At 43.8% G+C, this 72,089-nt stretch overlaps 1 protein-coding gene and 1 long non-coding RNA gene across 9 annotated transcripts; one reads left to right on the forward strand and one right to left on the reverse strand.

The window, feature by feature from the left end:
- Positions 1-596: 596 nt before the first annotated feature.
- Positions 597-24,096, forward strand: LOC103189978. Of its 5 annotated transcripts, none has more exons than XR_006085800.1 (5): positions 675-760; positions 7,325-7,430; positions 11,323-11,366; positions 17,897-18,050; positions 23,297-24,096. It is a non-coding gene; the product is annotated as an uncharacterized LOC103189978 (long non-coding RNA). The 5 variants fall into 5 exon arrangements; XR_489113.2 differs by lacking the exon at positions 23,297-24,096 and adding an exon at positions 18,209-18,264; XR_006085801.1 differs by lacking the exon at positions 17,897-18,050 and having other exon boundaries at positions 597-760.
- On the reverse strand, positions 1,578-57,815 carry LOC103189979 (electroneutral sodium bicarbonate exchanger 1). 4 transcript variants are annotated; one of them, XM_042344172.1, is made up of 26 exons: positions 57,689-57,815; positions 35,871-35,952; positions 31,972-32,112; positions 31,217-31,352; positions 29,970-30,130; positions 27,749-27,937; positions 26,398-26,486; positions 25,224-25,381; positions 24,127-24,214; positions 23,322-23,468; positions 22,260-22,360; positions 18,159-18,333; positions 17,242-17,375; positions 16,641-16,886; positions 15,161-15,266; positions 14,083-14,244; positions 13,256-13,369; positions 12,279-12,440; positions 11,773-12,024; positions 11,068-11,136; positions 8,735-8,908; positions 7,272-7,406; positions 6,746-6,846; positions 6,275-6,385; positions 5,297-5,341; positions 1,578-4,246 (listed from the first exon to the last, which is right to left on the reverse strand). In XM_042344172.1, exons 1-25 carry the CDS (start codon positions 57,731-57,733, stop codon positions 5,317-5,319), a joined length of 3,303 nt encoding a protein of 1,100 aa, XP_042200106.1. In that variant the 5' UTR covers positions 57,734-57,815; the 3' UTR covers positions 1,578-4,246; positions 5,297-5,316. The 4 variants fall into 4 exon arrangements, with proteins under 4 accessions (XP_042200106.1, XP_042200107.1, XP_007908764.2 ...); XM_042344173.1 differs by having other exon boundaries at positions 5,297-5,338; positions 35,871-35,955; XM_007910573.2 differs by having other exon boundaries at positions 35,871-35,955.
- Positions 57,816-72,089: the final 14,274 nt, after the last annotated feature.

Raw genomic sequence — 72,089 nt, forward strand, 5'->3', positions numbered from 1 at the left:
CCTTGACCTTTACCTGCCACAGTCGGCGGGTTTCCTTTGAGGCAACGAGAGGGGGATGAGGAGGGGGGAGAAATATACTCAATGTGCTTATATATATATATATATTTACAAAATTGCATTTATTCCGCACCTTTCACCTCAAAATAAAGTTTTTTTTGGGGGGGGAGGGGAACAAAAAAGTGAAAACAAATAGGGGTTTATAAAGCAAAAGTTCACGAAGTCGACGAAGCTCTCCACGACGGCTCCTCGTTTGCCCACTGAATATTAATCGAGGCGACGGGAGGACAGGCAGGAGGAAGGCTGCGGTGCGACGGCGCCCCGAGGCCTCCCGTGCGCTGGAGGCGGCTGCAGTGCGGGCGCGGGAGCGGCCTCCGCTGCGCGCCAAAAAACAGACAACCCCGTGACTCCCAACGGTCGCCTGCCGCTTTGGCAAAGCGCGCATGCGCCTGGTGGCGGTGTGTGGGGGGGGGGGGTCCCGCGAAGCGCTTTTAAATATTTTTGAAAAAAACCGCCAACCGCCGCAGGGGGTGAGTTAGGGGGGCGCATGCGCACGCGGGGCCTCTCCCCGTCGCCGCCGGACTGCTTCTCTTCGCGCGCGGACTTCGAGCAGCAAATGGACGACGGGGCAGGTGCGGGCGGAGCCGCGTGAGACCCGCTCCCTGGGCCTTTATACGCCGCCTTTGTTCTTATTTCCGCAGCTAAAACATCACGAGAAGGAGCCATTGTATTAAAGGGGGCGAGAGAGAGAGAGAGAGAGACGGTTGGTATATTATAAGAGGAGAAGGTGGGAGTTGTTGGGGGAAAAAAAGCGGATAGGACCATGGCGGCCGGGCACGTCAACCCCACTCTTCACCTTAACCACAATGTGAAGAGGATAAATTCCTATCCGTGGGGCAGGGGAGAGGAGGATAAATAGCGCGGGTGATCTCCCGCCGATCCTTGCAGCCCCTCCACCCTGAGACTGACACTGAGCTCCCCATCTATCTGCCAAAGGTAATAATAATCCCCGCATTTGCCGCAGCGCCTTTGTCACGTCTTCGAGACGTCTCGAAGCGCTTCACGGGATACACTGTGAAGTGAATTGACTGTCTATTTTGTGGGCGAAACACTCCCACGGCACTACCTGGAAAAAGAGATGGGAATTTAACCCGGTGTGCGAGCCGACAGTCCGCCAAATAAAAAAAAATGTCACTCTCCCTTGGAGCATAACAGCTGCTGCGGCGGCCACACTGAGTAAACTCATACCTCGTCAGTCATTCCAAGGCAAAAGGACTCAGTGATGAGTTATCCAGAGGGGCAAGTCACGTACATGTATAAATACAAAAAGGCGGCCAGGATATTGATGGCATGATAACTTATGCGGTGGTGACAGGTTACGTCAGTGTTGAGTTATCAGAAGTTTGCTGAATTTCATGCCAATGCTTCTCCTGAGCTAGTCATTATAAAATGCTTTAGTGTAACCTGAAAAATCATTTGCTTATCACTCATTAACAATGTTAAAAAAGTCACTGGGCTGCACAATCTTCTAATCCTCTTATTTTCATTTAACTTTGTAGTGAAAGCAATAATTGAGGAGGTTGTATTTTAATCATTTTTATTTACTTATATAAATAAATTACAATCGTCCCTTTCACATTTTCATCATTTAAGTAGATTAAATCCCTCCTGTTGATTCAAAGAAGCCACCGTTTAGAATTTTTGCATCACACATTTTCAAGACTTCATATTATAAATATTAAGTAATTTTCTCTTTTTTTTTAAATGTACTTGTTAATATTCACCAGAGCTTTAACAGAGAGGGGAGGAAATAACACATTAGGAAGTCTTGTAAAATGCAGACCATTGAAATAATATCTCCTTAAAAAAGGTACATTTCTTAATCTATTGTTTAGGAGTACACTTATTTTCATTACATCAATTGTGCAACAAAACCATCACAAGAATAGAGAACAGCATTAACTGACTGTACAGCACTTTTACACAAAAAATCCTCCAGTATAGTATGAAATATATTTTTTTACACCCAACATGAACTGAAACTGCAATTACATATACTGCACTAATACAAACAATACTCTAAACAGCCAATTATATCTGGGTGTTCATACATAAAAGTTCAGCGTTATTAACCAAAAAACATTTTGCTAAAATAGAAGCCATATCGGCTTTACTATACACATTTCTCTGCTTTGAGGGGACAGATCTTGTGTAAATGAGCTATTAGCCCACTCGTCAAATTTAGGTCAATAAACTTCTATTTGATGGTACAGGTGGATTCAATCTCTGTGACTTATTTACAACATTAAGTGCCATACTTAGTAACAATATTAACAATATTAAGTGCTATAGGTTTTCTGCAACAAAATAATCTATTAATATATTTCTTTAAATTTCTCTAAAAGAAAATAATGTCTATTTCTACATGTAGTTTACCAGAAAGAAAAAAAGCAATATTAAAAATTTGTGCCTGCACTTTTAATTCAATAAGGATAAAGTTTATTATATTCTCTTTTGGTATCTATTACATTCAAAAATCAAAATCATGGCAATTGTTTGGTTTGGAACCTGCGTTTCTCCAGGAAATCAGACAAATAAACATGCCTTACATTTGTGATGGAATGTTCAAAATATGGACTGAAATATCCAAATTATACATTACCAGCAGAATGAAAGGATTGCTGGGTACCCTCACCAGCCTACAACCAGTGCAGTTTCCAGAGGGGTTTTAATCAGATAACCCTGTGAAGACTGCAGCGGCATTTAGTTAGGCATCACAAAAGTGCATTAGGAAGTCTGTCATATATTTTCCAGGGACTTTCTTACCTCAAGTGTACATTTTGACATAGAAAAAAAAAACTTTTGTTTGACTTTGTTGGCTGTAACTGTTCCGTTTTAGCAGGTCATTGTTTGTCCTTACTATCACAACCAATTGGATTTTTTTTGGTCTGGGAATGGTGCTTCCAGCATACTTTAGTATGGGCACAAAAAACTGGCAAAGCATACAATTTACCCAATTGGTCCTCTCTTGCATTCTGATTTCCTAGTGTTGGTATCTTCTGATCAGATTTAAAAAAAATGCATTTTGCATATTGGTGAATAATTTCCACAAATTACAAAACACCTCTCACATGTCAGATTTAAGAATACCTTAAAATAATCTGTACATTAAAAACAAGCTAAAATATAACATTATAGTTACTTTGGGGTTATGTTAAAGTGGGTGTTTTCTGATAATTTAAGAGGGTTGATTAACATATCCATATCCATGTTCTATAAATGTTTACTTTATATTTTGAAGTGTTTTTAATTACGATTTTATTTTTTAGTTGCTCTAAATTAGTGTTTACATGACTCTTCCCCCTCATCCAGAAAAAAAATTCAGAGGAAAAATGGTTTGCTTTCCAATATTAATAAAGGAAATCCTATAAAATTGCCATGTATCATGTATCTGTATCAAGATCCCAATGCACTATCCCATCCAAACTCCCTACAGGAATGTTACTGCCAGCAGGCTGCTGAGGGTGTCAGGTAACAAAAGCCTCTCAGATTTTATTATTAGGGTTTTTGGAATTATTAGAACGTTCTGTCTTTGTACAGTATATTGCACTGCAAGTTGCTTTATTACTTAATAGGTAACATTTAATGATCAAATACATGTAAACATCTTTGATAGACTAGAATATTTTCATGCACAGACATGAAAACATACATTAAAGTGAAGAAATCATAGAAGCAGCACTGATAATCACACAATAATTGTGATACAGTACATATACCAGTACATATAACAAATCTTAGTATTTCTTACCTTCTACATAAACATCTCAAATTATATGCTGGTCAGAGATGAAGGCCTTTCAAAGCTTTATTTTTGTCTGTCAGGTTTTGTATTATAAAACTGAAAATTAAAAAACATACAAAACCACATACATTTTACTCAGTAAACCTTTCTCTTCATACCTTTGAGTATTTAAACTTCTATGAAGTTCTGGTCAATCAAAACATTTGAAAATTATATAAAAAGGTCAAAATTAAAACTGGACTTAAAAGTTCAGACTTCACTTTGAAAGACCTTTAATATGGTTTCTATTATTTTAAAAGGACAGTGTTTTGCCTTCAACTAGTTTTCTTTTCCAAGGATGTCTTCCAAGGTGCAGTTTGGAAGGTTGATTGCAAACCTCTCTGTTTTGGCTCTTCCCTGAGTCAAATATAACTTCTACTTCTCTGTCAATACTGCTGTTTAAACCTAAGAAAGAAAGAAATGGACAGTCAAATAATCAAAGCAGCACAATGCAGACAATTAGATTTTAACTGACACACACACAGTTTTTCTGCAGTTTAAATATGTGGTCTGATTGTAAAGTTCAGAATGAAGCAGTGGTGTAACAAGGCCGTAAGTGGCCTGGTGCAAGAATAGTTTAGGGGGCCTCTTCCCAATTTCAAAATTAAAAATTTTGCTTACCATACTGGCCCACTTCAAGTCTGGAGATAGACAAGGATTTCCGAAATGGCTAAAAAAAATTTTTTGATGGGGGAGAAGGATGGAGGTATGCTTCCGCCCCCATAACATTCCACCATCAATTGGTTGGTTCCCCATAAACTTGTGGGCCCTGGCGGGACTGCACCACTTGCACCATTGAAGTTATGCCTCTGGAATTAAGATTTGTCTTTATTAAAATGACATTTGTTGGTTTGAAGTTACAAGGGCCAAACCAACAAACAAAGGCCATTATTTTGGTACATTTCCTAAGTAGTCAATCTTTTACTTGTGCCTGTACTGGGAATCCATTATAAATAATCACTACACTTCAAGAAAATTGAGCTCCATTTGTAAGATTAGAAATTTCATGCACAATAGGTGCTGTGTGTTAAGGACCCCGTCTTTTCCTTTCAGGGACTTGAGTTAATCTGCAGCCTAAATTGACAAACAATATCCTCTTCTACCTGCCAGCCATAGTCCTATATGAAAGTAGTTTGGGTTTCTTCAATTCAATTCACGTGAAGCCAAATCTACAGCAGAAAGCAGTCTATAGTTTGGGCACAAATTGGGGGGTCTCACTCTGAGACTCCAAGGATGGTTGATGGAAAATGGAAATGTCCAACTGGTGCAGTATAGACTGTTTTGCTGAGGTTGATTTTAAAGAATAGGGGCATCTTTATGTCTGGTTTGTGCTTGATGCTGTCACCGGGTGTCCGAATTGGGAAACGCTTCCATTCCCCAGAACGGATATTCTTCACCTTTGCTTTGATGAACACAACATTTAAACATTTAAGAAGAATCTGATGCATAACTCACCTTATCCCATGTAGATCACTTTACACTGGCTTTTGAGTGGAACTGCTGCAAACAAAAATATTGCTCAGTATAAAGGAGGGGAGGAACTCAGATATTTTTCTTGGTATAACAGTGAAATAAGTCAAGATGTACTCCTGGAGTGGAGTCTACTAACTTGCACTGTCCTATATTGGCTAAATCCCAAACTGGTGATTTTCCTTGAAATTAAAGAGTTGTGTATATATGGCAGACAAATGTGAACAGTAAAAACATTGCCTACTGACCTAGAAAGGTTTTAATGAGGTCTAATGCAAGCTTTGCACAATGCTGCAGCTTACGAATAGTTTAACATTCTATTAACAATAAAACACTGGGAAATTTCAAGCTGTCTTTAAAAACATGTTCTTCCATCACTGGACTGAGCAATGCATTTAAAGAGATTGTTAATAGATGTTAAATCAGTATTATAGTAGTGCAGAATGGTTGTGACTTTCATGCAGAGCACCATGGATTTCCTTCTAGCACAAAGGAAGCCATGATTTTGTGTTTTAGTATTGGAATCCTGAATGCATCTTGCAGCAGTCTAAATTAGATATTCAAAGAAAGTAGAAACTACATTTTGGTTTTCACTAATTAATTGAATATGTAAATGAAATGATCTAATTAGATTTTCAGTCTTGTTTTTGTATTCGATGTGACAGAATACTGATAGACACAATTGTAATAAGGACAGCACTGGGAAGAATCACTCTTTAGGATTGTTCCACTGTGAAGTTGCCAGCTTTTTTTCTAGGGAATCAAAGTTGCATCCATGTATTAATAAATACTTTGAGAGGGTGGGTTTGCTTTATTTTCCTGGTTGTACAGAGAAGAAAAAGAAAATCAGTTGGCTGGGTCCTTTTTCTTGCAGCTCAAGGATATCATGGCTATGGGACTGGAATAGCAAAAATAATATTAAGTACTAAATAATTTGAACAGTATTTATCAAAACTATTTTACCTCTTTGAAGTTGTGTTATCCTTTGTTTTGCTCTCTGTATTCATGCTGAGTGCCTTCCAAACTGTAGACTTGGACATTTCATCTGAGATATTAATTTCAGATGGATCACACCTATAAACATCAAAAGTTAAGGTGTTGCAGTTTGATTATTGTGTTGCATTATTATAGAGAAATAATGTCACCTGTGTCAACAGCAACTGTCAGAAATTGGTTCCATACAATTATTGAGAAATATCTAGCCAATGGATTTGTAAAGGATTCTAAATTTGTTTTTAAAACACTACATATTTCTTTCAATTTATGTGAAATGTTTGAGTTCAGTATTTGGTAACATTCTGATAACAAATCTACTAGAAATCTTTAATACAAAGCAGCTATACTGTACATTTTAACTACGCTGTACATTTTAAAACTGCACTAAAACAGCATGAGATTTGTGAAGAATATTAGAAACAATATTGATTGGATTACCTATAAACATTACTCTTTACTGGACTTTGAAGTAATTTTCTACTTTCCATTGGTAGCTGAACATTACCGTCACCTCCGGGCTCCAGCATTTTCTCCGATTCCTGTAACATTACAAAGAAAAATAAACTAGCTCCTCTGTGAAACATTTTGCTCATCTGCCAAAATAATACGTTTACATTTTTGTGAGCAAATATTGGTTTGCAGAAACTCTTAGCCAACGAGTGTTAAGTACAATTTTATAATTATTCAGCTAGAATTGTGGTATTATGCAATACGATTAAAAATTTCTTGGGTGTCTCACAAATAGAAACATTAACTTGGTGTATCTTCAAACTTTGTTGATTTACATAAATTTTATTTCCAAAGCACAAGAACCCACTAAATGGAACAAACTGGTTCCATTTAACTAACAATTTACAGGTTGGTGGTTGGCTGTAAAACTTTCAATTTTAGCCAATTGTGTGCAGAAGTTTCTAAATATTGATATGTTCAAGTTGTTTAAACTCACATTGCTATCAAGTTTTACCTCATCATCTTTGACTTTATTGGCATCATCCAGTTTTTTCTTCTTACTTTCAGGCATTAGATCATCAAGCCAACTTAGCTCCCGCTTCAGGAAACAGATGTCCATCAATTTCCTAACAAAAACTAGAGCTAATACCTGCAACAAACCATCAGAGATCAGGTGAGGGAACAAATACAAGTTGCTTAAGAAAAGTCTCTTGTAACAATTGAACCTGTACCAGTTTCTAAACTGGGAAGTATATTTTACTACATAATCCAAAACACTAGATTTATCATCAGCTTGGCCTCTCCTATTTACATTGTTCCCCTATTTTACAATTAAAAACTACAAGTTACAACAACAACTTGCATTCATACAGTGGCCGTCAGGCTGAACAGTGTTTCTGAGCGCTTAACAGTGGTGGAGCCCGATGCCGAGCCAGTGGGAGGTGGAAGGTGACTGTAGGCACGGTTGAAGAGGAAGATCGTCAAGCACGACCTGAAAATGTGGGGGGGCAAGGCAAAGAGATTCAGGGAGAGAGTTCCACAGCTTCAGTGTGTAGGGGCTAAAAGCACAGCACCGATGGTGAGGCGGAGGGTCCAGTGGACAAGGAGGAGCCTGGAGCCAGTCAAGCAGAGGCAGCGGATGGTGGTGTAGGGAGAGAGTAGCTTGGAGAGAGGGTGGGGGGAGAACCAGGGTATGAAGGGATTTAAATAAAAGAGTGAGGATCTTGAAATTGATCCGCTTTGTGACGGAACCAATGGAGTTTGACAAGGATTGGGGTAATGGAGGTATGGAGTTTAGTGCAGGTGAGAATCTGGGAGGCACAGCTTTGAATTAGTTGAATTTTGTAAATAGTAGACCAGAGAGGAAGGTGTTTGAGTAGTCGAGGCTGGAGGTGACGAAGGCACGGACGAGGGTTTCGGCAGCTTTTAGAGAGGTACGGGTGGAGCGGGGCAATGTGGCGGAGGTGGAGGAAAGCGGTCCTGGCCAGGGACCGGATGTGGGGTAGGAAGGATAGCTGAGAATTGAACACGACGCTTAAGTTGCACATGGGTTTGGTGAGTCTTAGGGAGAGATCGGGTAAGTTGAGGACCGAACCGCAGGAGAGATGACCTTGACGGGAGCCAAAGCATATGGCTTCTGTCTTGTCAATGTTCAGCTGCAGGAAGTGTGCCTGTCAGACAAGTTAGAGGCGGACTTCTGTTTGTAGAAAATTCATGATAAGACAAGAAATTTCATTCTAGCGATATCAGGATGGTTGGCTCTGGACAGGGCTTCATGATCCAATTACAGAGATAATTGGACCATGAAGTCCTACCTTTCCCTAGTTCTGAAGAAAAAGTGCTTTTGCATGAGGCATGGGTGACAAATACATTTAGGCCCGGCAATGAACCTCAATTCTCATTGTAATGTTAGAACTACTGAGAACTCGAGCACACTTTCACTATAAATGTTAAATAGGTAATAGTTACAAAAATTACCATCATAGGGAAAACAATAGCAGCTGGTGAGGCTTTGATGACCCAAAGTAGGATCAGGCAGGTCAGCTGAATAACTGTAAAAAGATGAACTTTTCGTAGAGGCACGTGACGCAGGTAGATAAAATCTGGTTGGTGTTTGGCTGGCATTGCAAACAGTTTCACACGATCAAAGAACTGCAAAAGAAGAAAAAGATTCAACTTGGTCTGTGACACTCATTCATAAATGCATATGAAACATACTGAAACGTTACTCAAGACCTTGGGATAAATCACAGGTTTTAATAGGTATATCTTGTCATTATTTAAGTTTTAAAGTACTACGGAACAGGGATGAATGCAGATTTGTTCTCTTATCAAAAGCGTGTTAAATCGACCAGGCCTTGAGCAAGGGTGGTGGCATTCCCCAGTTGAGGGAGGAGAATTGTGATTTAGAATTTAAGGGGTTAACCATGCATGGCACTTCCTTCGCACATCTTGGCAGATAGAAGGTGTGAGAAGTTGTGCTCTTGCCCTCATGGTTCCAGGCGTTGTTCCAGATGAAGAAGGAAAAAAATTTAAAACTACAAAAAAGGAGAATATGTGCCAAAATACCCCCTGAAAATAAAACTGTTCAAAAACCCAGAATTTGCATATTGTGCACCTTTCTGCGAGTGCATTATTTTCCCTCTGTTTCATGTCCTCCGTTTCGCGCACAAATATACGGTCAATTCACTTTACAGCATATTCTGTGAAGCGCTTAGAGACGTCTAGAAGACGTGAAAAGTGCTATATAAAATGCAAGGATTATTATTATTATATATCAACTAATAGTCATTATTGAGAGAGGGAGTTACAGGCAGAATAAATCAACTCAAAGTGGCATTTGTAACAACCGCTCAGTTTAGTACATGATGAAAAGAGAAGTTTGTCTCATTTGTAGTTTTAATACTACCCAATTCAAACTTACTGTTTAAAGTTATAGTTAATCTTAAATTATATTAATCACTAATAAATTGGGGACTCACAAACACAAAACCTTTGAAGGTGGCAGGACAAGTTGACAAAGTGGTTAAAACGGCAAATGGGATCCTTGGCTTTATAAATGGAGGCACAAATTATAAGAGCAGGGAAGTTATGTTGAACCTTTACAAATCACTGGTTAGACCTGAGCTGTGCAATTCTGGGCACCAGGGCAGAGAAGATTTACAAGAATTATACCAGAGATGAAGGACTACAGTTATATGGAGAGACTAGAGAGGCTGTGATTATTCTCCTTAGAGCAGAGAAGGTTGAGGGGGGATTTAATAGAAGTGTTCAAAGTGATGAGAGGTTTTGTTACAGTAGAAGAAGACGTCGCTTGCAAGGCGAGTGCTCGAACCACTGAGCTACAGTACTCCTAGAATCTTACAGCACAGAAGGAGGCCATTCGGTACATCGTGCCTGTGCCGGCAAGCTTTAAAGAAGAACCATAAACCCTCCAGTTACTATTTCCTCTGGCGGGTGGATTGGTAACCAGAGGACACCCAATTTAAGATAATTGGCAAGAGAACCAGAGGGGAGATGAGAATTTTTGTTTTTACCCACAGAGTTGGAAAGCATTGTCTGAAAGAGTTATGGAAGCAGATTCGCTAATAGCTTTCAAAAGGGAATTAGATAGGTACTTAAAAAGGAAGAATTTGCAGGGCTATGGGGTAACAGCAGGGGAGTGGGACTAGTTGGTAGCTCTTTCAAAGAGCCGGTACAGGCACGATGTACCGAATGGCCTCCTTCTGTGCTGTAAGATTCTAGGAGTCCTGTAGCTCAGTGGTTAGAGCACTCGCCTTGCAAGCGAGACACCTGGGATCAATTCTAGGCAGGGTAAAACCTTGGGCAAGTTTCCTTACTCCACACGCTAATAATAATCCCTCCAAAACAAAACAATAATAAATTGGTCATTTTCAATCCACGACTGTTTGTGGGACATTGCTGTGCGCAATTGGCTGCCGCGTTCGCCCACAAATATACAGTCAATTCACTTTACAGTCTATTCTGTGAAGCGCTTTGAGACGTCGAGAATAAGTGAAAAGCGCTATATCAAATGCAAGGATTATTATTATGATTCTATGGCTAACAGTAAGCAATCTAATGACAGCTAAACTTGTCACCAACAACATTTCAGCTTTAAAGAAGAACCATAAACCCTCCAGTTACTATTATTTGCTTATTAAAAGCCTTTAAATGCTATGGATCCAAGTACAAACACTAATCTATACATATTCAGAATATTAAATCTTTTTAGGGACTTGACAAAAAAAAGGACAATTCATATACATCTTGCAGTGAATAAAGAACATTAATTTCATGAACTTTCTCACCTGAATTCCTCTCAGTGATGAAACCCCCATGTAAAGAAAGACTCCATAAAGCACTGGCATTGGAATGAACTGCAAATATAAAATAGTTACAAAAAGTCACAAGAAAAACTTGTACACTAAAATAATACGACTACTTCCAATGGAAGTAATTGTACTCTTTATTTTCCACTACCCAACCTCCCTAGCTGTCTTCTGGATACAATCATAGAAATAATATCATTGTCCATTATTGATTTTTTCTGTATTTTCTTCCAGGAATTGTGGTTTTGACTACTTTAAACAACTGAAGTTTCTCATTGGTAAGTTGTCATTCCTAGCTCCTACTTTTCTGAACAGGAGAGGCAATGAGAGCTCTGATATTTGCTAGGTCTTAGCCTGGTCTTTTCAGGCTGAACTGACTAAACTTAAAATGGTTTTCCAAAATTTTACGAGAGACAATGGCCTGGGTGCGTCCAGTGAAAAGTCTGTGCTGAGTAGCCGGGTGAGGTGTTAAATGACAATAGGAGCACTACAATTGGCCTTAGTACCCCCCACTGCCCACCAGTCAGAGGGTTCCTGCTCTTGCTTGCTATTCAGTGCCTCAATCTGGACACTTGTGTGGTTGTTCAGTGGACATGAAACTATAATTAGCTAAGGTTGAATGATGTGGATTCAATTTGGTATACGACCATCAAAACGTACCTAGTAGTCACACCTTTGACATACCTTTAAGAAAGCCGTCATAAAGACAGAGCAACCCATTAGAACAAAGATCATGAGACCAGTGACCCTCTGCTCTCGAATTCCAAGGAACTTTGGAACTTCACCAGGGGCTGAACATTCAGACTCCAGCTTCAAACTGTTCACATGAGAGATGGATAGAACAGTGGCTGCTACAAACCAGGGAAGTCCCATGATTGAACACACACCCAGCATTAGAGCCACCATTAGGAGATCGAGATGATAGCCACCTCCTTTCTGTGAAAAGAAAAGAATCTTATAACTTACCCAAAGCCTCTCAAGGCATTTTAAACCTTTACCGATAAGATTAGCCGTCAAATAGACAGTGGGATCTATTTTACTCTTGTCATTATGATTAATATAAGACAGGGAAACACAGTCACCCTGTGTCCAATCACTCAGACACTTCCAGCGCACTCTGACATCACTTACTTCTTGAACACTAATACAATTTGGATAGATGGACATGGACACTGAACAACTATCCTTACCTTCAGCTTGTGTTCCTTCCGGTTTATAATTACGGCAGAGATCTGTTGGTCCATGAAGATTAAAATAGTGCAGAGCAGAGATGGAATAATGGCTGCTATAACTGTCCACCAGGGATTTGGGCCAATAGGGTTTATTAGCCATCCACGGTCATCTCTTGTTGGCTGCAAGCAATCAAATTCAAGAATTGTTTTTAAGTGTGATAACAACATCAGTGTAATTCTCTGCAATATTAAAGTATTTGAAGAATATTACTTATAAATGCAGTAAATGCGGCACAATATAAATTCACATATGCCAATCTCTCAAAGTCTTTCACAAGTCACTTTGAAATGCACTGTTGCTGTGTGAGGGGGAGGTAATTAGCTGCTCCTTGGAGCTAATCTGGTTCTTGAGCCAAACGGATTCACAGTACTCCTCCAGTACATTCTAGATGTAGGGAACATTTCCAATATGTAGGTGGCATACTTGTGTGGAACTCTGGTTGGGATACTATTAAGCATGGTGATTCCATATATGTCAGACACCTGACTTATCAAAATAAATTGCTATGCATCACATCAATGAGATGATTCATTTGTGTTGTTCATTAAAGTGATATGTTGCAATCACTGATTAAATATGAACTCAAAACACATAGAATTACTGTTCCTGGATGTCAACCCGAGACATGGGTAGGAATGTGTGGATAGAAATTCCACTTGGGTCTAGATTTGCTCTACGAACACAGTGTTCAACACACAGCTTTAATTTTGAAGCTGTTTTCTGTAAGTTTTTCTAAATTTTACAGGCTAAGATTGGTTGGAATTTGAGGCTTCTGTTTGCGACTTGAATAACTCAGCAACATGTGATTGTCAAAAAAACTTGAAACAAGAATTTCAATCAGAAATATAACTCTTCAATCAGGAGAGGCGGAAAGAACATTTGTGAAAGACAGCGTTGGTGGGGAGCAATAATTACCAAATTCTGCTTCAGTTACCTTAAAAACACTGGGAACTTGAAGTTTTGGCGATGGAATTCCCAGAGCATAGTCAATCAGAACCATGGACAAGATAGTCAGGAAAATAGCAAAGTCACTGATCATAGACCGAACCTGTTATACATTTAGAAAAAAGTTACAACATCCTAATTAAGCATGCAGTGAAACAAAATCATGACTTAGTTCAGTAATTTCTTTAAAGGAATATTGTATGGATCTGAATGATAATAATAATCCTTGCATTTGATATAGCGCTTTTCAAGTCTTCTAGACGTCACAAAGCGCTTCACAGAATATACTGTAAAGTGAATTGACTATATTTGTGGGAGAACGCGGCAGCCAATTGCGCACAGCAATGTCCCACAAACAGTCGTGGATTGAAAATGACCAATTTATTATTGTTTTGTTTTTTTGGAGGGATTATTATTAGGCTCTGTGTGGAGTAAGGAAACAATTGCAAATGGATATTGCAAGACAAAATGTCCGTGCTGTTGTTGACCAGCCTATTTGAAGCTTGAACATTTCAACCTTGTGAGCCAAAGCCCTCAGGATAGTCCAAGGTGGAAAAGTACCAGAAAAACTTTCTAGTGTGTTGTTTCGTACTCCAGTTACCATTAGTTTTATTTATTGAGAACCAAATCCAGTTGCACAGTAGTATTAACAGAAGCTAATAGTAGATTTTTGCACTGCACAAAGCATATTTTATAAGAAATACTTGAAAGACAATACTAAAATATTTTTTAAAAACGTTATGTTGCAAAGATTCAACTTACAAAATGATAGTAACCAATATGTAAAGATGTGAAGAAAAGCAGACAGTGTAATACCTTGGTGGGAAAATAGTGGCTAGTTTTAAACTGCTTCAGGAATCCTGACAGGACAAATGTGGAAAAGAATAGTATAACCGACCAGAAGAGGACATCTGGGGTATAAGGTCCATGGTGTCCACACGAAGGTCCAACAAATTCACCATGGAATATTCTACATTCCTAATTGATTAAAAAAAGGCAGCACACAGATTATATTAACAATGTCCGACTGACCCAAGCATTCTGAGGAGCTAATTTAATAGGCATTTTAGGGAACTTTAGGAATTTGTCAGGACAAAATATGTTGACATTATATTTTGATTATTTAAGTATTACTGTACCCGCCCGCCCCGCCCCCCCAATCTGATTCTTACATTTTCACATTCTCTAGTATTTTATTTAGGTTTTACGAATTGTATTAACAATTCAGCTGATGTTAGAATATTGGGGGCTATCACATTACATTTTAAAATCTCCACTGGCTAATAGTGAAATTGACATCAATTGATCCAAAAGGACCCAGGCTCAGTCTATGGTATGAAGGCTTCCAGTTAGGGTACGGGTATTAGCTCAGCTGTATATGGCCTTGGTTTCTCTGTAAAAAAAATACTCATTGTGTTCGTCATCACTGTTCATTAACCTGGACTAGAAAACTGCATTTGTGGACACTGGAGGAGGAAATCATTGCTGTCCTTCATATTTGAATAATTTGCCAATACTCATGGTACAGGCTCATAAGAAATATGAGTAGTGACTTTGTATCCCTCACATTAGCCAGTGGATGCGGGAGAGGAGAAAAACTGAGGCAAACAAAATAAATTTACACAATCCAGTGCCAGAATATCATTAGCTTAGCATATAAAATTGCATTTGTGGCACTCATCATTGCCAATACATTGAGTGACATTATTATATATTATATATAAAAAACACATCTTACTAGCAACAGCTCTGAGTGGTAGTAAGATTTAGTGCCGGAATGAAAGTGCAAAGATCAATACCTGTAGTTTTAATGCTCAGCTTTAAGCATAATCTTAAAACAACATTGCTTGCCATGAAGGAGCCAGCCGACAGTCACATTTGTTTTCTAACTTACAGTGACAGTTAGGTTTCCCCAGGGAACAGTTGCTCTTGTAATGTTGTGATTCATCCAATAGTCAAGCGTTTGGTTGTTGGGATTAAAAGGCTCTGTGCAGGCACAGCTGAAATGAATAGAAAAGAGAACACTGGATTGCATTCTTAAACTGTAGGAGCTACATTCATACATGTTTTTTTCAGTTTTAAAGCATTCATTATCAAGGTGTGCAGAGAAAAACAGTGAAATAACAATGGCTGATTGTCTATACCAAACTGGGCTTTGAAGATACTTCTTCAAATCAGTCTGCTCTCTGAGGTTCTCCAGTCCAGGTAGAGTCAATCATCGCTATTCATATTTCCTGGCCTATTTATTCAGAACGTTATTGGGAACATTTTACTCCTCCTCCTCCTCCACCATCACACCATATCCACCTTCTTCCAGAGAACACAGGGCAGCCTTGACAGACATCATAAAAGCAGTCTACAGAATACAGTGCTTCTTCTGGCTGGAGAATGGTTAGTGAGAAACAAACAAGCTTGACTAGCAAGAAGAATGGTGAAACCACAAGCAAGTCCAGTTTGTTTAAAAATCAATAAGCCTCATACAATGTCAAGACCTTCAGTACATGAACTAGTTGCAGATTTCATAATGTAAACACGTCTTAATGAGGAATGGAAAGGTACAATAAAGTTATCAGTTAAAAACAAATCTGGGCCATTAAGATTTCTGATCTATAATCATCTCAGATGAATAATGGCACACTTGTGCGCTTAAATAATAACATTGTCTATACTTATTATTGTCACATAACAGGTATAGACAATGATACAATTGCAAATTTCTAATGACAAACTGTGCTGTCTACAAACCCTGGTAACGGTGACAGTCACTTTATGGAATGAAATCTTCCAAGTATTTTTTACTTACCCTATTTACCACCTTTCTCTTTCCACCATGTGCTCTTGGATTTCTCACTCACCCACCCACCCAGACTAGTTAGGGTGGGAAGGAAAGAGAACTTCTTGTATTGCCTCAGAACCTAATGGAACGGCTGTAATAGAAAAATACTGACCCGATTCAAGGCTCAATTATGTGCATAACCTGATCCCTAACCACAGCCATGTGAAGGGAAGATCTCAACACCACACAACTGGGGCTGCTTAATCTGACATTTTAAAATACTCTGCTTAGTGACTGCAGAGATTGCTGTTGTACAAGTTGTCTATTAAGTTCAACAGCTTCAGCTGAGCACAAAAGCACCTCAACCTCTTCACAATCCTCTCTTTCGATCTGCAGTAAATACCTAGCAATCACCCCTCTTTACCCAGAAAAGAAACTGATTTTCACCCAGCATTTTAAGATACTAACAGGAGGACTGTGTTCTGGAGAGTGGGGGAAGGGACATACTTTTTATTTTCATGCAGTTTATGTAAGGTGGGCACAGATAGCTGCTGATTTCAGAATACTGTACAGTGAGAATACGAAGGCCAATGCTTACAAGTACTGAGTGAGATGATCCAGATTGGCATGCATGTTGATAGGATAGATTTCTCCCAAGTGGACCAGCTTTTCAAGAGCTTCATAGATGAAAATGATGCAAATTAAAGAGGCAAATGCTTCCTCCGTGAAACGAGTTATATAGCAAACAAGACAGCTTGCATCGGTAGCAACAAGCAAGAGACACAAAAATGCTGTCCAGAGCCCAATACACGTTCGTAAAGAAAGGTAGGATAAATCATAGTCCCTGTGTAAAAAGAGAACACAGTTAAAGATTCATAGATGAAACATCAACGTGATAGTATTATAGTAGTAATAAATCCAATTTTTTGAATTCCAAAGACAATCCAGAATTTATTTAGATCTGAACCGGTGCACACACACACACACTCCCAAAAGCTAATGGCTCAATCAACAATCCCACAACTTCTCCTGCTGTAGAATTGCCTTCTGAGCAAATCCAGCAGAGCCCTAGAGCATGGGATTGAGGGAACATGCAAAAGTACTTCCAGTAAAGTGTATGAAAACCTGGAGTTCTGAGAGATTCATCAGTTTATTTCAGACACGTGGCACCCACTGCATTACACCCAACAAATACTTACTTGCAGAACTTGAATAAAATCTTTTCGAAAACCAGCACAGGCCCTGTACTGCCCAGGATAGTGAGAGGCTGTCCAGCAAATAGGGAATATGCTATTCCGGTCATAGAGGCCCCCAAAAGAGACTCAATAGCACTCTGAAAGAGATTTAAAATAATAATTGTGAATGATATTTGGAAAGAAATGACTTATTTTTATAGTGCTTTATAGATTGAAAGGTTTCAAAGGTTTTCGTAGAAGTTACTACCAGTGAACTGACTATGTCACCTATTTCTGACCAGTGTCAGATTTAGGACTGTATATAGGACACCAAGGACATGCCTTTAACTTTCAGAGATTCTGACCTCTCTTAAAATGCAAATAAAGTGAAACGAACTTACAGAAATTTATCCTTAGAAAGTGATTCCACATTGCTTTATTCCCCTATTGCTTTTAAACAGAAAACAGACCTGATGACACCTGCTATATTAATAATACTAATCCTCGCATTTGATGTAGCATCTTCCAGATTTCTCAAATCACTTCACAGAATATACTGTAAAGTGAATTGACTGCATATTTGTGGGTGAAACTCAGTAGCCAATTGTGGACAGTAGTGTCCCGCAAACAGTCATGGATTGAGTGACCAAATTATTTTTTTTTAAATTTTTTGTTGAAGGCATTATCACCCCTGGAAAAACGATCAGTCAATCGGCTATCAACCAGACTATCAACCTACTTACTGCTACTTAATCAGAGGCGTGTGGAGTAAGGAAACTTATCCAACGTTTCGCCCTGCGTGGGAATTTACCCCGGGTTCGCTCGCTTGCGAGGTGAGTGCTCTAACCGTTAAGCTACAGGACTCCAAATTAAATAGCATTATAACTACAAACACGATCAGCAGTTTATAAGCAACAAAGTGAAATCTTCAAGTTCCTTACTATGCGTCCTTCAGTCGCTTCTCCTAAGAGGCCACCAAATGTGATTACAGGAGACATGCAGGCACAGTACAAGAAGAGGAAGGAAGCCACACACTGTAAGCTGAAGGCATCCTTGAAGTCACTCCAGTACCAGGGAATCTTTCGTTTGATGTCAAGAACCAAACCCCCAAACAGCCTGATGGAATAGAAGAAAACAAATACTAGGCTTATTTTGGCACTTATCCAAAGCAGTACAGCTAAAGCAAACAATTATGTTTAAAATGTACTGATTACTCCCGAGCACAGCAGAAAAGATTTCAACTCAAAACAACAATGGTAATCCAATTCAACTGTAAAACAAAATTTATTTTAAGTGCAGTTCTGCCAGTTCTCTTATACTTGTAACAGTAGTTTATTATAAAAAAAGTTGAAAGAAACTGAATCTTCAAAGAAGTTAGACACCTTAGAAAACATCTGAAATTGGAAAATGTAAATGTAATATCAGTTGTTAAAACAAAGCTAATACAATAATCTAATACTTCACTATTTTAACACCAGAGGCGGTGGAGTATCTTAACATCATTATACACATTTCATATAAACCCCTCTCAACCAGAAAAAAACTATACGTTGCAGCTTATGTATAGATTCCTTTTTATAACCTTTTTCCTGCATTTGCTCAAAGAAAATATGTAGCATTGATACTTCAAGGACTCTAATGAATGTACAGGTAACTCTCTGAAAGAATTGTAGAAATTTGTGATACTTAATATTCAATTTCTTTCCAGCTGGTAACATAGGCAGTTAGAGAGCTCCTTTGGCACTGTTGAAATACCAGCCCCAACTTTGGAGAAGTCAGTGCTCAGGAACTTTCCCGGGAATGGAGAGAGAGCCACGAGCCACCCAGATCACTCAACATTTCCCAGCAGTTGGTTCAGGTGACCGTGGGAAGAGGCCTGTGAGAGCAGGTTGTTGAGGTGCCAGAGCAGTAGCAAAATGAAAGAAAACAAACATCTGATTTTTGTTTAGAGACAGGTTGAATACAATTAAACAAAAGGCAAAATACTGCAGATGCTGGAAATCTGAAATAAGAACAGAACACTCAGCAGGTCAGGCAGCATCTATGGAGAAAGTTAACGTTTCAGGTCTCCATAGATGCTGAGTGTTCCCAGCGACTTCTGAATACAATTAAAGTTGTGCAGATTATATATCAGTACTCATAGAATGCATTATAAATCCAGTGTTGCCAACCCCCAAGTGTTCAGGAGATGTACAGAGAAAAAAAATGGCAAGTTTGGTATAAAATCGTGGCATTTACTTTCAAGCTGAAATGTACACATACATTGTAATTGACAATAATCATTTTCAGTCAGTTTCAAGGAATGGAATGCAACTAGTGACTGTCCCATTTTCTAGAAGTACTCAACTGGAATATATTGATATAGAATTACACAGCATTGAAGGAGGCCATTCGGCCCATCGTGCTCGTGCCGGCTCTTTGAAAGAGCTATCAAAATTAATCCTAATCCCCCACCTTCTCCCCATAGCCTTGCAAATTTGTCCTCCCCAAATAGCTATCCATTTCTCTTTTGATAGTTGTTATAGAATCTGCTTCCACCACCCTTTCAGGCAATGCATTCCAGACCGAACAACCTGCTGTGTGAAAAAATATCTTGTTTTTTTCTACTACAGTGAGTTGCAGCAGACTTCAAAGATGTTGGCTGGTGATTTTGCTTGCAACTAACAATAGTTCTGGGTCTTAAATATGGCTTAGTTCACTCAAGTAGTTTTGTACTTCTCAAGCAATCCACTTACATGATACCTTAAATTAAGCAGTTGGTGTCAAGTAAGCATAGTATGTGACATTGGACTAATCTCTAGAGCATTAGGGTGGATATCAAGTTGTAAATTAACATACAAAGGTCTCTTCACCATGTTGAAGGCAGATATTTGTCAAAGAACTGCCATTGAAACAATCTTGGTAATGGCTGCTGGAGTTATCTATCTTGTGAACATGCTTCTTATCCAGAAATGACTGGGTACATGACATGTCAAGCGACTGCTAGGATGGTGGAAGGTGAACTAGATGGACCTTGGTCTTCTTTCACCAGCAAATTCTTATGTTCCTATGGGTACACTGGGTGGTGTGCAGAGCAATTACTGCATCTCCAAGTGATGAAGGCATCATTTAATAGGTTACAATGTCTGTCTTGTACGGGTGGATGGATGGATGGCAGAGCCGAATCAACTCTCTGGTGGTATGAATACCCGAGCAAAGTAGCTCTTTAATACTTCAACAACAACAACTTGCATTTATATATTGCCCTTCACGCAGGGCAGTGTCTCGGAGTGCTTGAACAGCGCTACTTCAGGGCACAGTTGATGATTGACCAGTCTGCCTGGCTCATCAGGTTAACTTTGTGAGGCAGCAATCTAACTAGGAGTGTAGCCTAATTGGACAAGCAGCAGGCAGGCTACCAGTAGCTCATATTGATAACTTTGCGGTTGTAGCTGATTAATAATAATAACCAGAAGTACCCAAAAGTGCACTTTGGGGTCCATAATGCCTTGGCTTCTGACAATCTACCCATGTTCTCCTGCCTCGAGGCTCCCAATCACTGAGATCTCCTGTTTATTTGTCATAAACTAGACGATCTGAATTTCATTTTGTATATATATTTTATTTGGATGAAAGAGGGAGACTGGATGAGTCTGCCCGACTCAATCGCCACTCAGGTTGTGGGGAGGGCACGTGAAGTCCTTGACAACACGCAGAGGGAATGAACAAGATTAATTAGATTGAATTCTTACCTTTAATTTGTGCAGCAAACTTTAGATACGGCTCTTCAGGGCAGCACTAGACATGGGCTGCTTGCCCAAACAGGTGGCCTGGGAGGGCAAATGGAACCTGCTCAGAAGTCAAAATCTCAAGAGGTTTCAAAATCCTGAGACTTTGAGCTTGTGTCGCAAGAGGCCTGTTAAAAAAAAGGCAGATTCCCGAGTCTCGCGACACAATCACGAGGATTGGCAGTACGGTAAATCTAGGACGCATACTCTGAGTTAGCAGGACGGGGACTTTCGATGGGGACAATGGTTGAATTATCTAAAAGGTAAACACTATATTTAAATCAATAACACTTGACATTAAGTACGTTGTTGTGCATTTCAAAATAGCTGGAAATAATTAAGCACATTTTTCATCATCGTGGGTTCTCCCAAATATACTCACTGGTAGATTAGGAAAGTCATTGGAATGTGCATTATTGTCGGTCAGCTTTGCTCCCGTAAATGAAATTTGAGATGAGAAATTGATTAAGGTCCTTAAAGGTATTTGTGCTGAAATCCCTCCGTGGTTTAGCTCGATCTTTCCCAACCCTACTTTTCAACCTGTACTTTCTACTTTTTTGGTTCTGGGTCCCCTATTTCCAGCTGCCTACGAGAACAACACTAGTCTTCAGCCAGCATGCCTTGTCCTCTGCAACACTGCCAGTTTTTAGACATCTCCTAAAGCCAGAATTCTCAAATTGTGTTTTTGGATTAGCTGTACACGTTTCCCTCCACTTGTTTGGGACGTCCTCCCGACGTGAAAGGCGCTATACAAATGTATTTTGTTGTTGTTGTTGGTATCCAGCACTCTCCTTTCATTAGGGCTTTGAGACCCTGTTACATAAATACCACTATATAAATATAAGTTGTTGTTGATGTCTTTTCTCGAATACAATTGAATGCACTTTGTCAGAGAATTTGAACACAGGAAGGAAGGGGATACTTTTTTAATTTAGTTCACAATTTGCTAAATGTTTGGAATTGAAGATGGCCTTATGGTTTAACACATTAATATTGTGTTATGATAAACTAGAAAATCTCTTACAGGATTATTTACAATCAGGTTTCTCTCCAGCTGGCAAGGGGAGACTAAACCTGCCATCCAGTCACAGCCTGAATTAATGGTGAGAAAAAATGATATTTAAAATTAGCACTGGTTCAAGTTAGGGTTGCGGGGATGCTACCCATTACAGCTGAAGTGCAAAGTTAGCAATCTACAAAAGACAGTAAGTAAAGGTAAAATATTAATAATAAAATAAATCCCATCAAAAACTGTTTGCCATGCTGTGTACAGACCTTCCTGTGCGCTGCAGTTCTGGGCCACTGTGGTCTTCGTGTGGTTCAGTATCAACATGGCAAATATTACCATTCGGAACTCCAGGAAGTTTCCTTTTCTCCTAGTTTACGGAAGATACGAAAGACAAGAGTCAGACAAATGGGCTCTTCCCGTGGACAAATGCCTGACATCTGACAAGTCACCTTCCGCACGAGGCATGGAATCAAAGACGGTGTCTCACTATTTCACCACCCCAATTATTCACATTTCTTTGGAATTCCAGAATTAACAACAGGAATCAGAATCAGGGACCTGCCAATTCTCGACATCAGAAATTGCCACATCCTGACTGCTGGAACACGGCCATGTTATTCATACTTCAGAAAAGCAAAAAAGACCTTATTCTTCTAAACAAACCATATACTTCACTTCATCTTCCCCGCTGCCATAATTGGCATTTTCAGCAATCCTTCCATTATTTACTCATGATGCAACAGTTTCCAGAATCATGCAGTCGTTATAAAATGGCCTATTAAAGCCGTGTACAAAAAGCACATGACTACACGTTCTGCACTAACAGAGGATATTCAGAAGCACCAACAAAGCCACATTTTTTTATTCAGCAGTAAATTATTTCAAAACAAATGAATCTATGCTCGGCTTCTTATTCCATTCAAATAATAAATTAGGTGCAGAATAAATCTCAATTGACCAAATCATATGCAAATCCTTGGCATAGATTGCAGATATTATCACCGAATCTTCAAGCAGTACCAATATGTTACAGTGTTTACCTAGCAGTAAGTTGGAACGTGGTTGTTAGTCGATTGGCGAATCGCTTTCTGGGGGTAATAATCCCTTAATAAAATAATAATTTGGTCACTTAATCTAAGACTGTTTGTGGGACACTGCCGTGTGCAATAGTCTACTGAGGTTCGCCCCAAAAATATACAGTCAATTCACTTTACAATATATTCTGTAAATCTCTTTTAGATGTCACAATGATTGCATTATATCAAATGCAAGGATTATTATTATTATTATGTTTTTTCCAAAGATCTGAGTGATGGGAGAGAACATACCTGCGATGGGACATTTTTTGGAGGTTCGATTCGGATAGAGGGGTCCCATTCCCCTGGAGGCAGAACAGTCACTTGATCCAGAAACTCATCAATGCCAGCCAGCAGGTCACTGCGATCCTTTGCCTTGTAGGCAACATCATGGAAAATCTAACAGTAGAGTTGTAACATTTCTAATTAGTTGGTTATGATCTTTGACGAAGAATTGAATGCAATGATTTGAGAAGATATCAATTCCTGAGCATCAATAAAGCTGGGATTAACCCGTGACTCTCATGCATACAGTTCCTGATGAGATAAGACTCTGAATGAGGCTGATTGAAGCGCACTGTAACGCTGATCCTGCACTCGTTACTCTTGACGACAATCTATTCTCAGCATTGTCCTTTGGATACGCTTCACTGATCTTCATTATTTGGCAAGCGCTCTCCACTACTGCTCAATGCTTCTTTGTACTGCTGAATACGATCTGGAGGGTTCTAATCAGCAGCGAAGTTAATTAAACTTCTACGTCAATCTTGCACCTTTAAATAATCCCAGTAGTTTATTGGGATAGATTAATACCCCATTCACATAGGACTTTACCGTGAGGGAGAGTATATTGTATGTTATATTAAAAAAGTACTTCCACAAACAGAGGAAAGAAGGAGAGGAATGATCTGATGTATTTTACAGAGATTGGCTTCACTGCAGGCCTGGGAGTGGCGTCACCAACTTTTCAGCTCAGGATGGGAAAAATGTCATAGCGTTATCCATCATTAAGCAACAGAACCCAAAACCATTACCAGCATTTATGGGGCGGACATACCTCATCAGTCATTATAGTTGCCATTGACCTGCCAATCTCATGGTATTGTTGTGCCTTTCCAATTGGTCCCAGCAAAATAAAGAGGAATCTGCAGAACAAAAGACTACTATTATTATTAGACAACTTTCCCCAATAAACTCTCGTTACATCTGCATAGAACATAAGAATTTACTAGGCAAAAGAAGATTTATTGAGTTCGCCTTCCATCATCCTGCAAACTATATATTATATCCCAACGTAGACTGGTCAACCATAAGTAGATCGCTGTTGACCTGCCTTTAATTTCTGGCAGCTGTACCAGACTACACATTGATTTCTTCATCACTTGCTGCAGGAACAATGAAGACAGTAGGAAAAATAGGGTAAGCGATCACTGGTGTCAGTTACAATTTGATTCAGTGAAGCTGGATGGAGAAAGTCAAGCCACAGGAGTGAAACAAAGTAGTTTAGAATTGTCAGCAGAAACAGGAGATTGAATTACTGCCTTCGAGCCTCTGTCAGCGGTCTGTTATTCCTGATAATAAATGGTATACTGCTTCTTAACAAGAAAAATACCCTCACATTATCCAGCTCATGCACCAATCATATGAGGCAGCAGAACTATGGATGCATAATAATAATCCTTGCAATTGATATAGAGCCTTATCACAATGTTGAGACGCCTTAAAGCGCTTTACAGAATATACTGTAATATACTGTGAAGTGTATTTGTGGGCGAATAGTGGCATAAGACTTGACAGTTTGCGATGTGATTTTTTTCAGCACAGTTTCAAAATAAACAATATACTCACACAATAAGAACTATATAAACTTTATACAGCACAACTCTCTTTCCCTTTCAGCAGTCCCTCCTTTCTGAAGTCAAGGAATCATGTTGGGTTATAGTTGCACCGCTACCAGCCACCATCTGTTATTTTCGCTCAAGTGGTTAAACTTCATGTGTGAGTGTGGACATCGAAGACATGGATTCTCAGCAGGCTGTTCGTCAATGGACATTAAACCTCAGCAGCTCAGACATAAACCTACAGAGTTTCAATTAATCTGAAATTAAAGCCTCCTTTTAATCCATACAACATGAAAGTGAAGTGTTGTCTGACCTTGTAGGAATTGGAACTTCAGTAAGTCCTGTGAGGAGAACAGCCGGGGAGAGACGCACAAAAGCCACAATTGGTCGGTCGAGAAAGTCCAGCTCACCAACGAGAACATTGGAGGCTTCAGCCCCTGTCGGGATCTTCTTCATAAAATGGAGGTCTACCTGTCAGAAGGTATAAGCGAGAAGTGTGTAGGTTCCGCATTCTGCCAGTGTCACACAAATGTCAAAGGCATCTAACCTGAAGTAGCTCAGCAGTAGTGATTCACACCAACAGTCTCCCTAACACAATATCAGGCACCATCTGTCTCTCTTCAAGTCATTGAATCATAGGACTGTAGTATGCGTATAAAGGAGGTTTCAAATCCCTTCACATCCAAAGGATATTCAGTTTATAGGACACAAAAAATGTAGAATAGCATAGTATATCTGTCATTTTGAAAAATCTGTCAACTGAGGAAGAAAGTAGAGGTGGTAAGAGATATTATGACCTAATTATGACCTCTACCAGATCAAGCGCTCTGGGACGCTACCCTGCGTGAGCGGAGCTATATAAATGCAAGTTGTTGTTGTAGTAGGAGAATGTACAGATAAAAGTGGATATGAAATTGAAAAATAAGCTCAGTTGAGATCAGAATGTCATGCTGTAGAACTTCCACACTCCACCCCTCACCACCTATCACACCAACTAGAAAAGTTTACATTGTTGATTGTGAACTTAATGTGACTTAACCATAATAATAACCCTTGCATTTGATATAGCGCCTTATCACGTCTTCAACATGTCTCAAAGCGTTTCACAGAATATACTATAAAGTGATTGACTGTATATTTTGTGGGTGAAATGTGGCAGATAATTGCGCACAGCAGGTCCCACAAATAGTCATGTATTGAAGTGACCGATATATATATATTTTTTCTTTTTTTTAGGAATTATTACCCCAGAAAAAGTGATCCACCGACTAACAACCGGGTTCCTACTTACTGCTAGGTAAACAGTGGCATGTGGAGTAAGGAAGCTTGACTAACATTTCACCGTGCTGGGAATCAAACCCAGGTCTCTCGCTTTGAGGCAAGTGCTCTAACTACTGAGTTACAGGACTCCATAATGAGTGACAGGCCAACAAGGCGAGAGTTTTGTTCCACCTGTAGGCACACCAAGGTCAGAATGGGAGTCCTACCTTGCATATTTCAGCGCTGCTGTTCTCATGGTTGACTCCATTCTTGGCATCAAGGTGAGCTGGAACAGACATCGGAGACAACATTGGACCTGATGGGAGAAGTAAAAAAACAACAAAAGTAAGTTGCTTTAAAATAAAGCTTATTTTTAGATTCTCCATTAACAGTCTTGATTTGGTAGGCAGTTCTTTTCAAAGACTAGTGTTCTTGAATTTTAAGACTGGTTGGTCTTACAGGCTAATGGTTGGTAGAACTTTAGCCCTCGAGGCATTCCATCTGCGTTCAGCATTGCCCTAGAATCTTTGATCAGATTTCCTGCATCTGTTTGGCATGTTTCAGTGAACACGGATGGAGGTTGCGTTGCTACTGGAAGTTGATGAACCACACGTTAGAGGCACAGATTCAAATTAATCTTACAGCAATCCAATGCCAAGTCAAACTCCAGCGGTTATTTTTATCCCAACAATTTACTTTGTATTTATTTAAACCAGAGGGGTTGTTGGATCGGTTGTAGCCATGACAACCGTAAGGACACTCAGATCCTTCACATTAGCTCCTCACTGAAGGGTTTAGCACAAGAGTTACTCAATTGGACACAACGCTGAGATGATTGATTACAACAGGTTATTCAGTTTATCTTGATAAGAGTATTTAATTTCATTTAGAAGGGCATTAGCTGGGATTTGGAATGTTAACCAGCGCACAACATTATGCCTGAATGACTGGGGTTAACTAAGTGATGAAGTAAGGTCAGTGGTATTGTACACTGGTGGGTCAACTCAGTTATGCGCTGACTTTGCTCCAGCTTAAAAGTATGGGAGTGTTCTGCGCCCATCTATTGAACTATTCTGCCATTCTACTCCCTCCCAACTTCCTGGTTAATCTTTTGCTTACCAAACTTCCAAGACGACAGTTTTCTCCTGAAACTAGTACGGTATACTGTCACCAACAGTGCTAGTGGTGAGCCCACGCGGCAAATGACAGTAGGCTGTTCACACTCCCTCCATTTTTCACCCTTCTCGAATGAAGGCATGGACTCATCTTAGCTTGTGATTCTCCAGGGCTCGCTGCCCTCCAATCACTTGCCAAGTGGTCATTCTTCACTGGTAAGTTCCTTTACACAAGCTGACAATGTGACTGTGAAGGGGCAGTATGTCTTCACCTCACACCTAAATGTGATGAAGTGACCTGGTTTGTCTGCTCCCCACCGAATGGCTACTAAAGCTCAACTACGAGCTGGCTGAGATCAGCTAACTGGGCACAGACAAGAGATCAAACTTGGGATTCTCTCACTTAACTACACAAGAACATTGATCACTAAGGTACTGAATAGTCAGCTTCAAGCTCTTTTACCTGTCTTGTCCATAGAGTGAGGTTCCGATTGTTTTTTGCCCACCTCGGCAAAGGATCGGACAATTGGAATAAGGTTATTTCTCTTCTTCTCAATTTGATGGTGGTGTCTTTTCAGCAGAGCTTCGCGAACTTTCACACGCATGTTTTCATTCAGTTCCATGGAGGCCTCCTGGTGATCAAGAACCATATCTGAAAGATAAAAGAAACATTATGGAGCCTGACAGTGGCAATAAATTCACCCAAATCATTAATCCAGCAATGCTTCAGAGTGTGAACTAGGTGTGAAAAGAGAAATTCGTCAGTCTCAGTGATTCATCTGAGATGACATTCTTCCATCAACTTGCACTGGAGATTTATATTCCTGTCTACATCAGAGGTTTGATCTAGGACAGTTCCCAGTAGATGCTGCATCAATTTTATGTCACCTTGTTGAGGAAATGTACGTATGAAATGTTTGACAACTCTCCAAATAATTTGGTCCAACTTTATGAAGTTGTCTTCAAATGCTACATCTAACAAATGGACAGGCTTTAATGAGGCAGCTGTTCAAATTGAAATTATATGTAATAATCCTTACATTCAATATAGCACTTATAAAAACATACAAATATCTCAATATGATTCACTGTTTATTGCTGTTATGTATAATGAGTGTAGTTGTAGACAAATACGGCAGCCAATTTGCGCACAGCAAAATCCCACTTGTTCGCCAGGACACTAGGAGAATAGTGACATGGGATCTTTAAGTGAACAGGCAGACAGATGGGAGCTCAGCTTAATATTTTATCTGAAGGTGAGAACTGAATAAAGGTCCTCCTTGAGGGAACTTCTAAATATTTCATAGCCAGCAATCTAACTGACCCCACGTTCTCAAGGCACCCTTTCCGTGCAACTATCGAGCCTGCATCACCCTACAGCAAAGCACATGACTATTCCATCTGAGGAAGAAATGCAGATTTTTTTTTGCAATGACAGGACTTGTACCATTTAACATCGATATATTTTATCATGATCTGTACGCAAAAAAAATGAAGAGAAAATCCAGAGAAACCTATTTAATCACCCCATTACCTTAGTGTCCAAAAACCAAGGCCTGAATGGATATTCCTGTGCATTCATTCTGAGGCTCTGTGTAGAAATATTGCTTCTACGAGCTTATACCAGTTAGAGGATGTTAGCAAAGTATATTATCAAGTCTTCAAACTGGATCTCTGTAGGTGTATTCTTTAATAACGACATACCAATTAAAGCAGGCTTCAGGCAACCCACATGAAAAATAAATTAGTTGATATCTTCCACAGATGCTGTCTCCTGTTTCATAAGGAAGATTTAATTGAATTGGTGTGGTGCATTCAGCAACGAGTCATCATTTGCTGTTGATACACAATTACCGGTGCCACTGTTATTTGAAATAGCTGTTAAACTCTGCAGTGTGTTAGCAGACTTAAGCAATAAGCTAACTTAATAAGGATGTTATTTCAGGTCTTGGAAACAATGAGAAGTCCTTTTTAATAATCCTTGATTTGATACAGAGCCTTATTACGTCTTTGTTGATGTCTCAAAGCGCTTCACAGAATTGACTGTTTATTTTGTGGACGAAACATGGACTGTATATTTTTAGCTTTCAGAACTCAGGAGGACCAATTTAGCCTTGTGAGACTGCCAATTAAACATGCCATTGTCAATGAATCTCAAGTACCGAAGCGCATCATAAAATTCATACATTTCCACTGACCTCTAGCCAGCAGGACACAAATTTAATGTGAAGAACTACACAAGGCAGGAGGGGAGATATTACACGGACATCATTTGGGTCCAATAATAGACTTGGATTGCACTGGAGGGAACATTTTAATATAAGCAGAACAGTGCCGACAGAGCTCTATACATCACCCCTGGATAGAGAGTAGATTTTACTTCATTTTTGTTTCTGAGACAATTCTAAAATTCAATTCATGCAGAAACTGGGCTTGAATGTATTAGAATTAAAATCTGCTGCAAACTCTCTGCTCTTTGGGTTAAAAAAGGTTCTTGCCTCTGCATTGTAATTATGGACATACAAGCTTTAATTAAAGATTTTGCAGCTCCAACCTGGGTATAGTTGATGGACATGGATTTCATTGGCAACGGCATGAGAAAGAATCAGAAATCCCCCAAATCTCTGAAGAAATAATGCAGCTCACAACAGGGCAATAGCAACAAGGGGCCTATAAAGCCATACCTGCAATCTCCTGAATGCTGTTCGCTCGCATGTCCAGCAAGATTGTACCATTAATGATGCAGCTCCGCAGCTCAAACAGGCTGTGCAATGACAGGGTGGCCACGTACGGTTTGCTCCAGCGGTCCCCGCCGTCCTCCACATCTTCCTCAAACTTCAACCACCTGCCAACAACCCAGTACTCACTTTACAACCAAAGCAGCTGGCTGGAGAACTTTTACACTTGGCTTTTAAATGGTGCAGTTAAGGTTAGATTCCTATTTTATGTTGTGAAAATAATCCCTTTAAACAGCCCTGCCGCCTGAAGCCACGGGCTGGAAGATATGCTTAACAGAAGCATTCCCAGAGCTACATGAACCTATTGTTAGGTAGCTACAGTATGTGTGCACTGTTGTGGATGTCAGAGTCAATCCATCTACCACATTTAAACAGTGATATTGCCAGTGGTCCTCCGAACAAGGGATGGGTACATGCATCAAAAAAAATGAGGGGTGACTCATCTAGAACCGCATGCTTCCAACAATCTATAACAAGAAATATTATTTACTTGGATACACCAGAAGCAGCATCACTGAACATTTCTACATCAACAATGTATTGCCAGTTGGGATACGAGGTTTAAAATTTTGAAGTTTTAAGCGCCCTCCTGCGTGGAGGGTGCTATATAAGTGCAAGTTATTGTTGTTTAAATATAGATTTTTATAGAAATGTAGACAAGAGACAACCCTAAAAAAGGCTGACAAAAGGAAAAATACTGCAGATGCTGGGAATGTGAAATAAAGACAAGTTGATGGGAACATGCAGCAGGTCAGGCAGCATTTATGGAGAGAGGAAAGTGAGTTAACGTATCAGATCCATGACCTGAAATGTTAGCTCACTTACCTCTCTTCATAGCTGCTGGCTGACCAGCTGAGTGTTCCCAGTGACTTCTAACAAAGCTAACCTCTATCTAATTGGAAATGAAGTCAGTTCACCAAGAGGCCTTGGGATGGTATAAACTTACAGCTTTCAAACAGGAATTTCTGGTACAGCGTATTAACGAAGTGGTCTTCTCTTTTCTCCCTCCCCCCAGGATATTTGTCTCCCTGTCTTTGCTCCCACTTACTTACCTTCTCTTTTTCCCTCTTCACTGTGGCACCTGCCCTTACTGCATTACATTTTCTCTGCTGCTCCTAAAAACTCGTTGTGCTGCAGCTAAAGGCACCGAAACCATGGCACACTGCTAATAATGAATGGAACGTTGTACATGCCTTGCTGTTTCCTTCCACTCCGCATCCTCCCCCTCCCGGAAGCAGATTTCATCCAGCTCAGTGAAGAGCTCATGTGGAACATGTTCATCATCATCCTCAGTTCCCAGGATGAACTGCACACGCTGGGATGGGGTATCTACAAATAGCAAAACACTTACATACAGCTTCTTAAGAGATCAGAGAATTCCGATCCAAAGTACAGAGTCAGAGTTGGTTTGTGAATTAACAAGTAGTAACAACTAACAGTCAAAGCTGTATTGGAAGATTAGAGTAAGGGTGGGGAGGTTTGAGAGGATGAGATCAAATGGATCCAAAGAGCCTTCTGTTGTCATAACTAGATGTTGCTGTGCATTTTAAGACAAGTTCCTGAAAAGTTTGGATTTACAAGAAGATTTCACTCATTATTGTGCGAGCAGAATCTATTGTGGAGAAAAATGTAATTGACAAAATATTGGAGGGGATTTTGACAAGCACGCACATACACAAGTATTTGCTAAAATGGTATTTTTCTAAAGTAATATAGCTGGTAAAAACATTCATTATCTTCTCAAACATTATGTCAAGATTTTACATTGCATTTTCCTCAAGGCTAAGATTTCTATCAACAATCAAATAGTGTGTAATATTCATAATCAGACTTCACAGGGATCTAGCTGCCTCCGTTATCTGTTTGAATCACAAATGGAGCCATTGACATCAATGCACCATCTATGATTTGTTAGCTGGTTGGTTAATGCTGTAAATGTTTAACACACCATGAGTAGGAGAGTCTCTTTCCTCCTGTACGGTGCCTTTCATTCTGTCTCGCTTCTTGTGCTTTGATCCATGGGTTCTATGGTGTCGATGGCTCTGTCTGCCCAAAGGCATACGCACACCAACATATAATGTCCTGTGGCCTAGAAACATGGGGAAAGAAACCATATAGATGTAAAGTATTCACAATCAACCAATTGTTATGATTGGCTGCCACATTTCACCCATAAAATGTACAATCAATTCACAGTATATTCTGTGAAGAGCTTTGAGACATTTCATGTTCACGCTGGAAAAGAGAAGATTGAGAGGCGATATGATTGCTGTCTTTAAGATTCTAAAGGGGCAAGACAATATATAGAACATGACGGGCTGTTTTGACTAGTCCAGAATAGTAAAACCAGAGGACACGGCCTGGGATTGAATGGGGACAAATTCAGGACAAATCTACGGAAACACTATTTCAGTGAACGAATAGTGAACCAGTGGACAGACTTCCTAGGAAGACAGTTGAAACAGGAAGTATTGATTCCTTCAAACACAGATTTGATCTTTTTTTTAGGGAAATAATATATTGTGGGATATAGTACATAGGTAGTTCGGGACATATGTGCATGCGACTGCCAGGAAGGTGGAAGGCGAACTAGATGGACCTTGGTCTAGCATTTCTTAATTTCTTATGTCTCAAAGATGAGATAAGGCCCTATATCAATTGCAAGAACTATTATTAATATCTTTCAGTGTCACAGAATGTAGGTTCTAACTAGTTTTTCCACACAAATTTCAGTAATTCTAATGTATAATTTGTACCTTATAAATGCTCAATGCCCCCCTTTCCAGGTAGTTTGAGTCACAAAGAAACTGAAAGGGCCTTGGAGAAGTGATGGGAGCCGAAGCTATTGATGCTACAGTGTTGGAAAGGTCATGGATTCCATGTTTATGTGCAGCAGAATGGACAGTGCAATAAGCCCTATAGGTGCGACATGTAGACAATATGTGACTCATTAAAATTAAAATCACCATGTTGGTTCATGGTTTCTCCTGCAGTGTTAGCTGACACCACTGACAGGAAGCTGTGCAATCTGGCTCAGGCTGTCAACAAAGCCCAGCTGGGCTTACCTCCCAAATGGAATATCTTGGCTATGTTGACAAGTGTCAAAAAAATCCATTCAATAGACCAAATCCTTCCCTAATCTTGTGAAAAAATTAGTGAATAATGTTTTATGCACTGGATTCAGAAATTTACGAAACTAATAAAATACAAGAACTATTTGGCATTATACCAAATCAATACTTTGTGTAAATATAGATGTTGTAACACTACAGGCTCCACTATCCCTAATACTTGATGACTAGGTAGGTAAATTCATTGCTAAGTTTGAAACTGAGCCATAAAGACCCAGAGCTCCCACGTTTAATGGTGGCTTTGCTTTTCTCGACTGGTGCAATGCTGTGCCCAATTTGGCTGCCATAGTTTGCCTCCAAAATACACTGTCACAACACTTTACAATAAATCCTGTGAAACGCTTTCAAAAACATTCTCCTGACATGAAAGGCACTATTATCAAATGCAAGGAATTTAATTTAGGATTAAATAGCATTGGCCCACTGGAGGAGGGAGATGGCAACCAGAGATGCTGCTTTTTGGGCAATGTGCAGTCACTACTTGTCTCACCATTCACTGTCCAGCCTCAAACAAGAAGGAGGCCACATGGGCAAAGCATTAGAGGGGAATGAGCAACAGTGGCTGCAGGAGAACCTACAGCAGAGGGAGTGCAGTGTGTTAGATAAATATTCCCTACAGACTTTCATGTAGCTTTCAAGTTATAAAGAGCATTAGCATTCTTTACTGGCAAACAGAAACGGGAGTCTTATGTATCCAATTTAATACATTCCCTCCAATGTGCCAAGCTTGCGATATGTTCAATTTTATTAAGAGGTTTGGTGCTATTTCTGTACGATTTGGATGTCTCTGAAGCTTGTTAGAGCTGCTTGAGGTAGGACTTTTCTCACAACTTTGTCACAGAGCTCAACATGGAGCAGCAAAACACATCATTAAGTCCGGGCTTTAGCTCTCGATTGTGTGAAAGGACTGCCATCAAAATAATTCCTCATAGAGAAACAATACAAGCAGTGGTGAGGGTGGAGCACTAATAGGACTGCAGCAGAGTGGGGGTTGGGGTGCGGGGGTGCGGGGGGGGGAGTTTCTCATCACTAAATTCCCGTTAGGTTCTTGATCTTAGAGCTCCCCCCAATGGCCCAGTGGTTAAGGCTTCTGGTCCCACACAGCATTGAGCCATAGAGACCAGAAGGTTTACTCCCCCCGAGTTAAAAGAAAGAAGATAATAGAATAAAAACAGTCAGGGTCTCATCTCAAAGACAATGTAGTTTCCCCCAGCACTGCACTGGAGTGTCGTCTTCAACCTGAACAGGCAGTCCGTTGACCTTAATTGCTGATTCATGATTGGGATGAAAGAGCAGAGGTCAGAGCAATTGTTCCAAACACAGAGTTGCACTTTTTTTTAAAATCATTACAAATATTAAATGACGGGTAAAGTGCTTCAGCTTATCACATAGCGTGAGAACACGGGGCAGCACTGTCAATTAGCAATCTCATTAATTTCCTTATTTATACATATTTTAATATATTTAAATAAAATTAAAAAGCACAATAAGAAAAGAGTGGTTGATGAAATCAGACTCAGATTGCCAATGGGAATATCATCCACAGCTCACCACCATTTGTGCATTCATTAGTTTTAGGAGTCCTGCAGCTTAGTGGTTAGAGAACTCGCCTTGCAAGCGAGAGGACCTAGGTTTGATTCCCAGGCAGTGTGAAACATTCCTCACTCCACATGCCTCTGTTTACCTAGCAGTAAGTAGGAACCTGATTGTTAGTCGATTGGCAGATCACCTTTCCGGGATTGATAATCCCTTCAAAAAACAAAAATTTAAAAATAATAATAATTTGGTCACTTGATCCATGGCTGTGTGTGGGACGCTGCTGTGCTCAATTGGCTGCCAAGCCTCGCCCACAAAATATACACTCAATTCACTTCACAGTATACTCTGTGAAGTTCTTTGAGATGTCTCGAAGACATGATGAGGCACTATATCAAATGCAAGGATTATTATTAGTAATAGTTACCTCCATGTGCGCTCTTCATACGTCAATGTCAATACTTAGTAACATTATCTAGAGTAATATGTACTTTTATGTGCCTTTCAGCTGAGATGTTAAACTGAGGTTCCATCTGTGCAATCCCATGGCACTGTTCTAAAAAAGATTTGAGTTTCTTACTGCACATCCTGGCCAACAATCCTCATATCCTGTTAGTGCCATTTACCTTCTATGGGAAAGTTAAGCAGTAAATGGCATCAACAGGACATCACTCACTCAGGTTCCTAGACAGAGTTGTGGGAAGAGAGAGGGAAAATAGGGAAACTAACTAACTGAGCATTACAGGTTGAAATTAATATTTGAACATGCAGCCCCTTCTTGCCGCTTCAAGTGATTGAGTCTCTTGGAATGCTAATGAGTCAGTGAAAGTATTCTATTTTTAAAACCGTGGGTTTGTTTGATGGGAATTAAAAAAAGATTAGAGAGAACTGTGCATTCATTAGTTTTAGGCTGAATTGGGGTACGCGACACTGAGTGGATAAATTAGCGTCAGCCTAGACCATCAGCTCAAAGTTCTGACAGATTCTGGTGATCAGCGGAAATGGTTAAAAAAAAGCACCAACAGAGACTTTAGGGTTAGGGAAAAGTCTGTGAAATTGGCTGCAATGCAAGGGGAGCCTCTCTGCTTGAGAAGACATGATCTCTTTAGCAGCTGTGTGGTTTCTGAGCTCAGGGATAACACGTGTGATGAGTCAGGATTTACAGATTATAAACCATTACCTTCTAATTCTTCTTTTTCATAGTGAATGTTGAGGATTGAGCTGGTTCCGCCTTGGTCCACTACAGCTTCTTCATCATGCCTCTGCTTGAGAAAAAGAAAACAGTGTCTCAGATGCCATTAGTGTTGCACTCAATCTTTATAGATTTATTACAATTTCATCTCCCTCTAAAAACTCTTCATAACGTCCAACTAACTAGATTACTTGGAACTCTCTCACCAATCCCTCCGCCTCACCCCCGTCTTCCCCTTTTTGATCACGACTTAGGTCATTTTAGATCACCTTCCTCTTCGACCGTGCTTACAATCACCTCCTTCATGCCCCCCCCCGGCTTGGCATCAGACTCCGCCACTGCTAAGGACTCTGAAATGGTGGCCCGGGTGAAGGGCGCTATATAAATTATAAATATAAATCCAAGTTGTTGGATTGCAACAGGAGCAGGACAGGAGATAGTGGGAACCTGAAAAGACAGATGTTCATTTCAGTTACCATCAAAAAAAAGTTTGAAGGTGAAAGACTCCTTCACAGAAACATTATTGGGTAAACCTTTAAAAGAATGTGTTTAATCTCTGTGTTGAAGGCCACAGCACACTCATCTGCAACCAGTGCAATTAATCATAGGCTGCTTTGCAAATTAGGCACATGCTGGATAGGAATCTAATTAAATTAGGTTAGGGGCCATGATACACCTTAATAAGCAAGGCTGAATTGAATTATTCACTCGCACAGTCCATTTTGTATTGGTGAACTATTGATGTAAAACCAGAGTACAAGAATGGACCGGATAATCTTGTGAGAGTTATTCGATACAAAGGGTCCTTTAGCTTCTGGAAAGGGTTCACTCTGGGCCCGGGCATCGCGCTCACCTTCGTCTGCCTGGAGCAGGTGAACAAGTTCTACAAAAATTATATTTCCTGGATCAGGGAAGTATGCAGCAAATTCCAGTCAATTTAGACCCCCGTTATTCAGAGACGACCAGCAGTGTTTAGCTTAGGCAACAAGAATAGGCACGGTTGTTGGTACAGTATCTGGTTTGAAGAGAAACGTCAAGAAATAAAAAGGGCCGGTGTGTTTGTGGTGATGCTGCGTGCCGGAACTCAGAACTCAGTAAGGGGCAGAGGACCAACCACTGCCTTGTGGGGGACAGGAGGTCACTTTCAATGAGCAGGAATCATTCCCATACTCCCTCACCGAGGACCAAGTTGTGACCCTATCGCTAGCCGAGACCTATTAATCTCCATAGCTTATCTAACCTTCACAAATGTCTGTAAAGATAAAATCTAACACCCGATCTTGGTGACTGAAGCTCACCATTAATGACAGGCCTGCTCCGCCTCAGGCCACCACTAATGCCCACTCCTTCGCCATCATAAACAACCTTGAACAAAACAGCCTCGACCAGCTGACCTGCATCCCTGATGAACCAGTAATTCAACTAAGTGCCATGAGATTTTCACTCACCTCTGGTCTTGGCTGTAATTATATCACTTCTAAACTATTCTGAGCCCAGTCAACAAGTATGATTTGACCCTACTTTTCCCCTCAGCTACTTTCAGACAACAGGGAAGAGGTATTCTTGTAACTGGTGAAGAAGTTGATTAAGCATGAAGTCTTGGCCCAAATCCAACCCACTGCTTGGCAGTGAAGCCATTATGGAAAAAAACAATTACAGTCTCTAGACTTGTGCTCTAGGACGCTACCCAGCGTGAAGGACGCTATATAAATGCAAGTTGTGGACTTCTCAACCTCTTTCCATCCACAGTGTAACCTGCTCAATGCTTTTGACCCTTTTTACAGATGAATAACAATAATACTTTTCCAACATGGAATTAATTCAAGCCAATTAATCTCAGGGCGTACGAAGGACATTATTTGAAACCACCAATTATAGACTTTTAACAGAGTCCAAGTTCATCATTATTCTCCAAATTTTACCTGAGTGAACAGCAGCAGGACAATGTGTGGATTTTTGTAGCCCATTAAATAGTGCAAATGGTGCACTATTCGGGAGGACGTCCCAAAGTGCTTCACAGAACACATTGTAAAGTGAATTGACTATATTTGTGGGCGAACGCGGCAGCCAATTGCGCACAGCAATGTCCCACAAATAGTCGTAGATTGAAAATGACCAATTTATTATTGTTTTTCGTTTTTGAATAGATTAACATCACTATTCGATAAATTGGAGGCATCTGTAACTCGTCTGCAGCATAGTATTCAAGACAGTGGGAACCCTACACTCCTGGAATATGAATCACAAGTCATTATTTCCCTTCTGGTGTGCATGGCCACAAGTTGCTATAACATTAAGAGCTAAGGTCCACAGGAAGGGATGTTTAATTAGTCCATTAGCAAAAGCCTTTGCTTAGAACACTGAATCACCCAATCCAGCCAGTCAACGCTGAGCTGATTAGCAAAACAATCACGTATGCTCAGTGCACATTTCACGCGCTCTCCCATCTGCACAGGTACCAGCCAGCTGAGACCTACCGCTGGTGTTGGAGGGGGAGAGAAGAGAAATAGAAATCTCTTTGACCTTGACAATAGGTCTCATAAACAGCTCTTTCAAATGTCAACTATACTTGAGAAGTCCATGGAATAGAGGAATAATACTGGAATTGGCACCTTTCACAGTGGGAGGGCGTCTCACAGTGTTTCATAGGATTTACTGTGTGTTTTGTGGGCAAACACGGTAGAATGTGAAAATGGCAGGGGTGGGAACTGAAGGAAGAATGTTCACTGTGTTAAAGAGCTACATCATATTCAAGAATATTATATTCTATCAAGCGATAATCTGATAGTTGTAATGGATTTAACCAGCTACTGTCAAAGATACCCATTTTGCAGAGTGGGTGGACATTTCTAACGAGTTACCTGTTGGAGGGTTTTGGCTGCAGCCATTTCACTTCAAATGTGAAACCGGAGAAGGAAAAGGAGAAAAAAATGTTTACAGGAGAGAAGAAACAAAAAATTGGCAGAGAGAAAGTGAAGCATGGAGTGAGTCAAATAACAACCCTTCCATTGCCTCAGCTGACTTTGAGAGTAACGGATGTCAGCATTCACTTTTTGGCCAGTACTCTGACAGTTTACACAGAGGGGATTGAGCAGGAACGTGCTGTTTAAAATGAAGCTAGGGTTTCTGTCTCCATTTTAGTACATTGCAAAGCGTTGAGAATTTCTGGTTCCCCCAAAGACACTCCTCTCTGTCTCATTCCCTCTCGACTAGAGCTGCCTGCAGCAGAATACTGATCATTGAATATAGAGCTCAAACTGAACGACATATTTCATATTGTAAGTACAGCGCAGGTAGTATTGCTTACACAGAAGCTCATTGTGAATACACATTAAATGCAGAACATATTCAACCTATTCCTTGGAGGAACAAGCGTCATTTCACTGGGATCTGGACATTTATGTTCACTAAGACAGGTCCAAAGCCCATTTGTGTTGCATTAATTAATATTTTATCAAGACATGTTGTTATAACACAACCCAGGACGTTGGCCAACCATTTATGAACTCAGATATTCCCATCTATTAAGATTTCATAACCTGTACGTGGCAGGTCACAGGTTGGCGTGATTGTCAATAAAATCAGAAAAAGCAACAAGAAAACTTCATCTTGATCTGAGTGATTCACACTGGCTATCCTCCCCCTGTCTCACCCAAGGGGCCATTCTTTCCAAGGTTAGGCAGGTTATTTGACCGTGAAAAACATCAAAATTGAACCCAATACCATCTTTTCAACTTTAAACGTGAACCCCCCCGTTATAAAATCACATTGTCAAAGTGGCTACACAGAATGGCAACTGGAATTTCACCCTCCAGACATATATCTTCATTTCCTTAGCCCATAAAAAGGTTTGTCCAGGTGGACGTTAAAGATCCCCTGGCGCTATTTGAAAAGGAAAGAGTTTGTCCTTCCCTGATAAAATCAGTTATTCATCTCATGGCTGTAGGACTCTACCATGCACAAAATTACACAGTCGCTACAGTCACTTTGAGCCATCCTGACATGAATAATTATAGGGTGGTGGGGATCATTAGAACAAACACTAGTGTACAAGGTTAGCTTATTCATGGGAGAGAGATGCTGAGGAAACTGGAAGTTGGATAATAATAATCCTTGCATTTGATGTAGCGCTTTTCATGTTTTCAAGGTATCTCAAGCACTTCACAGAATGTACTGTAAAGTGAATTGACTATTTGTGGGCGAAATGCGGCAGCCAATTCGATGATTAGACAGAGGAGGAAGGGATGATGCAAAAGATGGTGATGTCTTTGTAATGGATCAAAAGAGTTTCTGAGCAGGTAAGTTTAAAAGGAACACAATTTTATAATTACCTTGTTGAATGCAAAAATTTTCACCAGGAGAACAGGTGCAAATCCATTAATCCATGCAGGGAGGCTGACAGCCAACCCAGCCTTTCATGCAATACTTAACCGCTCACCTCCACCACTCAGTCCTGCCATTTCACTCACCACACACCCTAGCAACCACAGGGAGCAACTTCAGAACAAAAAGAACCTCGGTTTTCCTACTGTCACAGCTGGTTGCGTAGGCTGTGTGTGTGACGGCGGGGAGGTAGGAGGAAGGAAGAACAAACAAATAGGGTGTTCTAAATACATTAAGAAATTAGCCTCAACTCTGACTGGTAGCCTCAAGCAACCGGTGTTCTACCTTGTCCTAAGTGTCACTCGTGCATTGGTAATTGAACCATATTAATGATGAGCATGGACAACACCCAATTCAATGAATCAATACGAAGGCAAGAGAAATAGGTTACCTGGGGAACTGAAGGTTGGTCAGTAGCAGTGTAGGGAGAGTGATCTCAGCTTTACTGAGAACTACAGTATCTTATGAATAGAACACTGTGAACAGTAGTCGTTTACATAGCACCTTTCACGTCAGGAGGATGCCTCAAAGTGTTTCCGCACTCGGCTGAGAACCTGAGCTCTGGTGAGAGGAGGGAGAAGAGGCGAGGTCTTGAAAGCGCGGTCAAAGATGTCTGTCTTGAACACCACCATCTCGTGAGAGGAAAGCTCTCGAATGATGCAAAAGTCAAACCATTTTAAAAAAGGGAATTAAAAATTTTGAGAATAAGGACGTAAAAGGGAAAGAGCAAGGAAAAATGGGATAAGGATTTTCCTGGTCCCAGCTCCATTGGAGACCAGGCCAAGAACAAGGGGACGAATGAAACAACAGGAATTTACAGCACAAAAACTATTCAACCCATCATTGCTGAGCCACATCTGAGTGTTTCACCCATTTCCCTGCAAGCTATACCTTTCCACACAGCTGTCTAGTACCTCTTGTTAACTAATATAGATGCATCCAACAGGGCATTGACGGCTCTCTGTAAAACAATTCCTCCTGATCTCCCCTTTGCTACCTTGCTCACAATGGTTTCCCTAAATACTCAACTTTTAAAACACCTAAACATTTATTTAGGATCCTATTCTTCAGTGTTACGGGGGTTGTGTATGTGTTTGTCCAGGACAGTGATTGGGCAGTAAACATTAGCCTTGTCTGATTAGGAATTTATTACAGTTTAGTGGAATCCTGTAGCTCAGTAGTTCGAGCACTCGCCTCGCAAGCGAGAGGCCTGGGTTCACCAGGAGTAAGTAGGAACCCGGTTGTTAGACCAGATCTGGTGAGGGAAAAAAAGTGGGACTAGATCCTCTCAGTCCCAGCCAGGATGAAGCATTTCCAAAAGCCACTAAAACACTAGCAATAAAGACTGGCAGACATTTTTAATTATGAAAAAAACATTTAAAAGCATTCTGCGAAACGCCGTCAACTCTTCACAAATATACTGTGCGCTTCCGTGGCCACAATTGGGCACTAAGCTGGTCTCCCACGCCCACCCCCACCCCAGCACGGAAGCTTGTGTTGGAGACGTCACAAACACAGCTCCACTGGGACCAGGCCTGCGGTTTCAGGTTAGCTTCTGAAGTCCAGGCAGACAGATCCCATTCACGCACTGGGAGACAACCCGAGGGAGGCTCTCCTCAGATACCCACCCTGCAGCAGAACAAGGACCGGTGTCACTATGGTAACACTCCTCAGAGCACTGTCACTCTAAGTCACTCTATTGTTCATCGTTCTGAACACAGCATCAAAGTGGGTCAAGATGGAGCTCGGGAAGTGCTGCATTGGCCACAAAGGTGCCATGTTTAAGACAAGCCATTAAAACACCCAGCAGATGGTACAGATCCACAACACTAAAGGGTAAAGTGGAGATTCTTCTGATTTCCTGGCCAACAGCATCATGGCAGTTTGTGGGAGCATCAAACCCAGCTACAAAACCTCCCACGACGAGTTTCATGTGAAGCATTGTGAGATGATACAGTGATTAAATAATAATTCCATTGCTGTGTAGTTGGGCCTGTGGTGTTGTCTGCACATGGCCGGTGGCAGTGGAGGTTTCATAATAATAATAATCCTTGCATTTGATAAGTGCCTTATCAAGTTGTTGAGACGTCTCAAAAGCGCGTCACAGAATATACTGTAAAGTGTTTTTGTGATCACAGTAACTTGTAAAATTAAGGATTAAGTGGCGCTCGGTTGAAGTGAGACTATTGATGGAAACCAGTGTTCAAAGTTCACTAGCGGGAAGACCGAGCAGGTAGGAAATGAACAAACAAAACCAGTCAGTCACCTTTTTGGGTTCATTCCCAAATCAGATGATGGTTCCGTTTTTCTTCACTCTAACCTAAATGGAAGCTGCGTGCCAAGGTTTGTCACTTGTACCCTTTCTGCTCTCCGAACCGCAGAGGAACAGGGCAAACAGCATTCTCATTTCCATTGAAATCAAAATCAAATTTACTCTTCAGAAAATTGGTTGGCAAAGACTTCAAAGCCACACTCAGGCTTAAAGGCTGATTAATCATACAGGCTTTGTGTTGCTTTGATGGATGAGTGCAGAGAAACCAGCCATCCTCTCCCTGCATTCAACCTCTGCGTCAGTGAACCATCAATACACAGGCTCCACGATCTACAACATTGGCCTGTTTCAGCAACAAGCAAACACCGGAGGTTGAGGCGGTTTATAAAGCACAGTATCCTTATACAAGTGAGGCACCTCAAACCCAACTACTGTGTGCAATTAGCCTGCCAGGTTTCTCCCACAAACTACACAGTTAATTCACTTTACTATATATCAAATGAAGCACTTTGAGACTTATCAACAATGTGATGATGCACTATAGCACATGAAAGGATTATTAATCTCAGAACATACCCTTGCTTGGGACGTCCTCCCGACATGAAAGGCGCTATACAAATGTAATCTTGTTGCTTTACTCAACTACCATTTAAGAATGAAATTTACTGAACGGGGTTGGGGAGGGGTGTGGAAGAAGGGGGTGAAAAGTCAAAATATTGGTTCTTTTGTACTCTATGTTTAGGAATGTTGGGAAAAACAACTCTTCCAACAAGTCCACTTAATATCACACTCATGCTCTTCCCATCTAAGGTTTCTGAGGGATAGGCAAACGTGCACAAGGAGACATCTCTGCAGTCAGTGAAGAGGAACCTTCCTGTCTGCTTGGGCCAGATCTGAATCAAGGTCTCAGATGGAAGAGACCACAGGGTCCCTGTCCAGGTACCCTTAAACAATATCCACAATAGATTTTGAATAATTGAATTAAGATTGGCTCGAGTTGGGAAAGCCAGTGGGAAGCTCTCAGGATCTGGGCTGATTTAGTTGATCTCAGTGTCCCTGGGCTAGGGAGGGGGCAGGCAGACAATACGCTATGGACCAGACCACACACACCAGCAATGCAGAGCGGGATATCCAGCAGAGATGCCTTTCTCCAGCCCCCTGCCCCAACAAGCTCAAATAACCTGCCAACGTTTAATGCCAGAATTGCAGACAGAACCGCCATGGGGAACAACAACAACAAAATTACACTTGTAAACCGCCTCTCACGTCAGGACGACGTAAAGAGTGCAATGTGGCTGCCTCTGTGGACGAGGCTCTCATGTCAATATCTAACTGCTTCGGAGAGGTAATAATCCCTTCAAAAAAAAATGTGGTCACTCAATCCACGACTGTGTGGGACACTGCTGTGTACAATTGGATGACCCATTTCGCAAAAAAATACACTGTCAATTCACTTCACAGTGTATCCTGTGAAGCGCTTTGAGACGTCTCGAAGACGTGATAAGGCACTGTATCAAACGCATGGATTATTAGGAACTGGCAAGCTCTGGCCAGTGAATGACTTATTTACAGCTTTGTTTAAATAATGTCACTCAGCTTGATTTACTGCAGTTTATCCTCTTACTAATGAGCACAAACCTCAGTCCGTCTACCAGAGATTACATTTCCACTATAACGCAAGCATTGCCCTCGACATTCAGCAGCCCAGTACTGGCCCTGCATAATTACACACTTTCATATCAATATTTTCTCGGTCATTAAATCGTCAGGGCTTCTGTCCTTCTAATTATCCCTTATGTGTTTATACTGGAGCTGAAGATTTTAATCTCAGTTCAGCCTCTGCCCAAACTCCGTCAGGCATGGAAATCCATCAGGATAGGGAGCCCCAACAAAACTCCCCTGTCCCACTAAGTGGACGTGACGTTAAGGAAGACATTAAGACCGCCAGAAGGAGTCACAGTAATTGGCTACCTCCAAATATGTGGTCACTACACTTCATTATACAGCAAATCCTGTAATGTGCTTTGAAATGTTGATTATGTGATGAAGCGCAAGGATTATAGTATGAGGTTGGGTTCAGCTTCATCCATCTGAATGATAATGGCAGACCAACAGTCTTTACTCGCATCAGATCCAAACTTCACCTTTCTGCCCAATGTTGGGGTTGAGGAACAGATCAGTCACAACAACAAGATTTCATTTATAGAGCGTCTTTCACGTCGGGAGGAAGTCCCAAGGCGCTGGACAGTTGGGTCGGGACCCGAGCAGGGGGGAACTGGTCAGGGTGAGGGGAGGGAAGGGAGGCAGCAAGGAGGGGGTAGACAGTCGAGAGGGGAGGTGAAGAGAAAGGTCTTGAAGGAGGAAAGGGAGGAAGTGGCGAAGGCACTGGGGGATGGAGTTCCAGACTCTAGGGGCTGAGAGGCTGAAAGCTCGGCCACCGATGGTAGGGTGGTTGGGCCGAGGGATGTGGAGCAGACCGGAGCGAGAGGAATGGAGGGTACGGGCAGGTAGGTAGGGGGATAGTAGATCGGAGAGGTAGGAGGGAGCGAGGCCGTGAATGACCTTGTAGGTGAGGATGAGGATCTTGAATTCAATCCTCTGGGGGATGGGGAGCAGTGGAGGCGAGCGAGGGCGGGAGTGAGGGCAAGGGTGAGGGTGAGGGTGGGAGTGATGTAGTCGCGGTGTCTGGTGCGGGACAGTACATGAGCTGCAGAGTTCTGAATGACCTGCAGTGTGGAGGGAGCGCCGGGAAGGCCGAGAGTTCCCATAGTCCAGCCTTGAGGTGATAAAGGTGTGGACCAGGGTTTCAGCAGTGTGAGGGGTGAGGTAGTGCCGTAGTCTGGCGATGTTCCGGAGGTGATAGAAGGCGGTGCCGGTTGTGGCGCGGATATGAGGGAGAAAGGACAGCTCAGGGTCGACAGAACACCGAGGTTCCTGACCGGCTTTGAGAGGTGGAGAGTCCAGCCTTGGATGCGGAGGAGCGAGTAAGAGTCACGATCCAATAGCATGACGGAACAGGTTCTAGGGGCTGAAAGGCCTACACCTGTTCCTATGACATGATTATGATTGGCAAACTTGACTGAAGGGGTTGCAATCGACAATAAACAATTTTGAGGACATTTCAAATGGTGACGTCCACAAACCATGAGCTGCAGGAATCAGGTTCGAAGACCATTTCATTCCACATTTCCTCATGCATTCGCACGTGCACATCTCTCACTTCCAAATCTCACGCCAGCCAACCTTATGGTCAGAAAGAGATTGGGAGCTTAGTGCAGTTATGCAAAGTACATGTTGGGCTGAGATGCAGTGAAGCCATGTCGGCTCAAGTCAGTCTGGAGCAAAGCCCAGACCTGAGATAGAAGGGAGAATTCACTTGGTATTGCCCAAACTATGTCTTGGTGTCCTTACCAGATACATTCTTACTCTTACAACCCAGACCCTCAGACAGATTTCACACTGGATATTCCAGGACAGAAGAAATTCAGCTGTGTAATGGTTTGCATAGAATCTGCACATGAGCAGTTCCGCAAACTCACAGAGAGGCAGCGCGAGACGGTGATAAATAATAAATGAATCCTAGCTTTTGATGTACCCTCTTTCACATCACCGGGCGTTTCAAAAACGCTTCGCAGGATTTACAAAGTGTGGTGACTGCATATTTTGCAGGCAAACGCCTACAAAAGGTTACTGTGCTGGGGAAATTTGTACACACACCACTGTAGAATTACAAGTCCTGGCAGTAGAAACGCAGCTTAAGCACAAAATTCAAAGAAAATCCAACACAGATTCCTCCTCGGGAGAATGAGAGGATAGAAATCGATGGGTTTTTGAAGGCAGCCTCAGGTGCAGGGAGAGAACGCGGTGACTGAACAGATCCATCAGCTCTCACAGAGCCACAAAACCTGTCTGTAGGACTCTTGAACTTAAGGTTTCAATTTGCTCTTTATTTCGGAGCTCAGTTGCCTGGATACACACATTCTAGAGTGGTAACATGGCACGGGTCAATGGCCCTCGTTTATTATTAATAATAATACATTTGATACAGCGTCATTCACTCCGGTGGATTATCAAAGCACGTCATGGGATATAATGTCAAGTGTAGTGACTGTTTTCGCAGGTGATCGCAGCTGTCAATTTGCGCACAGCAACGTCCCGAAAACAAGCCAAGAAGCCTTTTGACCGCTCAAACTCTCACAGGTCCCTTTCTGTGCAGTTATTACTCAAATAGTCCACATTTGAACCATCTATAATTCAGTGGTAAATCAATACCCCTGGGATTAGTTCCAGAGATCCCTGTTGCACAGGTTCTAAGTAATATTACCTGCCACCTGCGCTCAGTTGGCACAGGCCTCCTGCATGTCCCTCATGCCCACTGTTCGACCATTGGTAGCCACACATTCAGCCCCGATACTCTGGAACATTATCCCCCCATTTTGCCCCTTCCTTCCCCATCTTCAGATGGCACCTGAAGCCCTTCCTCTTCAATCGTGCTAACGGTCAACTCCCCTCGACTTGGCGTGGTGCGAAACCACTGTCAAGCTCTGTGACACTGCCCTGCATGAGGGGCGCTGTATATCATAATACAACACCAAATTACATTTTTACAGCGCCTTTCACATCGGGAGGACGTCCCAGGGCGCTGGACAGTCAGGGATTTGGACCTGAGCTGGGGGTCAGGATTGGGGAGGGTAGGAGGGTGGCCAAAGGCTCAATGAAAAATAATCCTTGCATTGATATAGTTCCTTATTTTCAAGACATCTCAAAGCCCTTGCTCGCTATAAATGTAAGTTGTTGTTGTTAATAAAACCAAATGTCTGCTTTCACAGCCAGAAACAAGCGGAGCGACTGGTGGATGGGATTCATTAATCCGGTGTGATTTATGAGCCCATCAATCAACCAATCAATCAACCAACCAACCCACTGCTGACAGGATAGAAACCAGCACCTCAGGGTCTGTGCGGTGTAATGTAGGATTGTGGCCGGAACAACTTAATGCTGGGAATTCCTTACTGTATATTGAAGGGAGACATTGTGGTGAGAGAATATGCACTACTGGATCAAACCAGGCAGATCCTGGTTCCTAGAAACCTATTGACGCTGGGCGGAATTCCCAGCCCGATTCCAAATACAACAGGCAGCGAGGGATTAATTGTGAGGCGGCATCACTGGTTAGTGAAGCTGAGAGCTCCAGTGTTTGTGGCCAAGCCAGGCTCACACTCTACTCAACACCAATTTGTCCTTCAGATCAGACGACAACAACAAATGGCATTTGCACAGCACCTTTCACATCAGGAGGGTTGGGATCAGGAGGTGTGCAGGGTGGGGATGGTAGGGATAGGAGGGTGACCGAAGCTACGGTTGAAGAGGAGGGTCTTGAGAACGGGCCTTGAAGGAGGAGAGAATGGAGTTCCAAAGGATGGGGGCAGAGAAGCTGAAGGCCCGACCGCCGATGGTGGAGTGTTTAAACGAAGCTTCCCCTGTCCCCGCACAGTTCAGGGGAATGTTAAGGATCCTGCGGGACTTCTTGAAAAGAGAAGAGTTTCTCTCACAAAGTCCTGTCTGACAATCTCCCAGGTGAAAAAAAAATTTGCTTCATGGCTGTTTGCGGGACATCGCTACCACGTTCACCTACAAAAATACACAGTCACTACACTTTACAGTAAATTCTGTGAAGCACTTTGAGAAAGGGTAGTGGAAGCCAATCCAATAACAACTTTTAAGAGAGAATTAGATGGGTATTTGGGGAGGACAGGATTGCAGGGCTGTGGAGAGAAAGCGGGCCAGTGGGATTGAGTTGGATGCTCTTTTCGGAGCTGGAGCAGACACGGTGGGCTGAATGGCCTCTTTCTGTGCTGTATGATTCTATGTTATCTACTGACAGGAGAGGTGGAGTCCTGTAGCTCAGTGGTTGAGCACTCGCTTTGCAAGCTAGAGACCTGAGTTCAATTCCAGGCAGAGGGCGAAACCTTGGGCAACTTTCCTTACTCCACACAGAGCCTAATAATAATCCCTCCAAAACCAAAAACAATAATAAATTGGTCATTTTCAATCCATGACTGTTTGTGGGACATTGCTGTGCACAATTGGCTGCCGCGTTCGCCCACAAATATACAGTCAATTCACTTTACAGTGTGTTCTGTGAAGTGCTTTGGGACGTCCTCCCGACGTGAAAAGCGCTATATCAAATGCAAGGATTATTATTATTATTATTATTATAGGTGCTGTATCAGATTGGAGGAACATTTGACGAGGGCTGCCTCTGGGCTGAAAAATTCCAGACTGGATGGTTAAAAGATGTGAATTTTTTTAAAAAACTGGAGACAGAGTTTAGCCGTGTCTCAGCCCGGAGGCATTCCTGAACACTTTCCCTTCTGAGGAGATTTCTCTGGAACACAAATCCCAATAAAAAAAGGAAGTGTGGAGCAGTATTTCACTGTGATGAAAACTGACTGCCAACATGTTCAGTGGGTAATAACTTTAAGCTGTTCTCCCCAGCCTGACAGGACAAATTATAAATGGATCAAAAACTCCTAAATAAATCACATTAGATCCTTCTCTCCCTCACCCCAGGACAATGACCAAATAAAGTGACATCGCTGGGCAGATAATTGGCCTATCAAAACAATGTCAGAATAAATTGAATAATCATTGCATTTTATGCAGTATCCTCTGGTTGGACATCCCATGTTAGGAACGAGAAGAGGGTTTCTCCTGGTGTCCTGGCCAACAATCCTCCACATAAAATCAGTCAGTCACCGCACGGCAGTGGGACGTTACTGGGGCCTACAAACAAAAGGTTGCGAGACTTGATAAGAATAAACCTGTGACTCAAACCCTTTAAAGATTGGTTTGGGGTGAAGATCCTTTGCCTATTTGATCTCATGCCTCCAGAACAGCCACCCTATCGTCCCCTATCACAGCATCAAGCTGCTTTTAAACGATTCCCAGTGTCCTGGCCTCAACCCCTCACCGCCCCCAAACCCTCCCCTGTTCCAGTCATTGACTACCCTCTGGGTAATGACATTATTATTAAAATGCCAGGACTATTATATGGAAGTCAACAGCGCTGACATTTATAAGGATCTGGGTTGATGAAAGAGTTAAATGTCAGTCAGCAGAGAGAGAGAGAAAATATTCCTGTGGTTCCCACAACCTTCCAACAATAACAACTGCCAGAGACACAGCGCTCAGAATACATAGCCACAAAATCAGGCTGAATGGCATTCAGCACAATATCAGCCCATGTTTAATCAGACTCAGAAAGCACCAAACAATCCTGTCAGGAGGTAATTGCTCGTCTCATTTCTATATTTATTTGGTGACTGGGGTAAGATATTCCACCCCACACAAGCGATTCCCTCTCACTGATCCAATTACTGCAATCATTGCTCTGACCATGAGAGACTGCAACTCCGAAGATCAGTTCCCGCCTGGGATGGAGAACACAAATAGAATGGTGAAATCCTGACGTCATTGCCTCTTCTAATAATAATAATCCTTGCATTTGATACAGCGCTTTATCACGTCTTCAAGACGTCTCAAAGCGCTTCACAGAATATATTGTAAAGTGGAATGACTGTGTATTTTGTAGGCAAATATATCTTGTTGCAGTGTTGGAATTAACTAAAGTTCTACAATTTCATCTTTAGAACTCCACAAAGCCTCCCCCGGAATCACCTTTGGATGCCCGTGTGAAAGGTGCTGCATAAATGTACATTGATATTGTATTTATTTTCTACTTTATTAAAAAAAAGCTTTATTTTTAAAATTAAAATAAAAAATTGGGTCACTCAATCCACGACTGTGCGTGTGACGTTTCGCCCACAAAATATAGAGTCAATCCACTTCACAGTATATTCTATGAAGAGCTTTGATACGTCTCAACGATGTGATAAGGCGCTGTATCAAATGCCATTTGAGACTCTGCCATTTGCCAGTTTGGATCTCCTCACCGGGACTCGGTTGGGCTGTTCCACTCGCCTCAACCCCTCTCTCGCTCCCTGGATTCCAACAGCAAAATAATCCCTAACATTTATATTATCGTGTCGTCTCTGCCTACAACTTTTTTCAGAAAAGAGATGCTTCCATTAAGACACAGGATTGTGTCAATCTGCCTATTGACAGAGCAATTTAATAATCCCCAACTGAGGTTGGTCCCATGTATGTAAAGTTTCCTCAGTTAATGAAGGGACACTTTGGGCTTCAACCAGAGTTTCCAGCAGTGAGCAAACCTACTGCACACACAAAGAAAGACTTACAGAAGAATTGCCAGATGAAAGAAGATCAAGGTCCATCCAGTTCACCTTCCACCGTCCTGGCAGCCGCTTCCACATGTCATGTCCCAAACTATGTACTGTGTCCTGAGATATTATTTCATACAAGAAATCTAATTTGTCCTTGAGAGTCTTGGGGAAGGCTGATGATGAGTAAAACTGAGCTTTGAGCAGCCCCAAGTTGGCTCAGTGGAGTGGTTGTCCTCAAAACAGCCCCCTGCACCCCACACCTCCCCCTGCGCACGCACGCACACACGCACAAACTGCCCAGACTTATAATAATGATCCTGCCATTTGATACAGCGCCTCATCACGTCTTCTAGACGTCTCAAAGCACTTCACAGGATACACTATAAAGTGAATTGACTGTTTATTTGGGGACAAATTGTGCACAGCAGTGTCCCCACAAACAGTCCTCACAAACTCCCCCTCCATCACCTCCTTCAAGGCCCGTCTCAAGACCCTCCTCTTCGATCGTGCCTTCAGTCATCTCCTCCTGTTTGATTGACCGTTACTATTTTTTTGGAAGGGATTATTACTCCTGAAAAAGCGATCCGCCAATTGACTAACAACTGGGTTCCTACTTAGTACTTACTAGGTAAACAGGCGTGTGGAATAAGGGAACTTCGACCTATCTGGGAATCAAACCCAGGTTCGCTCTTTAACCACTGAGCTGCAGGAACTCCACGAACAGGTGAAAATGGGCCAAGGGGTAGAGAATGCCACAAAGCGTTAACAAGATGAAAGTCAAGGCCACCACAGTGCTGAGCGGAGATGTCTCTGAGTCATCGCCATGGAGATGCTATTGAAGTCTCGGTTTGGGTTATGAAGCCTTGAGGTGATGGCGGTCAGTTCATTATCACATCCACAACCACAAGCTCAACAATCCCCCCTTGACAGCCCTCTGATTAGCAGAGAGGCTCTTATTGTCTTCAGTCACTCGCTCTGAACACCAGGTTTGTACAGCAGAAGCTTTAAATACACGGCCCAAAGTCATGAGTATTACCTTGGCTTAAACAATGAGTGAGGTTTTCTGTGGTTTGAAATAGATCAAACACTGTGAGGTAGAAGCCGAGCCTACAAACAGCCAGAGACCCAACTCAAAGGATTGTCCGCTCCCCCCGCTCAGCGGGCACTAGCCACTCCACGTCCCACACCCAGCTTGCTCCATCATCAAAAGTTGGGTATTTAGTCTCCTTGCCACTTTCTGGAACTCCACTCCATAGACCCTCCGCTTCTTCCCCTCCCTCACCTCCTTAAAGGCCCGTCTCAAGACCCTCCTCTTCGATCGTGCCTTCGGTCATCTCCTCCTTGCCCTCCACTATCTAAATGTGAATGGATTCAGCATCCACAGCCTCCTGGGGGAGAGAGTTCCTGATTTCCACTCCCCTTTGTGTGAAACACTGCCTCCTGATTTCACTCTTAAATGGTCTATCTCTGAAAATTTAGGAGTGAAATCAGGAGGCAGCCCTCGGCCCGCGTGCAAACCCTCGAATGTCCAGCTCCTGGGAATGACCTCCTGACGTGAAAGGCGTAAACGTAATTTGTTGTTGTTGATTATTGGGGACAGGAGGTGAAAGGAATCTCTGGGATTCGGTTAGCACCAGATCTGGTGACGGGGCCTAAGCTGAGCTGAGCACCACTATCTGCTGGGTTTAGGATAGCGCCTTGGGACGTCCTCCCGACGTGAAAGGCGCTCAATAAATGGAATCTTGTTGTTGTTGTGCTCAGACCAGTGCTGACCAGACAGCTTGCTTGGCTCCTCATTGGGACATGGAGAGAATGGGACCCTTCAATGGCGAAAGGGAATCCTCCCACTCAACCCCTGGGATCTCCTGGCAGAGATTTGATAGGGGTAGGTACAGAGAAACTATTTCCTCTGTTGGATGAGGGAAAAATCCAGAACAAGGGGGGCATCATCTTAAAATTAGAGCCAGGTCATTTCTGGAGTAAACTAAGGGGCAGTTTTTCCACACAGAGAGTAGTGGGAATCTGGAACTCTCTCCGTCCCCCCAAAAGGCTGTGGATTGTGGATCAATTCACATTTTCGAGACTGAGGAGGAGCGATGTTTCTTAGGTCAGGGTATCAAGGGATACAGGGCAAAGGCAAATTGGAGTTTAGGTATAGATCAGCCGTGATCTAATAGAATGGTGAAACCGGTTTGAGGGGCTGAATGGCCTACTCCTGTTCCTATATGCCCCAATAAATAGTGGGTTCTCAGCTGGACAAGCAGCAGAAAGCTCACCAGTGCCTCCTGCAACAACAACTTGGATTTATATAGTGCTCTCCATACTGGGCGGCGTCTCAGAGCTTCACAGTAAGGAATCCCGGGGAGGAGCCAGGGGGAGGGGGGGAGCCAGGGGGAGGGGGGTGGGGGAAGGTGACCAAAGGCGCAGTCGAAAAGAAAGGTCTTCAGAAGGGACCTGAAAGTAGGAAGAGAGGGGGCGAGGCGAAGGGAGTGAGGAAGGGAATTCCAGAGCCTCGGGGCATAGTGGCTGAAGGCACAGCCTCCGAGGGTGGAGCGGAGGACTCGGGACGAGGAGGAGGCCAGACCCGGAGAATTGAAGTGGGTGCTGTTTTGAGGAGAGAGGAGGTCAGAGAGGTCGGGTGGTGCAGAGGAGTAGAGGGATTTGAGGACAAGGGTGAAGATCTTGAAGTCAATCCTCTCTGGGATAGGCAGCCAGTGCAGTCTGGCCAGGACTGGGGGGGTCGGGGAGCGGAGTTTCGTGCGGGTGAGAATGCGGGCGGCAGAGTTTTGAATGATCTGGACTGTATGGATGGTAGTGGAGGGGAGGCCGGCGAGGAGGGCATTAGAGTAGTCCAGCCGAGAGGTGACAGAGGCACGGACCAGGGTTTCAGTGGCTTTTGGAGAGAGGTATTTGCGGAGACGGGCGATGCATCGGAGATGGAAGAAGGCGGTGCTGGTGAGGGACCGGATGTGGGGGAGGAAGGACAATTGGGGGTTGAACCTAACACCCAGGTTCCGTACGGGTTCGGAGAGTTTTAGGGGGAGGTCGGGTAGGTGAGGAGGTGAGAGCCGTGAGATTTGAGACGTTGACGAGAGCCAAAGAGTATGGCTTCCGTCTTGTCAACATTCAGCTGAAGGACATTTGCGCTCATCCAGCCCCTGAGGTCTGACAGGCAGCTGACAGAACACTAGGGGACTGGGGGTCGCAAAGAGAGGTGGAAAAATAGAGTTGGGTGTCGTCCGCATACATGTGGAAATGTACCCCATGTCTGTGGATGACATCCCCAAGAGGGAGCATATAGATCAGAAAGAGGAGGGGGCCAAGGATGGATCCTTGGGGTACCCCACAGATAACCGGGTGAGAGTGGGAGGAGAAGCCTTTGTGCAGATGTACTACTGGCGGTTTGTGAGGTAGGACTCCAATCAGGCGAGTGCGGTCCCACTGAGGTGGATGACGGAGGAAAGGTAGGGGAGGAGATGGTGTGATTGACTGTGTCCAGAGAGGTCCAGGAGGACAAGGAGACAGAGGGAGCCCTGGTCACAGACAGAGAGGACGTCGTTTGTGACTTTCACAAGTGCAGTCTCTGTACTGTGGGCGGAAACCAGACTGGAGGGGTTCAAAGAGGGAGTGGGAGGAGAGGTGTGCGCGGAGTTGATCGGCAACAATGCGTTCTAGGACTTTGGCGAGGAAGGGCCGGTTACAAATAGGGCGGTAGTGGCTGGGGTTTGAGGGATCTACGGAAGGTTTTTTGAGGAGGAGGGTGATGACAGTAGTTTTGAGGGGGGCAGGGACTGATCTGGAGGAGAGGGACTGGTTGATGACATCAGCCACTAGTGGGCAGAGGAGGGGGAGCTCGGTGACCAGCAAGTTGGTGGGGAGGGGGTCGAAGCAGCAGGTGGTGGGTTTCATGGAGGTAAACCTGGTGAAATGTGGTTGCAGCTGGTTACATTCCAAATTCACCCAACATCTGGCTGCACAACATAGCTCACAGCCCCTCAAGGGTCAGAGCTGGTCATTGCCTTGGTTACAGTATGTTACACACACATTAATGGAATCTGGTTTCCATGGGAAACGTGGAAAAAACCAGATAAAAAAAAAGCAAATTAAAAATAGTTCTTGTGATGAGCCTGACCTGGAGAACTAGGATGTCGCATGTCTCTGTGGATCAAACTGAAAATAGCTGGAAACCAAACCAGGCGATGCTAAAAATCTCTACCTCATTTCTCCAACGCATCAAAGCGCCTTCACCAGTTACTCTCACGCTCAGTGACTTCACTTATATCATAAGCCTAATGCAGCAGCTCCAACGAGTAGCCAATGACCAATTGATCTGAAATGTTTGTGGGAAAAGAGAAGGCAGTTTTTCCAGGACAATTTAAATGTCCATAGGGACAGGAGGAGGCCATTCAGCCCCTTGAGCCTGTTCTGCCATTCTATAAGGCCATGGCTGATCTGTACCTGAACTCCAATTACCAGCCTTTGCCCCATATCCCTTGATACCCTGACCTAACAAACATCCACCTGAACCAACCAGTGCCTGTGCCAAGGCCATGTCCCTCTCAGTCCTGCCCTGTGACATCGACATCCTGACGTGGGGCTTGAACCCACAACCTTATGACCTGGACGCGAGATTGCTGCCAAATGAGCCAAGTTGTTACTCTGCTCCCAGTGCGATCACACACAAGTGATTTTTTTAAAAAATGGTCAACCAGGTGTCTGCCACATTGGGGAAACCCGTCACCGTTGCTTAAGAGTCTCCAAACCAAACTGAGAATTCCATGGATCCCACCTGCACATGGAAATCCCAGAGAGATCGCTTGCCATTGAGAGCGCTTTTTGGCTAAGCTTTCCCGCTGCTTGTCCAGTTAGGACCACCCTACCCGTTAGGGCTTTGGCTTGCAGGGTTGACAGGAGCTGAGTGACTGGTCTACCCTTCCAGGTCCTGCCGTTGAGCCAGGCTGGGCTGTCATCAGCAGCGAGTGCCCTAGAATACTACGGATCTGTCTGGCTCAGGAATTGGACTACCGAGACCGCCACAGAGGGCTGGCTTGATTCCGACATTCCGTTGCCAACCATGTTGCCTTGGAGCCAAGTGCAGTTCCAAGGAGATCTCAGTTACATGACTGTGACATCAGTGTCTTGACTTGGTCTTGAACCCACAGCCTTCTGACCTAGAAGCCAGAATACTGCCACCTGAGCCAAGCTGCCGGATAGCACCACCGGAGCTGTGACTCTGCTCCCGGTGAGATCTCGGACAGAGCAAACGTTGGTCAGGCCCCGAAAACCAGGTCTGCAAAATCTTGTTTAACAGCAACCACAGCACCAGTGATATTCTAACAGCAACTGGATCCAGTCGCCGTAGATAAACGTGGCAATAACGTAGCCTCTCCAGCACCGCTCATTCAGATTCCCGTCCTGCTCAGCGTGAAAGTGTTCAGCGCAACACAAAGTCACATCATACAAAGGTCAAAACAAAACTCACACAGCAGAGAAGAGGAGGGAATGTGCCACGTTCAAGCCAACAAGGTTTGAAAGACAATAAATGCATAAAAATTTTGAAGCTCGGTTACCATTAATTCATCAATCGGATAATTAATCCATTAATTAATTAATGCGTTTATTGTATCGCTATTAATTCATTCATCAATCAATTAATAGGCCGTGTTCAACAAAAGACACAGTCACTACATTCTACAGTAAATCCTGTCAAGCGCTTAGAGACGTTCTGACGGCACGACAGGGCTCGGTATCAAATGCAACATTATTTTAATAATACTACTAATAAAAACTCACTCACACAACTTTAATGTGAATATGCAGATTGCCAAAAAAAAAAGAAAGAGGCAAATCTTTAAAAAGGAGAGAGAGAGAGAGAGAGAGAAAGAGGGAGAAATATTAAGAGATTATTTTGGAAAATGAAAAGATCAGATCAGGCACAATAATCATCAATCAGCACATCTTGGCTCAGACTTGGTGTGTGTGTCTCTGTGTCGCTATCAGTGCCACTGACTGACTGATTGACTGACTGACACATTCCCGACTCTCTCTCATCGCAAACATCTCTCATCACATCCACACAGCGGTTCAGCAGCTGCTCAGGACGCAGAGCACACACACAGCACACGACTGAAATATTAAACATCACTGCCGCATTGACTGAGGCACCTTTTTCTGGCTGCAGAGAAGAAAGAAAGGAAGGAAGGAAGGAGAGAGAGAGAGAGACAATAAAATATTAACAGTTCAGCCAACACACCTGGTGCCAGCAAACCTGACACCTCCCTATCAATGTATCCCAGTCCTCTGCGAAAATATCAGTGTTGATTCAGAATATATTGAGGCAAAGAATAAAGACGATTTCTGTGGCGCACACACACACACACACACAACACAAACACAGACACACACACAACACAACACACACACACACACAACACAGACACACACACACACAACACAGACACACACACAACACAGACACACACACACACAACACACACACACACAACACACACACACACACAACACACAGACACACACACACAACACAGACACACACACACACACAACACAGACACACACACACACAACACAGACACACACACACAACACACACACACAACACACACACACACCAGAGACACACACAGCAGAGACACACACACAACACACACACACACAAAACACACACACCAGAGACACACACACACACAGCACACACACAACACAGAGACACACACCAAACACAGACACATACACACACACACCAGAGACACACACACACCAGAGATACACACACACCAGAGACACACACACACACCACACAAACACACACACAGACACATACACACACACAGACACACACACAGACACACATACACACACTGGACCGCGCAACGAGACGGTACCTGATAGCTGAGCGCACACTCGGATTCCGCGCTGCCCGCGGGCATAGCTCTGGTTGACGATGGATGGAGAGGCTGAGAATCCGCTATCTTTCCTCTTCGCAATCTGCGAACCCTCTGCCAGGAGGCAATCGGGGGCGGGGGCAGGGGCGGGGGGCAGGGGCGGGGGGCGGGGAGGGGCAGGGGCAAGGTCACCGGGAGCTGGTGGGGATGGGGCTGGTGGTGGGGATGGAGATGGTGGAGCTGGTGGAGGGCTGGAGATGGTGGAGGGATGGAGATGATGGAGATGGTGGAGGTGGTGGAGGTGATGGAGGTGGTTGTGGGGCTGAGGCGGGAGCGGCTCACAGCTGATCACAGACTCACAGCCAATCAGCGTCCAGCTTTGCGCCCTTTAAAGAGACCGTGTAACCGCAGAGAAGGAGGAAGTGGGTCATTGGCACCTGATTTGGGGATTCAAACAAACCCAATGGGGAGAAACACATAGGTACGAGTTCCCTCCCGCATCCTGACTGAGCTCGTTAACGCCTTCAATATATCTCACACCAACCCCCCCCCCCCCCCCCACCGCCCCTTCCTCCTCCTCTCCCTCCTCCTCTCCCTCCCTCCCCAAAGCGAGATGCCACTCATCCACAGACACCACTGCACCAGTCAAACCTCCCCTCACTCTGCTCGAAGGGGCACCAGTTTGTGTTCGTGCAAATCACTAACCCCTGTATCCGAGAGAGCTCCTGACCGCGGCTTCCAGACGTCTCAAAGTGCTTTCGCGGAATACACTGTAAAGTGACACTGTTGACAAAAGGTCTTCGACCCTGAAAACGTTAACCCATTTTCCTCTCTCCATAGATGCTGCCTGACCTGCTGCGTGTTCCCGGCCACTTCTGTTTTTATTTCAGAGTTCCAACAATGGCAGTATTTTGCCTTTTGTACACTGTAAAGTGAATTGACTGCGTATTTTGTGGGTGAAACACGGCAGCCAATTGCGCACAGCAGCGTCCCCACAAACAGCCGTGGATTAAGTGACCAAATTATTGTTTGCTCAAGGTTTTGTTGGCATGTGAATGAATGGTTATTGGAATGAATGGAGTGAAATATGTTGGATCACTGGTAAACTGAAAGGCTCGTACCATCTCTCCCCCCCCCCCCCCCCACAGGAGAGTCACCAGTCGGTCAGTGGACAAATGCAGGTTTAAACCCTCACTGTGTGGGTGGCAAAACTCAACATGAAACTGGTAAATAATAGCCACCTGACTGCTTACCTCTGCCACCAATCACACCAGGTACCAAGCCCTGTATTTATGAGTGCGTGTCCATGAACCCGGACTCACTCCAGATAATGCAGCAGCTGCCATCATCAGAGCCTCAGAGTTTCCTCGTCAGCTATTTGACCGACACGTGGCAGTTCTGGGGAGATTCTTTCAGGGTTACCATATCATTATTGCAGTACATTTCTGTGTAACGCTGCTTTTTCTGTTAAACGTATCAACTCGAGATTAGGTACTTAAACAGCGCATTCCATTTAACCTGACAAGTCCACATAAAATCAACTGCACGGCATTTTCTTTAAGTCACAAACAACAACAAATTACATTTGTATAAGGGCATTTCATGTCAGGAGGACGTCCCAAAGCGCTGGTCAGGGATCCGCACCTGAGCTGGTAGTTGGGATCAGGAGGGGTGGAGGGCGGTAGGGGTAGGAGGGTGAAGCAGGCCATGATGGTAGGGGGTTAGGAGGTGGCTGAGGTAGGGGAGAGCAAGACCATGGAGGGCTTTGAAAGTGAGGACCAGGATCTTGAACTGTATCCTCTGTGTGATGGGAAGCCGGTGGAGTCGGGCGAGGATGGGGGTGATGGGGTCACGGAGACTGGTGCGGGAGAGGACAAGGACTGCAGAGTTAGTTCTGGATGATCTGCAGTCTATGGAGGGAGGAGTTGGGGAGGACGACAAGCAGGGAGTTTGTATAGTCGAGCCTCGATGTTACGAATGCTCAAAACGGGTGTTTCGTGTCCGCAATGGAATTAGCACCAATGAGTGGAGGCGAGCAACATAGGAATAGGAGGAAGCCATTTCAGCCCCTCAAGCCTGTTCCGCCATTCTATTTGATCATGGATGATCTGTACCTCAACTCCAATCACATGCCTTTGCCACGTATCCCTTTGATATCCTAACAAAGATCTATCCACCTCGGTCTGGAAAATTTGAATGATCCAGCCATAATCCACAGCCTTTTGCAATGAGAGTGATCGCGAGGTTAGAGGGAGGAGCTGTGATCTCTCTACAGCGTGAGACAATTGGTCGCTCACGTCGCGGCTGATTGTGGGACCTCGCTGTGTGCAAAGAAACAGTCACTACACTTGAACCGTAGACTATTCTCGTGAAGCACTTTGAGACTTCAGGCACAAGGTCACACGCACTCAGAGATTGACGCTGATTATCTCTTCTGAATTTCTTTTTAAAAAGTTGCCAATAATCCCCAGAATCTGGGGAAGGACATAACGGATACACAGAAGTTGTTTTAAGTTGTATTATTCTCGTGGCTGAACAGTTTGTGCCAACAGAGCCGGTTGCAGGCAGATCGGGATCTTTATCAGTCAGCGCAGGGCAGAGCATGGAGTCAGGTTCTTCTCTCTGCCGTTGCTTAAATATACCCGTCAAAGTCTTGGGTCAGATGGCAAAAAGCTTTCCAAAGTCTAGTTTCTTTTCTTCAACAAAGGGGAGATTGGCTTAGCTGGAGGGGAGTGAGGGTTTCAAACTCTCTCTGCTGAAAGCGGTGGTTGAAGTAGACAGTGCAATAATAATAATAATCCTTGCATTTTACAAAGTGAATTTGTGTGCATTTTGTGTGCGAAACATGGCAGCCAATTGTGCACAGCACTGTCCCACAAACGGTCATAGAACCAAGAATTATACAGCACAGAAGGAGACCATTCGGCCCATCGTGTCTGTGATGGCTCTTTTAAAAGAGCTTCCAAATCACCCCCACTCTCTCCCCATAGCTCTGATCACCCCCACTCCCCCACTCTCTCCCCATAGCCCTGATCACCCCCACTACCCCACTCTCTCCCCATAGCCCTGATCAACCCCACTCCCCCGCTCTCTCCCCATAGCCCTGATCAACCCCACTCCCCCGCTCTCTCCCCATAGCCCTGATCAACCCCACTCCCCCACTCTCTCCCCATAGCCCTGATCAACCCCACTCACCCCCACTCTCCCCATAGCCCTGCAAACTTCGCACCCTCTCCAATGCCTTGACATCCTTCCTCAAGTGTGGGGCACAGAACTGAACCCAGTCTCGAGCTGAGGCCTAACCAGTGTTTCATATAAAGGTTCATCATAACTTCCTGACTTGTGTACTCTATGCCCCTATTTATAAAGCCCAGTATCCCATATGCTTTTTTAACAGCTTTATCTGCCTGTCCGGCCTCCTTCAAAGATTTACTGATATGACCCCCAGGTCTCTCTGTTCATTCACCCGCTTTAAGACTGTACCATCAGCGTATATTGCCTCTCCTCATTCTTCCTTCCAAAATACATCACTTCACATTTCTCCACATTAAACTTCATCTGCCCCGTGTCTGCCCATGTTACCAGTCTGTCTATGTCCATTTGCTGTCGGCTACTGTCCTCCTCACTGTTTACTACTTTTCCAGCTTAGTATCATCTGCAAACTTGGAAACTTCCCTATACCCAAGTCCAGGTCATTTATATAGATCAAAAACAGCAGTGGTCCCAACGCCCTCTGCCTCCACAAGAAGATTTCCTCTTTGGTCCCTAATTGACCCCAACCTACCTTTGACTAACCTTTTATTCATTATACGCTTATAAAATACCTTAGGATTCCCTTTTATGTTACCTGCTAATCTTTTCTCATATAATCTCTTTGCCTCTCTTATTTCCTTTTTCAGTTCTCCTCTGTACTTTCTATATTCTATTTGATTATCTTCTGTATTTTGGACCTGACATTTATCAGAAGTCTCCTTTTTCTGTTTTACTTTAATCCCAATTTCCTTTGTACTGGATTGAGTGACCAAATTCATAGAATCATAGAATGTTACGGCACAGAAGGAGGCCATTCGGCCCATCAAGTCTGTGCGGCTCTTTGACAGAGCGTCACTTTCACTGACCCCAATCACCATCTTTCTCCCCATAACCCTGCAAACCTGTCTTCCCCGATACCTGTCCAGTTCTCTCTTAAAAGCTGTTATCGAATCGGACTTCACTGCCCTTTCGGGCGGATCATTCCAAATTCTAACAACTCACTGAGTGAAAACATTTCTTCTAACCTCCTCACTGCTTCTTTTGGTAGATATCTTCAGACTGTGGCCACGGGTCACAGACACACCTACCAGCGGAAACAGTTTTTCCCTATCTCGCCTGTCGAAACCTTTCATGATTTTGAAGACCTCTATCAGGTCCCCACGTAACCTTCTCTGCTCTAATGGGAAAAGTCCTAACTTCTCCACTGTCCTCATAGCTAAGGTTCACCATTCCTGGTATCATTCTCGTGAATCTCCTCTGCACCCTTTCCAGTGCCTTAATGTCCTTCCTGAGGTACGGTGCCCAGAACTGGACGCAGTACTCCAGCTGAGGCCTAACCAGTGTTTTGTAGATTAACCATAACTCCTACTCTTATACTCTATGCCCTACTAATGAAGCTCAGTACACCAAATGCCTTTTTTCTGCCTTATCTACCTGCCCCACTACCTTTAATGATTCGCTTACTTGAACACCCAGATCTCTCTGTACGTTCACCCCCTTAAGATTGAGCTCCAAGTCTATATTGCCTCCTATCATTTTTCCTCCCTAAGTGTATCACCTCACACTTATCCACATTGAAACCCATCTGCCACATGTCAGCCCATTCCACCATTCTGTGTATGTCTGCCTGCAGTCCGTCACAATCTTCTTCACTATTTACTACCCGACCTAACTTGGTATCATCTGCAAACTTGGAAATAGTGCTCTCTATGCCCAAGTCCAGATCATTAATATATATTAGAAAGAGCAGTAGTCCCAATACCGATCCCTGGGGGACACCGCTGCAGATTATTATTGTTTTATTTATTTTTAGGGGATTGTGACAACCGGAAATGCAATCCACGAATTGATTAACAACGGGATCCCTACTTACTGCTACGTAAACAGAGGCGTGTGGAGTCAGGAAACTTTCCCAACGTGTCGCCCTGTCCGGGAATCAAACCCAGGTCCTCTCGCTTGCGAGGCGAGTGCTCTAACCACTAAGCTACAGGACTCCACATTGTAAATAGGAAGCGAGACCTTCACATGAGGAAGAGGGGAATAGAGTGAGCCCGACTTGGGAGCCTGGACTGAGATTATACAACTTTCTCACCTCGAGGTGAGATTTTCCCCACTGAGCCGGACGCACAGACTGCACACACACCCGGTGCCCTTTGATTCTGGAACAAAGCTCAGTAATATTACCTTTACAACACACAAACATACACACTGACACCCACACACACATACACAAATTCACACACAAACAGACACCCACACACATACATACACACACACAAACACCGACGCACACATATAAACACACATATAAAACATACAGACACACCACACACAGACATACAGAGATACACACACATATATACACACACACACACACAGACACACACACACACATACACAGAGAGTAAGAAAGGAAAGCTTTCCACTGTGGACACACATGTAGACAGACGCCTGTTGACGGGGCTCTCACACAATAGCACAGGCTCTGAGCCCATGTTCCTCAGAACCAATCGCTGAGCACTGAGCACTGCAGCATCCACCAGCAGCTGTGACAGGCAGGAGGGCAGACAGCCGAGAGAGGGCGAGTGAAGGGCAGGCAGGGCAATGCACAGGGCAATGCACAGGGCATGGCACAGGGCATGGCACAGGGCATGGCACAGGGCAGGGTTAGGGCAGGCAGCGTCGCCCCCCCCCACCCCGAGCAGAGCAGAGAGGGTGACTGGGCCGGGGCGTGCGTGCAGGCAGCAAACAGCTGAAGTAGGAGACATTCCAGCTGATGTGCTTATTGGAGGCTGACAGCGACGAAGACATTTTAAACGTATCAACCTTCAGCTTCCAGGCCCGGAACCTCGTTCATTCTGCACCGGCAGACACTGCCGTCTCACTCACTCGCTTTAATTTAGCGCTTTAATCGCTCCCTCCCTCCACATTTTCAAACCTGTCTCCCCCTCCTCTCTCATCACCACCATATCCAGCATGAAACACTCCACCTGCTCCCTTGACCCCATCCCCACCCCTCTCCTTACCTCCCAGCTCCACCTCCTCGTCCCTCTACTCCCCAACACCATCAATCTCTCCCTATCATCTGGCACCGTTCCCATCTCCCTAAAAACAGCTATAATCACCCCCATCCTGAAAAAACCCTCCCCTGGCCCCATCCCTGCCTTCTAACTACCGGCACATCCCCAACCTCCTTTTTCTTTCCAAGTTCCTCGAAAGAGTCATTGCTTCCCAGCTTTCGCTCATTCCTCTCCTACCACTCCTTTCACGAGCCTCTCCAACTGGGTTTCAACTGTTCTGGTCAAGGTGACAAACGACATTTGGTCCATCTGTGAACAGGGCTCCCTCTGCCTCCTCGTCCTCCTCGACCGCTCTGCTGCCTTTGATACCGTGGGCCACTCCACCTTCCTCCACCGCCTCTCCTCTCACCTCAACCTTGGAGTCCTGTAGCTCAGTGGTTAGAGCACTCGCTTTGCAAGTGAGAGACCTGAGTTCAATCCCAGGCAGAGGGCGAAACCTCGGGCAAGTTTCCTTACTCCACACAGAGCCTAATAATATTCCCTCCAAAACGAAACAATAATAAATTGGTCATTTTCAATCTACGACTGTTTGTGGGACATTGCTGTGCGCAATTGGCTGCCGCGTTCGCCCACAAATATACAGTCAATTCACTTTACAGTGTGTTCTGTGAAGCGCTTTGGGACGTCCTCCCGACGTGAAAAGCGCTATATCAAATGCAGGTATTATTATTATTATTATTATTATTCTCTCCTTGACTGGCTCAGGTCTTATCTCTCACACCGTCTCCAATTTGTCTCCGCCAATGGTTTCTCTCCCAGCCCCTGCACAGTGTTGTGCAGTGTTCCTCAGGGCTCTGTCCTCGGTCCCCTCCTTTTCGACCTCTACATGCTCCCCCTTGGTGACAACATCCGCAAACATGGGGTCAACTTCCACATGTATGCGGATGACACCCAACTCTATCTCTCTGCTTCCACCCTCGATTCCAGGGCCCACTGCTGTCCTAACAGACTGACTATCTGACATCAAGTCCTGGATGAGAGATAACTTTCTACAGCTGAAAGTCAGCAAGACTGAGGCTCTCCTGGTTGACTCACGCCAGCGCCTCAGCACGTCAGGCACGGGCAGCATCAGCATCCACGGTTACACACTCCACCTCACAGCCAGTCAGGAACCCGGGCATCGTGGTTGACCCTCAACTGTCCTTTCTCCCCCATATCCATGCCATGACCCGCCCTGCCTTCTCCCACCTCCGCAACATTGCCCGACTCCACCACTGCCTCACCCCTCAGGCCAATGCCTCACCCCTCAGGCCACTGCCTCACCACCTCAGGCCACTGCCTCACCCCTCAGGCCACTGCCTCCACCCCTCAGGCCACTGCCTCACACCTCAGGCCACTGCCTCCACCCCTCAGGCTGCCAATACCCTCATACACGCATTTGTCACTCAAGGCTTGAATAAGGAAACTCCCTCCTTGTCTCCCTCATCCCCAACTCTTCCCTCCACAATCTGCAGATCATTCAGAGCTCTGTAACTCATGTCCTCTCCACCACCAGGCTCCGTGACCCCATCACCCCCACCCTCGCCAGCCCGGCTCCACTGGCTTCCCATCCCTCAGAGGACAGAATTCAATCCTCATCCTCACTTTTAAGACCCTCCATGGCCTTGCTCCCTCCTACATCTCTGATCTGCTGACCCCCTATCAACCTGTCCGCTCCCTCTGTACAACTATGCAAACTCCCTGCTTGTCGCCCCCCACCCCCCCAACTCCTCCCTCCACAGGCTGCAGATCATCCAGAACTCTGCAGCCCGTGTCCTCTCCCGGACCAGACTCCGTGACCCTATCACCCCCATCCTCACCCGACTCCACTGGCTTCCCATCACACAGCGGATACAGTTCAAGATCCTGGTCCTCACCTTCAAAGCTCTCCACGGTCTTGCTCCACCTGACCTCTGCCACCTCCTAACCCCCTACCACCCTGCTCGCTCCCTCCGCTCAGCGGGCTCTGGCCTGCTTCACGTCCCCTGCCTTGCTTGCCCCACTAACTGCAGGCGGGCCTTCCACCACTCTGCCCCCACCCTCTGGAACTCCATCCCACAGTCCCTCCGTCTTGCCCCCTCCCTCGCCACCTTCAAGACCCACCTGAGGACTCTCCTTTTCAACCGTGCTTTCAATCGCCCTGCTTCCCCCCCTGCTCTCCCCCCTCACCCACCCAGACCCCCAGCTCAGGTCCAAAACTCTGTCTGTCCAGCAACTTGGGACATCCTCCCGACGTGAAAGGGCAATACACATGTAATTTTGTGGTTGTTGTTGTGGTTGTTAATCAGGGGATCAGGGATACCCCAACCCCCCCTATGCACCTCTTCCCCCAATCTTCACCCTCCAAAAATCAACTCCCATTCCCCCCCACCCCCGGAAATCAGTTTCCTGTCCCCTCAAGACCACAGAGTGTGACATCTACTTGCATTTACACAGCACCCGCTCTCCTCGAGCCCCCACACTGTCTTGTGCATCGTTCCTCGGGGCTCTGTCCTTGGTTCCCTCCTCTTCAATATCTATATGCTCCCTCTTGGTGACATCATCTGCAGACACGGGATCCTGTAGCTCAGTGGTTGGAGCCCTCGCCTCACAAACGAGAGAGACCTGGGTTCGATTCCCGGGCGGGTCAGAGAGAAACTTTGGGCAAGTTTCCTTACTCCAGATGCCTCTGTTTACCTCGCAGTATGGATGAATGTGGTTGTTAGTCGATTGGTGGATCGCTTTTCCGGGGATAATAATTCCTCTTTTCTGGAGACAATAATCCCTCTAAAAAATGTTTTAAATAATAATAATAATTTGGTCATTGCAATCCACGACTGTTTGTGGGACGCTGCTGTGCGCAATTGTTGCCTCGATTCTCACACAAAATATACAGTCACTATACTTGATAGTTTATTCTGTGAAGTGCTTTGAGACGTCTTAACGATTTGATAAGGCGCGGTATCAAACGCAAAGATGATTATTGTTATAATTAAGGTAATTAGATAATTATTTGGGGAGGACAAATTTGCAAGGCTATGGGGAGAGAGTGGGGTTGGTCAGGGCTATGGGGAAAGAGTGGGGGAGTGGGGTTGATCAGGGCTATGGGGAGAGAGTGGGGGGAGTGGGGTTGATTTGGAAGCTCTTTTCCAAGAGCAGCACAGACACGATGGGCTGAATGGCCTCCTTCTGTGCTGTATAATTCTATGAAGGTGAATCCACCTGTAACCAAGTGGGATGTCCACCCAATGCAGAGCTCCACTGCCCCCTATTGTAGCCATGGGATAACTGCACCACAGCCATGTGTGGTGCGAATGAGTCACGTCATTGAGACGTCTCAAAGCGCTTCAGAGAGTATAGTGTAAAGTGGAGTGACTGTGTATTTTGTGGGCGGAATGCAAAATCCTACTACGCACAGCCAATGGCTGATTGATCAGCAGCGAACTCAACATCAGACCGAGCTGCAACAACAACTTGTATTTATATAGCGTCCCTCAAACAGGGCAGCAGCCCAGAGCCCTTAACACGAGCAATGACACTAGGTCAGAATTATTAGGTTCAGTAACAATAAAACCAGGTCGTGAACATCCCAGAGAGAGAGAGAGAGAGAGAGAGAGCAATGACCCCCTGGCGCTGCCCACAGGAACATGGCAGTACTGCACCCAGAGCTGACGTTTTCCTCCAGAAACAGTTGAAGCCTCCAAAGTCTCTCCTCCTCTGATCCCCAAACTAGCGACTTCACTACGTCTTTACACTGGACAATCCCAGTTCTGCTTCTCCATCCCTGGATTTCCCAGCTGTGGGAAACGCACACTCTGGGCTCCCCCCCCCCCAAGACTTGGCTCTTGCCGCCCTGCGCCTAATACTCTCCGGAATTAGTTGAGCAGGAGGCGTTCCTCCAGGGAGAGAGAGAGAGAGAGCGCATTCCATTCCAACAATCTCTCTCTGGGGTTTCCATGTGTAGGTGGGATGTGGGGAATTCTCAGTTGGGTTTGGAGACTCTTAAGCAATGGTGATGGGTTTTCGTGTGTGTCAGACGCCCGGCTGGACAAAAACAAATGAAAAAGGTTAAACTGATGTCCCATCCAGTCACTGGGGTAGATGTTAAAGATCCCATATTACTTATGGAAGAACAGGGTGTGTTCCCTAGTCTATATAGCAACTCTGCACACGGCTACGGTGGTTGGTCAACATCAGTCAGGCGTCCGATGTAGGGATCTGCAGGGATGAGGCAACTCAAGGTGGCCAGTCAGGAGGCACAGAGAATAATCATAGAATCATACAGCACAGAAAGAGGCCATTCGGCCCACCGTGTCTGCACCGGCTCTGAAAAGAGCTTCCAACTCAATCCCACTGGCCCGCGCTCTCCCCATAGCCCTGCAATCCTGTCCTCCCCAAATACCCATCTACTTCTCTCTTAAAAGTTGTTATTGAATCGGCTTCCACTACCCTTTCAGGTAATGCATTCCAGATCCCAACAACTCGCTGGTGAAACATTTTTTCCTAACCTCCTCTCTGTTACTTTTAACAACTAACTTAAATTGCTGTCCTCGGGTTACTGACCCACATGACAGTGGAAACAGTTTTTCCCGGTTCAACCTATGAAATCCTCTCATGATCTTGAAAATCTTTATTAGATCCCCTCTTAATCTTCTCTGCTCTGGGGAGAATAATCCTAGTTTCGCTAACCTCTCCTCTTAACTTAGGTTCTTCATTCCTGGTACCATCCTGGTAAACCTCCTTTGCACCCTCTCCAATGCCCCAACATCTTTCCTAAATTGTGGTGCCCAGAACTGAACGCAGTCTCCAACTGAGGCCTAACAGCATTTTATAAATATTCAACATAACTTCCTGACTTGTGTATTCTATGCCCCTATTTATAAAGCCGAGTATCCCGTATGCTTTTTTAACAGCTTTATTACCTGTCCGGCCACCTTCAGAGATTTGCTGATGTGGACCCCCAGGTCTCTCTGTTCATTTGCCCCCTTTAAGATTGTACCATCAGCTTTTACTGCCTCTCCTCAATCTTCCTACCAAAATGCAACACTTCGCATTTCTCCACATTAAACCTCATCTGCCACGTTTCTGCCCATTTTACCAATCTGTCTGAGTCCTCTTGGAGTCTGGTGCTATCCTCCTCACCATGAACTACTTTTCCTGGCTTAGTAGTGTCTGCAAATGTGGAAACTGTGCTCCCTATATCCAGGTCCAGATCATTAATATAGATCAGAAAGAGCAGTGGTCCCAATACTGACCCCTAAGAGACACCACTACACCCCTCCCTCCAGTCAGAAAAGCAGCCGTTTACTACCACTCTCTGCTTTCTGTCTCCGAGCCAGTTCTGGATCCATGTTGCCACAGTCCCTTTAATGCCGTGGGCTTCTATTTTGTTTATGTCTCTTCTGCGGCACTTTGTCAAATGCCTTTTGAAAGTCTAGATAAGCTGCATCTACTGCACTACCTTCATCCACCCTCTCAGTCACTTCATCAAAACATTCTATTAGGTTTGTCAGACACGATCTGCCTTTAACAAATCCGTATTGACTGTCCTTTATTAAACCATATTTTTCTAAGTGAAAATTTATATTGTCCCGGATTATAGTCTCCAGAAGTTTCCCTACTACTGATGTTAGCTGATTGTTTCCAACAAACAATAACAATTCGGTCACTTCAGTCCACCACTGTTTGTGGGACGCTGCTGTGCACAATTGGCTGCCTCATTTCCCCACAAAATATACAGTCACTACACTTTACACTTATATTCCATGAAGCACTTTGAGACGTCTCGAAGACGTGATAAGGCGCTGTATCTAGTGCAAGGATTATCATTAACCCCAGAAAGTGATCGGGTTCCTACTTACTGCTCGGTAAACAGAAGCATGTGTGTGAGGTAAGGAAAGATGCCCAACGTTCCACCCTGCCCGGGCATTGAACCCAGGTCCTCTCGCTTGCGTGACCTACACTGACCTACAGGACTCCACAAATAGAGAACAAATGTGCCCACTCAACAGGCCGAGCATTAAGTGGGCAGTGGTTTGTGTCGGGAAGGAGATGGTTTGAGACCTGTAATGTGAACAGCTGTGATTATTGTGGTGGAGAACAAACGACTCCCTGTTTACCGGCTTTGTCCCGTGATCCACCTCCAGGAACAATATATATTTGTGGCAGTATATTTACTTGAGGTCAATATGAAAATTGGATTGAACACACCTGCATAAACAGAGCCCGGGAATTGTTCTCGCCCACTGGCTAGTGTATGAGATATAATGTAAATGATTAGATTTTTCTCATTTCAAAGAGTAATAAACTGGAATGAGACAGAGAGACGGAAGGGCGCCTTAAAGCAATTATTAGCCCATGCTATTGGCTATGGAAGTTTGCTGCGTGATAATAATAATCTTTGAATTTGATACAGCACCTGATCACGTCTTTGAGACGTCCCAAAGCGCTTCACGGACTACACTGTAAAGTGCAATGACTGTGTATTTTGTGGGCAAAACACGGCAGCCAATTGCGCACAGCACAAACAGTCGTGGACTGAATGACCCAATTTTTATTACCCCCGGAAAGTGATCTGCCAATCAACAAACAACCGGGTTCCTCCTTACTGCTGGGTCAACAGAGGTGTGTGCAGTAAGGAAACTTGCCCAATGCTTCGCCCTGTCCGGGGATCAAACTCAGGTCTACTCACTTGCGAGGCGAGTGCTCTAACCACTGAGTTACAGGGTGACTGAGGACAGGAGCAGCCCTGGGGAGTGTTTGGTTTGGGGGGTGCAGTTGGCCAGATCCAGGGACATGACCGCACGATCATTCCCACGGCAGCAGTTGAGGTCCTGGCTCCCTTTCCCCAGCATTCCCCGACACCGACTGTATCAGGTGTCCATCCAGATGGTTATCAGGAAATCAGGGAATTAGCAGTAAGTAGGAACCCGTTTGTTAGTCGATTGGAGGATCGCTTTCTGGGGATAATAATCCCTTCAGAATTTTTTTAATATAATAATTTGGTCACTTCAATCCACGACTGTTTGTGAGACGCTGCTGTGCGCCATTGGTTGCCGCGTTTCGCCCACAAAATACACAGTTACTACACTTTACAGTTTATTCTGTGAAGAGCTTTGAGACCTCTCGACGACGTGATAAGGCGCGGTATCAAACACAAGGATTATTATTATTCATCCACCGTAAAATGTAATGAGTGGGGAGCTGCAGGGAGGGACACCTCGTCCACGCTGAAACCCCTTTATTGTGGGGGTTCGGGGGGGCGCGAGGGAGGAAAATGAACCGGGCTTTGTTCTTGGGCGGGTAGAGAGCAGGTGGGGAGAGAATGGGAGAGAAGCAGATGGATTCTCCCACCTGCTCACTACCTGCCCGAGGATAGGGTTCCAATGATTAATTAATAAATAGGCCGAAGCATTACATCTGCATACAATTAACGAGGTCTGTAATGAGCAGCCAGGTCTGGAATGACTCATTCACTCTAATTACAGTACAAGTGTAATAGTGTCCGTGGAGTCAGTGTGTCTGTGCGTGTGAGGGGAAAGGAAGCCATTCTCCCTGATCACAATAATCCTCGCATCGCGTCTTTGAGACGTCTCAAAGCGCTTCACAGAATACACTGTAAAGTGAATTATCTGTGTATTTGTGGGCAAAACGCGGCAGCCAATTGCGCACGGCAGCGTCCCACAAACAGTCGTGGATTGAGTGACCGAATTACTCGTTTATTTATTTTTGAAGGGATCATTATCCCTGGAAAAACGATCTGCCAATCGACTAACAACTTAAACAATACTTACTGCTCGGTAAACAGGGGCGTGCGTGTGGAGTAGGAAAACCTGTCCAACGTTTTGCCCTGACCCGGGAATCCAATCTGGGTCCTCCGGCTGGGAGGCGAGGCCTCTAACCACTAAACCGCAGGACTTTAGATTAACCTTTGCATTTGATATCCTTATCATATAAGAACATAAGAATTTTCTGGCCAAAGAAGACCAAGGCCCTTCCACCATCCTGTCAGTCGCTTGACATGTCTTGTCCCCAAACTGTACACTGTATCCCCCCCAGATATTATTTTCTAGCAGAAATCGATCTCATTTGTTCTTGAAACAAACACTTTC

This window comes from Callorhinchus milii, unplaced genomic scaffold, assembly GCF_018977255.1.
Source record: "Callorhinchus milii isolate IMCB2004 unplaced genomic scaffold, IMCB_Cmil_1.0 Scaffold27, whole genome shotgun sequence".
In the NCBI taxonomy this organism is placed as follows: domain Eukaryota; kingdom Metazoa; phylum Chordata; class Chondrichthyes; order Chimaeriformes; family Callorhinchidae; genus Callorhinchus; species Callorhinchus milii.

Bases quoted from the DNA above. Each gene is read 5' to 3' on its own strand.
- LOC103189979 (XM_007910573.2), bottom strand. From the start codon at position 57,733: ATGCCCGCGGGCAGCGCGGAATCCGAGTGTGCGCTCAGCTATCAG. The intron at 32,113-35,870 runs GTAATGGTTTAT...CCATGTTTCTAG, and splicing joins TGAAAAAGAAGAATTAGAAG to GCCACAGGACATTATATGTT. The intron at 25,382-26,397 runs GTAGGACTCCCA...ACCTTCTGACAG, and splicing joins GCAGCGCTGAAATATGCAAG to GTAGACCTCCATTTTATGAA.